This window comes from Mustelus asterias, unplaced genomic scaffold (assembly GCF_964213995.1).
Source record: "Mustelus asterias unplaced genomic scaffold, sMusAst1.hap1.1 HAP1_SCAFFOLD_1831, whole genome shotgun sequence".
NCBI classification, from domain to species: domain Eukaryota; kingdom Metazoa; phylum Chordata; class Chondrichthyes; order Carcharhiniformes; family Triakidae; genus Mustelus; species Mustelus asterias.
This window is the reverse complement of record NW_027591776.1, coordinates 10,864-74,705: the sequence shown is the minus strand read 5'-3', so window position 1 is coordinate 74,705 and position 63,842 is coordinate 10,864. Positions and strand designations below refer to the sequence as shown.

General features: G+C 43.9%; 1 protein-coding gene across 2 annotated transcripts; it reads left to right on the top strand.

Moving 5' to 3' along the window:
• The first annotated feature begins 5,158 nt into the window (after positions 1 to 5,158).
• Positions 5,159 to 37,170, top strand: LOC144488742 (uncharacterized). 2 transcript variants are annotated; one of them, XM_078206843.1, is made up of 5 exons: positions 5,159 to 5,288; positions 13,739 to 15,308; positions 24,956 to 25,264; positions 26,811 to 27,332; positions 36,357 to 37,170. In XM_078206843.1, the coding sequence occupies exons 1-5, from the start codon at positions 5,260 to 5,262 to the stop codon at positions 36,777 to 36,779; spliced, it is 2,853 nt and encodes a 950-aa protein (XP_078062969.1). In that variant the 5' UTR covers positions 5,159 to 5,259; the 3' UTR covers positions 36,780 to 37,170. The 2 variants fall into 2 exon arrangements, with proteins under 2 accessions (XP_078062969.1, XP_078062968.1); XM_078206842.1 differs by lacking the exon at positions 5,159 to 5,288 and adding an exon at positions 8,941 to 9,122.
• Positions 37,171 to 63,842: the final 26,672 nt, after the last annotated feature.

Below are 63,842 nucleotides of genomic sequence, written 5' to 3'. Positions count from 1 at the left end.
CACACTTCATCATTTTAGGGAATTCCCACTCACCTGAAGAAGGGGCTTGGAGCTCCAAAAGCTTGTGTGGCTTTTGCTACCAAATAAACCTGTTGGACTTTAACCTGGTGTTGTTAAACTTCTTACTGTGTTTACCCCAGTCCAACGCCGGCATCTCCACACCCTCACTGAATCCCAACCCGAGATCCCTTGCTCCTTCTCTGATCCTGATCTTCACATTCACTCCCTCCACCCATAGGGCCTAGTTGACTGGTTCCTCCAAAGAGATATCCCAACTTTCCTTCCCAGACTTTGGCTTCCGGTTTATCTCTTTTTATTCATTCATGCCAGCATTTTTGCCCATCCCTAATTGCCTTTCTGTGTTGTAGCAGTTCTTTACAACCCCAGTTTCATTTTGATTTTGGTTTCTGCACCCACCACAAAGGAGACACCCTCTAATCCAGGGTAAAGGCAGTTTTCAGCCTCTGAACACAGGCAGTGTTTCTCTCTTGCAACACTAGGCCCCTTCCTCTGCTTTGAAAGGAGCACATTCATTGTGACACTGCCTCAGGCAAACATTGCTTTCTTAAAGTGCTGACTAGTGCTAACCAGAGCAGCAAGTTAGAGATCAGATTTACAGCTACAGAATTATATGCACAACATCACGTGACATCTGTCGGTAATGTTTTTGAAGACAATCTATTCGGAGGCCATTGTCAAGTTTACAGTCACGTCCTCTAATGATCCAGGGATTCAGCAATCCTCCTGAGTAACAGTGTGAACATGATGCATGTTTGCAATGGCAATAACTGACTGCAATCGGGAGTCCAAAACAGTTTTATTAGAGGAACCCCACTGGTGTAAGTTTTATAGAATAGGCAAAGGTTCCAAGACCAATGAACTGCTGTTAGTATGCTCTCTCTGGAAATAGCCTAGTTCCAGTGAGTGTACTTTTGCCTCTGACCACAAGGTGAATTCAGGTCCTACTCCAGAGAGCTGAACACATTGTTCCAATAAGAGATTGCTGCAACGTTGGAGGTGCTATTTGCCATTTCACATGGATATAAAGGATCAAATGCACTATTTTGAAGAAGTATACTGGAGTTTACCCTGATTGTCCTAGCTAATATTTATCCCTCAATTAGTATTGTTAAAACAGATCATCTGGTCATTATCAGCTTGCTGTGTCAAAAATGGTTGCTGTGTTTCCTGCATCACAAGTCACTACACTTCAAACAAAATACTGTAAACTGCATTAAGATAGCTTCAGGCTCTAACGGGCGTATATCAGTACAGACTCTGTACTGAAAGGTTCTCCAGTTCTTCTGAAGGAACCCTGTTGCAGAAAGCTGTCGAGTGGGAACGTTAATGAACAAGATTTGAGGAGATTCTAGAGCAGCACCTCCTGAAGAATGATAATGATGGACATAAACTAATTGATCAAGAGAATTTGCTGTGCAACCTTTGGAAGAGTGGGTAAGGGCATGCACAGATCAATTTATAGAAATACGTATTGTAGATTGTACTGGGATAGTGGATTTACAGGTTCTTGAGTTTAAGAGCCCGTATGGACAAAGACTGATTGCAATGCCTTTGGCACTCTGGGTGGGAAAAGGTGCCTAGTCATATTGAAACATTACAAGAGTTTGCATTACTGGGCTACAGGATTATAGAATGACTGACGAATATTGGTGGAGATGTTCTGAAATGGTGAATACTATTGAATTTAAAAGCATAGATAAGTTGCATTGGTGAATAGACTAGTGTATGTTTATTTCAAATCCAGCAGGTATAACAATCATGGCACATAAGATGTGAAAAACCGAGATAGTTGAAATCTACTGATGCATCGATTTGAGAGCAGCCAGTTTGATATCATATCTACTGTTCCAATAGGCTACAGCATTTAATCTCCATAAAATCGCCTGTCTCCTCCCCTGCCTCAGCCATCTGGTGCTGAAATTCTCATCTTTTGTAACCTCCAGACTCAACTATTCCAATGCTCTGTGCCAACCTCCTATCTTTCACCCTCAATAAACTGGAGCTCATCTGAAATACTGCTGCCTGAATCCTAACTTGCACCATCACCTCTGCTCATTGACTTATATTAGCTTCCGGCTCTGCAACACATAAAAAATTCTCATCAAAAACAGAAAATGCTGGAAAATCTCAGCAGGTCTGACAGCATCTGTGGAGATAGAATAGAGTCAACGGCCACATTTCTCCCGTCGCAGTGGGAGATGTGCGTCACCGGCCTTGTTCCGGGATTTGCGCATGCACCGGGAAAGCATGCGCATCTCCCCGAGCCGGCGAACAGTTGCTGGTCAGACCACGCTGGAAACCGGCAGGAAGGCATTTGAATCTATTTTAAATGTATTTTAAATATGTTTTCAATCTAATTATCGGGAACTTTCCAGTCCCGATTGAATCTCCCACCCCGCCAGAAGTCCTTAATTCTGGCGGGGTTTAGACTAGCTCCCCGCATTTGGGGACCTAGTGGGAGACCCCGTCGGAATGAAGGGGGGCCCTCGGAGGGGGGGGGGGTTGCTGCCCTCTGGGCAAGGGCACCCTGGTAGTGCCAGCCTTTGCCCGCTGGCACTGTCCAAGGGGCAAAGTGCCCATGCCCAGGGGACACCTTGGCACTGCCCATTGGGCAGTGCCAAGGGGGTGGGGCCTATTGTGGGCGGGGTATGGGGCGATCAGTGGAGTTGGGGGGTCCTGCTGCCACTCTGCAGACAGGATCGGTTTGGGATGGAGGGAAGCCAGCAATTGGGGCGGGCTGGGTGGGGTGGTGCTCTGCTGAGGTTGGGGGGGGGTTAGTGAGGGTGGGGGTGGGGGGGGGGGAGGTGATCGCCACTGCTGGGTGTGGGGGGCTGTACATCGGGGTGCTCCGGGGTGGGGGGGTCAGGGCTGGCCCAGGAATTGCTGTGGGGGTCGCGATCAGGTCATGGGGGTGGACTGGAGGGGCAGCACTGTGGTGGTCCCGGGCTGGCCATCAATCAAGCTGGCCAGCAAACGGGGAGTCTGACAGATCGGAGCCACTGCGCATGCGCAGAGTTCCAGAACTGTCAGACTCTGGCGTGAATAGCCCCCACCCCTGGTTTTTAATGATATTCACGATTGGGACCTCTGCAGTGCACAGAGTGCGGAGATTCGGGTGAGAAGCTGAACTGATAAAACAGTCGGGATCTAGAACAGTTTTCCCGCCAATTCAGCGCTTTTGGGAGAATCGCCCCCAACATTTCGAGTCTACATGACGTTTCGTCAGCTCTGACAAAGGGTCATCTAGACTCGAAACATTGGCTCTATTCTCTTCCCACTGATGCTGTCAGACCTGCTGAGATTTTCCAGCATTTTCTGTCTTTGTTTCAGATTCCAGCATCCACAGCATTTTGCTTTTATAAAAATTCTCATCCTCGTGTTGAAACCCTTTCATGGTACCTCCCCATCTTAACTATGTCGCCATCTCCAGCCCTACAAATCTTTTATATCTTTATGTTCCTCCAATTCTGGCCTCTCTTTTGTATTTGATTTCCATCACTCTGCCATTAACATCCATATCTTCCCCTGCTTTGGGCCCAAGTTCTTAAATTGCCTCCCTAAACATCTCCACCTATCCACCCCACTTACCTACTTTAAAACACTTTGTAAACCCTTGATCAAAAGCGAGGCCAAAGATAATGTGTCCAGACGCCTCTACGTGTCAGTTTCAGACTTTGTAGGTAATAATCCTGAATGTACCTTGAGGTATTCACTATGCTAAACATTAAAATAAATGCTGGTTGTTGTTATCGAGCATCATGTAGTTGGAAATTTGCATTGATGTTGCATGGAGAAATGCTATTGGTTTGTAAATTGTGAAGAAGTGAAACAGTTGATATAAAGGTAATGGTAAAGTCTGAGTTATCAAAGAGCTTCGGGCATGAGTGGATAATGTAAATAGTGTGAGACATGAAGTAGAAACACACAAGTCATGGAATCACTGATTGTGGTGATGATGAATCGTATTGACATAGTAATGCAGGAAACCCAGCAGCCAATTTGCTGTCAGCATGTCCTGCAAACAAATTTAATGATGGCCAAATAATCTGTATTTCTGGGATTGACTGAAGGATAAATATTGGTCAGGACACGGTTGAAATGCCTACTGAAGCAATGACTGAAATCAAAGAACGTTTGGTACAGTTCTGAATGCGATGCTCCATACACAGGAAGGTAGAAGAATCTATTTTTATCTTTTGGGTTGGAAAGAATGGGTTGGAGGAATCTTGAATTAATAATTGCATTGTATGCGCCAGATTAAGATGAGAATGCTGTTGATTACAAGAATTGACGAATTCAGTTGATGTTCAAAGACCCCTGTTGTTTCACATTGTTAGACATGACGAACCCTCCTAAAGATTTGGCAGGAACCTTGTCATAAATTTAATGTGGAGTTGACAGACTGTGTATGGGAACATTGTGCACTGGAGTTGCAATATCATATTGCTGCATTAGTTAGAGATTTGAGACACCTAATTGATGAATTAATTGTAGACTTGAGGAAATGCATTGTGTGAGCTCTGTATTACATTGGAAGTGGAATGAGAAAGCATGTGGTGTAATTGTTGTCAGGAAGAACTCTGCTGGGGGATTTCTCTGTGGAGTTGGAGAATCCTCAAAGATTAAAGGCTGAGGATCCATCCCTATTGTATCACATTTGAGGAAGGTGTTTGAACTAAGCTGTGCAGAAACTCTGAATTTTCCCGTGGAGTTGATACTATCGGTGCAAAGGGCAGTGAGCTGACAATTGCATTGTATAGCCGGGTTGTGGGTGCTCTGGGTTGATTTCCTGAGTGCCCAGGATGAGCTTAGATTGATGCAGTGTGGAGCTTTCCGCTATGTGGGTCAGTGAGTGAGTGCACGGAGCGCTGCCCAGCACTGGCCGCTGAAGGTTGAGCTCCGTCTACTCAGTGACTGCATTGTCCCCGGGGGGGATCGGGTCTCTGTGCCCGGGGGGGGGGGGGCGTCGGGTCTCTGGCCCCGGGGGGGCTGGGGACGTCCCTGCTCCGGAGGGGAGGCCGGGTTGGGGGATGGAGGGTGTGGGGTCGGAGTGGAGTGGATGGGGGCGGGCCTGGGCGGTGGGGGCGGGGACGTGTAGGCGTGGGCGGGGCCACACTGCTGGGGCGGGGCCATGTCAGAGCAGAGTCGCGGGCCTGTGAGGTTGATATCAGCAGCGGAGCTCTCGCTGGAGGGAGGCTGGATCCAGTGGGCAGGCTGCGGCCTCCTTCTCCCCGTATAATGGCCCAGAGTGTGTCACCGCCTCCAGAGTATGTTCCCGGCCCGGCCCGGCTCGGCTGGCTCACCCTCCCCACCTATACTTTTATTCAGTTTAATCCACTTAGAGGGAGCTGGCAATGGGCCGGTTCTCTGGGTTAGTTGGTATTGATTGGGCTGGCACTGGGCAGCTAATTCCCAGAGTATGTAAGGAAGTGGCTCTAGAAATAGAGGATGCATTGGTGATCATCTTCAGGATTCTATAGACTCTGGAACAGTTCCTGCAAATTGGAGGGTAGTTAATGTCACTCTTGTATTCAAAAAGGGAGGTAGAGAGAAAACAGGAAATTATAGGCCAGTAAGCTAAACATCGGTACCCATTATCGAGGACTTTATAGCAGAGCATTTAGAAAGCAGTGGCAGGATCAGACAGAGTCAGCATGGATTTATGAAGGGGAAATCATGCTTGACAAATCTGTTGGAATTCTTTAAATATGTAACTAGTAAAGTTGACAAGGGAGAGCCAGTCGATCTGGTATATTTGGACTTTCAGAAAGCTTTTGGCAAAGTCCCGCACAAGAGATTACTGTGCAAGATTAAAGCGCATGGGATTGGAGGAAGTGTATTGAGATGGATAGAAAAGTGGTTGGCAGAGAGGAAACAAAGACTACGAATTAATGTGTGCTTTTCAAATTGGCAGGCAGTAACTAGTGGGGTGCCACAGGGATCGATGCTGGGACCCCAGCTATTCACAATATATATTAATGATTTGGATGAGGGAACAAAATGTAACATCTCAAAGTTTGCAGATTATACTAAATTGGGTGGGAGGGTGAACTGTGATGAAGATGCAGAGATTAGGGCGGCACGGTAGCACAGTGGTTAGCACTGCTGCTTCACAGCTCCGGGGTCCCGGGTTCGATTCCCGGTTCGGGTCACTGTCTGTGTGGAGTTTGCACATTCTCCTCGTGTCTGTGTGGGTTTCCTCCGGGTGCTCCGGTTTCCTCCCACAGTCCAAAGATGTGCGGGTTAGGTTGATTGGCCCGGTTAAAAATTGCCCCTTGGAGCCCTGGGATGTGTAGGTTAGAGGGATTAGCAGGTAAATATGTGGGGGTAGGGCCTGGGTGGGATTGTGGTCGGTGCAGACTCGATGGGCCGAATGGCCTCCTTCTGCACTGTAGGGTTTCTATGATCCTTCAGAATGATGTGGAAATATTATGTGAGTGGGCAAATCAATGGCAGATGCAGTATAATTTGGATAAATATAAGGTTATTCACTTTGGAAGCAAGAAGGCAGATTACTACCTGAATGGCTTTAAATTGGGAGAGGGGAGTGTGCAGCATGACTTGGGTGTCCTTGTGCACCAGTCGCTGAAGGTAAGCATGCAGGTGCAGCAGGCAGTAAAGAAGGCAAATGGCATGTTGGCCTTCATTGCGAGAGGTTTCGAATACAGGAGCAGGATGTGTTGTTGCAATTATACAGGGCCTTGGTGAGGCCGCACCTAGAGTATTGTGTGCAGTTTTGGTCTCCTTTTATGAGGAAGGATGGTCTTGCTCTCGAGGGAGTGCAGCGAAGGTTTACCAGGCTGATTCCGGGGATGGCGGGAGTGATGTATGAGGAGAGATTGACTAGGTTAGAATTGTTTTCGCAGGAGTTCAGACAAATGAGGGGGGGAATCTCATAGAGACTTAAAATACTAACAGGACTAGACAGGGTAGATGGAGGGAGGATATTCCCGATGGTGAGGGAGTCCAGAACCAAGGGTCACAGTCTGAGGATTCAGGGTAGACCATTTAGGATGGAGATGAGAAGCCATTTAATCAGTAGTGAGCCTGTGGAATTCATTACCACAGGAAGTAGTTGATGCCAAAACATTGAATGTATTCAAGAGGTCACTGGATATAGCACTTGGGGTGAATGGAATCAAAGGTTATGGGGAAGAAGCAGGCTTAGGCTATTGAGTTGGATGATCAGCCATGATTGCAATGAATGGCGGAGCAGGCTCAAAGGGCCAAATGGCCTTCTCCTATTTTCTATGTTTCTATGTATTGAGCTGGCAGTCGACAGGCCTCCTCTGGGTTAGTTGGTATTGATTGTGTGAGCAGTGGGCAGAGTCTCTCTGGGTTAGTTGGTAGTGATTGGGCTGGCAGTGGGTTATTGCTTGGCTCGTCACCATGGAGTATGGAATGCCAAGCACAAGTTAGCTGAGTTAAATATGTTCCAGCACCATTATAAACCTCATGGCAGCTGTGGCTCAGTTGGTAGCATTCTAAATTCTAAAGGTCACAAGTTTTCAGTCTCGAGTTGAAGGTCTTCAGGGAAAGAAAATCTATGCAGATGGACAGTGCAGGACAGTGAAGGAGTGCTGGCATTATGTAGAAGAACAAAGGGTTTTTCCCCAGTCTGCTCGTCTATAGTTAATCTTAAACACAACAAAATAAACATTATCTGGTCATTATCATATTGCTATTCACGGGACTTTGTTGAGTGCAGTTTGGCTATGACTCTTCTACATAACAATAGTGACTACACTTTTGCAAAGTACTTCATTAGCTGTAGAGATGTGGTGAAATGAGATATATAATGCAAGTTTTTTTAAAAGATGTTCATAGTCTCATGAGGCTGTGATGTTGCCCACTTGGCACACTTTCTCTGTTTAAAAGATAGCTCCTCTTGACTGGCTGCAGTAATGTCTGCTCATAGTAAAACCTGAGGCCTCTCCTTACTACAACAGCTTCCAAATTGTTTGTTTTTTTCTTTTGGTATTTTGCTGGGACATTATGTGCCCTCCTTATTATTTGATATTTGGTTATAATTGGTGCTTGAAGTACCCTTGCATAATTGTGATGACTGAATGTCTTGTGTCACTCTTGTGGAAATGAAGCCACGTGTGAGCATGCCTCATCTGTTTCTGCATCTGCGCCAGGTAGGACTGAGTGCCAAACGTTTGAGGCCATTGTTCAACAAATACACAAGATTAAACTCGGGTACATTAGGTGGATTGTGGTGTTGATTGATACTCATCTAACTGGTGAAAAGCCAGGAATAGTGAAGTCCAAAAAAATGTAGACATCCACATCACTAAAATGTCATAATCAGATACAAAAAAGAGTGACAAAGGCTCATGAGATATAATATAATTTGAGGGGCAGAATATGAAAGGGGGAAAATCTTGCTGCCATTATACAAAGCTCTGGAGTACTGTGGCACTGTACCCCAACTTAGAAAGGATATCTTGGCCTTGGAAGGAGAATGTCATCTGGGTTCCAAGGGTTAGATAACGAGTAAGAAGTCTCACAACACCAGGTTAAAGTCCAACAGGTTTATTTGGTAGCACAAGCCACAAGCTTTCGGAGCGCTGCTCCTTCATCAGGTGAGTGGGAGTTGTGTTCACAAACAGGGCATATATAGACACAAACTCAATTTACAAGATAATGGTTGGAATGTGAGTCTTCACAGGTAATCAAGTCTTAAAGGTACAGACAAAGTGAGTGGAGAGAGGGTTAAGCACAGGTTAAAGAGATGTGTATTGTCTCCAGCCAGGACAGTTAGTGAGATTTTGCAAGCTCAGGCAAGTCGTGGGGGTTACAGATAATGTGACATGAACCTCAAGATCCCGGCCGAGGCTGTCCCCAAGTGTGCGGAACCTGGCTATCGGTTTCTGCTCAGCGATTCTGCATTGTCGTGTGTCATGAAGGCCACCTTGGAGAACGCTTACCCGAAGACCAGAGGCTGAATGCCCGTGACTGCTGAAGTGTCCCCCAACAGGAAGAGAACACTCCTGCCTGGTGATTGTCGAGCGGTGTTCATTCATCCGTTGTTGTAGCATCTGCATGGTCTCCCCAATGTACCATGCCTCGGGACATCCTTTCCTGCAGCGTATCAGGTAGACAACATTGGTCGAGTTGCAAGAATATGTATCGTGTATCTGGTGGATGGTGTTCTTAGTGAGATGATGGCATTATTAGATAATGAGGCCAGTATTATGGAAAGTATGCTTGTATTTACTGGAATATAGAAGGTTAAGAGGTGATTTAATTGAAGATTTTCAGGAAAATAATTTATAGGGTAGAGGGAAACATTTTCCACTGGTTTTGTGGTCAATGCCAATCTAAATCAGTAGTGCCCTTGCCATGGTGGTGTGCCAGACTAGCATCTCTGTGGACAGCAGCATGCATTGGTTCAAATTGATGAATTTGTAAAGCATTGGAACAGTAGAGGGAGAACACCATTATTGTTTGTCAGCTAGCACTGACAAGTGTTAGCCTATTGTTAATCTGATATTAAACTTTACTGACCTCTTATAGGTCCTACAGCGAGGCTCAATTGTCTGATTTGATTTATTATTGTCACGTATTGGTATACAGCAAAAAGTATTGTTTCTTGCACGCTATACAAACAAAGCATACCGTTCATAGAGAAGGAAACAAGAGAGTGCAGAATATAGTGTTACAGTCATAGCTAGGGTGTAGAGAAAGATCAACTTAATGTGAGCTGGTCCATTCAAAAGTCTGATGGCAGAAGGGAAGAAGCTGTTCTTGAGTTGGGACCTCAGACTTATATTTTTTTCCCGAAGGAAGAAGGTGGAAGAGAGTATGTCTGGGGTGTGTGGGGTCCTTAATTATGCTGGCTGCTTTGCCAAGGCAGCGGGAAGTGTAGACAGAGTCAATGGATGGGAGGCTGGTTTGTGTAGATTGGGCTACGTTCATGGCCTTTTGTAGTTTCTAGCAGTCCTGGACAGAGCAGGAGCCATACCAAGCTGTGATACAACCAGAAAGAATGCTTTCTATGGTGCATCTGTAAAAGCTGGTGAGAGTCGTAGCTGACATGCCAAATTTCCTCAGTCTTCTGAGAAAGTAGAGGCGTTGCTGGGCTTTCTTAACTACAGTGTCAGCATGGCGGGGGGGGACGGGGGGGGGGACGACGACACCAGGACAGGTTGTTGGTGATTGGGACACCTAAAACCTTGAAGCTTTCGACTATTTCTACTTCGTCCCCATTGATGTAGACAGGGGCATGTTCTCCACTACGCTTCCTGGCGTTGATGACAATCCTTCGTTTTGTTGACATTGTGGGAGAGATTATTGTTGCCGCACCAGTTCACCAGATTCTCGATCTCATTCCTGTACTCTGTCTCGCCATTGTTTGAGATCCGACCCACTATGATGGTGCAATCAGCAAACTTGAAAATCGAGTTGGAGGGGAATTTGGCCACGCAGTCATAGGTGTCTAAGTATAGTAGGGGTCTGAGAACACAGCCTTGTGGGGCACGGGCATTGAGGATGATCATGGAGGAGGTATTGTTGCCTATCCTTGCTGATTGTGGTTTGTGGATTAGGAAGTTCAGGGTCCAGTCACAGAGGGAAGGGCCGAGGCCCAGGCCACGGAGTTTGGAGATGAGTTTCGTAGGAATAATGGTGTTGAAGGCTGAGCTGCGGTCAATAAATAGGAGTCTAACGTACATGTCCTTGTTATCTAGGTGTTCCAGGGGTCTGCTGTGGACATGTTGCAGCGGTAGGCGAACTGTAGTGGATCCAGGCAATCTGGGAGGCTGGAATTGATTCATGCCATGACTAACCTTTCGAATCTTATTGTCCATTTAGTTTGTGGGGCAAAATTATTTTGACTGTTATAAAGAACTTTAGAAATAGGAAAAGGGTAGACCAGTTGCCCCTCAAGCCATTCAATAACATTGGGGCTGATTCTGTAAGTCAGCCACATCCTCCTGCTGTATCCCCATATCCCTGAGTATCCAGACATCTATTGAACTTGACCTTCAACAGACTCAATGACTGCATAAACAGCTCTCTGGGGTAGAGAATCCCAAAGGTGCACGCCCCTTCTGTAATGAAGACATTTTCTTACCGACTTCTTATTCTGAAACTGTGACTCCACCCTCACCAGCTCTAGACTACTTAGTCAGGAGACCATCCTCTCAGCATCTACCCTGTAAAGGCCCTTAAGAAATGTATCTTTCAATGAGATCATTGCTCATTTAAACTCTAAAGTATAGGCATAGTCTGTTCAATTTCTCCACATAGCACGATCCACTCCCCACCACCTGTCCAATCCTATTCAAGGAGTCAATCTGGTGAAAATCTGTTGCATTCTCTCCAAGTTAAGTATATCCTTTCTTAGGGTAAATAGGCCGCCCAGAACTGTAGACTGTACGCCAGATATGGTCTCGCTGATGTTGAGGTAAGGCTTCTCTACTCTTGTACTCCAGTATGTGTGGGCAAGATGTATGTTATTCACTCCTGTCTAAATCCTTTAGCAGCCACTTTGCATTCTCTTCATGGCTTAGTTTCATACTTACCTTTACACCATCTGCAAACTTGGATACAAACACTTGGTCCCCCCCCATCTAGGTCATTAATATTGTTTGTATATAGCAGAATCCCAAACATCAATCCTTGCAACATCCCACTGGTTACAATCTGGCTAGCTGAAAACGAGCCTCTTATTTGTCCATGCTGTTTTCTGTCCATTAATCAATTCACAATCCATGCTAATATGTTATCCCCAATCTCCTGAGCCCTGGGTTCGATTCCTGGCTCGGGTCGCTGTCTGTGCGGAGTTTGCACATTCTCCCCGTGTCTTCGTGGGTTTTCTCCGGGTGCTCCGGTTTCCTCCCACACTCCAAAGATGTGCGGGTTAGGTTGATTGGCCAAGCTCAATTGCCCCTTAGTGTCCCGGGATGCGTAGATTAGAGGGATTAGCGGGTAAATATGAGGGTTAGAGGGATTAGCAGGTAAATATGTAGGGATACGGGGATAGGGCCTGGGTGGGATTGTTGTCGGTGCAAACTCAATGGGCCGAATGGCTCTTTCTGCACTGTAGGGGTTCTATGGTTCTAATTTTGTGTAATTAACTCTCGTGTGGCTCTTTGGTTTATCTGTGGCCTTTTTGAAAATCCCAAAACACTGCACCCACTTGTTCCCTCTTTTTCATCTTACTTGTTAAATCTTCAAAAATCTCCAATAGATTTGGCAAACATTTTTCCCTTTCATCAATCTGTGTTGACTCTTCCAATCATACTTACGATTTCTAAGTTTCCCATTGGTGCATTCCTAATAATAGGCTCTCGCCTTTTCTCTACTAACATAAGGCTAACTGGCCTATAATTCTGCTGCTCCCAATGCGGTCTACTCTACATCAGAGAGATCAAACGCAGATTGGGCGACCACTTTGAAGAACACCTTCGGTCCGTCCGCAAGCAGGACCCAGACCCTCCTGTCGTCTGCCATTTCAACACACCACCCTGCTCTCCTGTCCACATGTCCATCCTTGGCTTTTGCAGTGTTCCAGTGAAGCCCAGCACCACCTGGAGGAACAGCACCTCATCTTCCGATTGGGCACTTTACAGCCTTCCAGACTCAACATTGAGTTCAACAACTTCAGAACATCTCTCCTCCACCTTCACCCCATTTCCTTTTATTTTATTACTTCTTTTCATCTCATCCATTTTTATCACTTTTTATTCTTATTTTTATTTTTCAACTTCTGAAATCTAGGCCTTCCTCTTGTCTCCAGCACCCCCCACCCCCCTCCTCACCACCACCACTACTGGGCCAACTGCCACATTCTTTAGGCAGTCCCTTAACAATCTGTACCTTTGTTCTGCCATTTACACATTCTGATCTCTCAATGGACATTTTTAGTACTTTTCTCATCACAATTTCCATTCCCTTTGTCCAATTACAGCACCTCCCCCCTCCCCCCACCCATATCAGATATCCTCATGGCACAAATCTTGTCTGGTTTTCTTTGCCTTCAGCTCTGACGAAGGGTCATCCAGACTCGAAACATTGGCTCTATTCTCTCTCCACAGATGCTGTCAGACCTGCTGAGATTTTCCAGGATTTTCTGTTTTTGTTTCAGAATCCAGCATCAGCAGTATTTTGTCTTTGGCCTATAGTTCTGTTTCCTCTCTTTCTTTCTTTCTTGAACAGTAGGGTTGCATTTGCTACCTTTCAATCCACAGGCTGGTTCTTGATTGTGGCTTTAATGTAATCATGCAGTCTCCTACTTTAGCTCATCCTATCCTGGGAGCTCAAACTGGGAACTCGCTTGTTTCCTCAGCCCCTTTTCCTACAGGTTGAGAGAGTTGATCATCTAATGAATTCTGGCTTCCATTGTTCTCAACCTTTCAACAGCCATGGCTACTGTACACAATTTAGTTACTTGTTTGGTGTGGGGGAGGTGCGGAGGGACACACTGGCAATAGGGAAACTATGCTGGAATTCCTAATAGTTCTGGCAAAAACGTATTTGAAAACTATTGCTCCAAGTCAGGTATGGAAAATGATGCAATAATATTATGTGGCATGTATGAGTTTTTTTTAAAGAAAAGCCATCCTTTTGTCAGTTTAGTTAAGATAAAATCTTCTTCTGTGAACAAATTGTTGCTATGGACACAATAAATGGTCAGTGCATGTTGTAACTTGGTTTCTGATACTGTAACCTGCCTGTCTCACTTAAAACATTTCAATGTCTCTCCTAGCAATTCAGGATGCATGTATCGGATTGTGCAGACTACGAGCCTGGATGGGAAGAATCTCCTGAAATTAATTCCACTTTCCAACGTCCCTGGACACTACATCCCCGTTTCTGTTCCCGTTTCCACTAGTAGCACTCCTTCCAAAATAAATGTGCCAACCATGTTCCAGGTTGCAACACCAACTCAAACAACAGCCTGCAGTGCTCCAACGGCATGTTTCCCTATGTTGCAGCCCACCAACACAGGAACGTTTATAATAACATCAGTTGAAGGATCAACCAGCCAAAGTGTGACATCCCCTGTCAATCCTTCACGTGAAAACACATTGACAGCACCAGCAGTTGCATCTTTGCAATGTCCTCGTCTGACAACCGTTACTTTGCCTGGTCTACCTGTGCAAAATTCCCAAGCAATTCCTAGTTTAACTACGGAGCAAAAATCTAATAATGTAAGAACAGTTGCTCAAAATGATCCAACTGTACAAAAAACCCAAGCATCATCTACTTTGCCATCAGACCAAAATGCGTATAATCTAAGAACAGTTACTTTACCTGGTACACCAGTGCAGAGGGTCCAAGCATCTCCCACGTTGCCTGCCGATCGAATGGATTATAATCTAACAACAGTTACTTTACCTAGTCCAGCTGTACAGAATATCCAGGCATCTTGCACTTCAGCTATGGACCAGAACACGTACATGCTTTTAAAGTCTCCAGTTTTGCCTGCTGGCCACCACCTTCAGATCCCTGCAAATGCAGAAGTTAAATCTGTTCCAGCATCTTCACTCCCCCTTGCTATTCAGCAGAAGATTTTGCCTACTGCAACATCTGATCTCCCTAACACGCCTGAATTCACAAAGTCATCTCCAACTGTCATTTACGTTTGCCCAGTGAACACAGTGCAGACAGTGCAGAAGCGCCTCCCAAACATTCGCCCCAAGAGCACTTTGAACCCGTCCACAACCCTCCTCACTAGTGATGCACCTTTGCCAAGCACAACTGCATCTGCTACCTTTCCTTATGGTGGAGTTATTTCTAATGAGCAAACCCGATCCAAGGATAGTCCAAAGAAATGGGTGATGCAGACGAATCTACAATCTTTAGCGCACTGCCTTATTCCAGTTAAATCTTCCAATATCTTGGCTTCAAAGATCTTAAAGAGCTTGGCTGATCAGCAACAGACGGAGAGCGGCACCACCAACCTGGTACCATCGCCGTCAACCACACCTACACAAACAGAGGTTGACTTATTTTCTCCATTCAAGGAAAATGCCCTAGTTATGTACAATGGTAAAGTCTACCTAGTTGTGCAGAAGAATGGTGGATTGCCCAGTACGTGCCCCAAGAGTGTTCCAGCTTCTGTGAATCATGCAGAGAAAGAGAATGCCGAGTCTGCTATTTTATCACAGCCTGAATTAGTAACCAATATCAAAGAGGAACCAGAGAATCCTGAGCCTGTCGAACAGGTGAAACAATGCTTAAACCAGCCCACAGATTACTGTAGAAAGGCAGTCAGTGCCCAAAGTTTCCATGATCAGCCCAGGGCTCAAGGTATACCAGGCACTCCGCTTGAGGTAAGTCTTTTCGTAGCTTTTTATGTTTAGTTGGATAGAATGAAGAAATATTTGTACTCTGATTGTGTTGGACTTCACACTGAAATAATTATAGATTGTCTGCACAGATTTACTTTGAACTCTAACAAGATTTTTTTTTTGTATTTTGTGGAGCTGAGGTTTTTCATAACTGTTAGGTTTGTATGTCCGAGATGTTGTTCATCACTTTAACATTACACAAAAATATGGTCCCTTGCTTACTCACCCAGTACAAATTTCTGGTGTTGCATGGCCCAAATTAAGTCAATGCAATTTTCCAATTAGTTAATGGTGGAGGTGATAAACACTCAAATATTTAGCTGAAAGTAAAGTTGCTATTCACTGTACTATCTGCTTGACAGTTTGTTGAACTTATGTTCAAATGGAGCAGTAAACTTGTTTTGAGAAAGAAATTATTGTTATATCTGTAGAGAATTGATCCATGTATGTGAGTAGCAGCTATGTTTCTGTCTCCACTTTTGTATTAGATACTTACAGATTCAAATGAGCTGTACATTTAACTAGCAGTTCTTTTCCTTCTGCGCTGGCTTTTGTTGAGCCACATTGCACCAGGCAACATGGTACCTTTTGGTATTTTGCCGAGAGGTATGTACAAAGATCTTAGGGATGCAGACTTTGCTGCTCTCCTGTCTAAGCATCCAAGGGTTAGTGAATAGCAGTGACATGATTTCTGCTTCTACTTCAGGCTGCAAGGACTGCCCCCACTGCCATCATAACCTAAATATAGAAGTCATAGAGGTTTACAGCAAGGAAACAGGCCCTTCGGCCCAACTTGTCCATGCTGCCCAGTTTTTAACCACTAAACTAGTCCCAATTGCCCACATTTGGCCCACTATCCCCCATCTTACCCATGTAACTGTCTAAATGCTTTTTAAAAGACAAAATTGAACCCACCTCCACTACTGCCTCTGGCAGCTCATTCCAGACACTCACCACCCTCTGTGAAAAAAATTGTCCCCCTGGACCCTTTTGTATCTCTCCCCTCTTCCCTTGAGGCTGTACTTGATCTGATACTGACCAATGAACCTGGACAGGTGTCAGATCTCTCACTGGGAGAGCATCTTGGGGATAGCGATCATAACTCTATCTCCTTTATGCTTGCATTGGAAAAAGAGAGGATCAGGCAAGCTAGGAAAGCGTTTATATGGAGTAAGGGGAAATATGAAGACATAAGGCAGCAAATTAGAGGAGTAAATTGGAAGGAGGTATTCTCGGGGAAATCTACTGAAGAGAGGTGGCAGTTTTTCAAGGAATGTCTGTCTAGGGTTCTACAGGACAACGAGCAGACAGGGAGGTGTTGGTAGGTTAAAAGAACCGTGGTGCACGAAAGCTGTGCGGGACCTAGTCACGAAGAAAAGGAAAGCGTACAAAAGGTTCAGAGAATTTGGCGAAGATAGGGATCTAGTGAGTATACGACTTGTAGGAAGGGACTAAAGGAGGAAATTAGGAGAGCCAGAAGGGGTCACGGGAAGGCCTTGGCAGGTAGGATTAAGGAGAATCCTAAGGCGTTCTATAAATATGTGAAAAGTAAAAGGATGAGACGTGAAGGAATAGGGCTTATAAAAGGTGAAGGCGGGAAAGTCTGTACGGAACCAGTAGAAATTAAGCAGAGGTGCTTAATGAGTATTTTGCCTTGGTTTTCACAGAGGAAAAGGACCTGGGTGGATGTGCTGCGGGCTTGCGGTGGACTAAAAAGATTGAGTATGTGGACTTTAAGAAAGAGGTTGTGCTGGAATCTTTTTGGATGGCATCAAGATAGATAAGTCGCCGGGTCCAGATGGGATGTACCCCAGGTTACTGTGGGAGGCAGGGGAAGAGATTGCAGAGCCTCTGGCGATGATCTTTGCGTCGTCGATGGAGACGGGAGAGATGCCGGAGGATTGGAGGATTGCGGATGTGGTTCCTATTTTCAAGAAGGGGCTAGCCCAGGAAATTACCGACCGGTGAGTCTAACCTCAGTGGTTGGTAAGCTGATGGAGAAGATCCTGAGGTACAGGATTTATGAGCATTTAGAGAGGTTTAGTATGCTCAAAAATACTCAGCACGGCTTTGTCAAAGGCAGATCGTGCCTTATGAGCCTGGTGGAGTTCTTCGAAAATGTGACTAAACACATTGACGAAGGGAAAGCGGTAGTTGTGGTTTATATAGATTTTAGCAAGGCGTTCGATAAGGTGCTCCATGCAAGGTTTCTAGAAAAAGTGAGAGGGCATGGGATCCAAGGGGCTGCTGCCCTGTGGATCCAGAACTGGCTTGCCCAAAGGAGGCAGAGTGTGTGTATAGATGGGTCATTTTCTAAATGGAGGTCGGTCACCAGTGGTGTGCCCCAGGAATCTGTTCTGGGACCCTTGCTGTTTGTCATTTGCATAAATGACCTGGATGAGGAAGTGGAGGGATGGGTTGAAGTCCATCTGCCACTTGTCCGCCCAGTCTTGCATCCTATCTATGTCCCTCTGTAACTTCTGACATCCCTCCAGACTATCCACAACCCCACCAACCTTCGTGTCATCGGCAAACTTATCAACATAAGAACATAAGAACATAAGAAATAGGAGTAGGCCATCTGGCCCTTCGAGCCTGCCCCGCCATTCAACAAGATCATGGCTGATCTGAAGCGAATCAGTTCCACTTACCCGCCTGCTCCCCATAACCGCTAATTCCCTTATCGATCAGAAAACTATCTACCCGTGATTTAAACATATTCAACGAGGAAGCCTCCACCACTTCAATGGGCAGGGAATTCCAGAGATTCACTACCCTCTGAGAGAAGAAGTTCCCCCTCAACTCTGTTCTGAACCGGCCCCCCCTTATTTTGAGGCTGTGCCCTCTAGTTCTGGTTTCCCTTCTAAGTGGAAAGAATCTCTCCACCTCTACCCTATCCAGCCCCTTCATTACCTTATATGTCTCTATAAGATCACCCCTCATCCTTCTAAACTCCAACGAGTACAGACCCAATCTGGTTAATCTCTCCTCATAAGCCACACCCCTCATCTCCGGTATCAACCTGGTGAACCTTCTCTGCACTCCCTCCAAGGCCAATATATCCTTTCGCAAATAAGGGGACCAAAACTGCACACAGTACTCCAGTTGCGGCCTCACCAGTGCCTTGTACAGTTGCAGCAAGACCTCCCTGCTTTTATATTCTATCCCCCTCGCGATAAAGGCCAACATTCCATTCGCCGCCTTGATCACCTGCTGCACCTGCAGACTGAGTTTTTGCGCTTCGTGCACAAGGACCCCCAGGTCCCTCTGCACAGTCGCACGATGTAATTTTTCTCCATTTAAATAATATTCCAATTTACTATTATTTCTTCCAAAGTGGATAACCTCACATTTGCTAACGTTGTATTCCATCTGCCAGATCCTCGCCCACTCGCTCAGCCTATCCAAATCTCTCTGCAGACTTTCCGCGTCCTCCACGCAATTCGCTTTCCCACTCACCTTCGTGTCATCAGCAAACTTGAATACCCTACATTCAGTCCCCTCCTCCAGATCATCTATGTAAATGGTAAACAATTGAGGCCCCAGCACCGATCCCTGCGGCACGCCACTGGTCACCAACTGCCAACCAGAAAAGCACCCATTTATCCCAACTCTCTGCTTCCTGTTAGATAGCCAATCCCCAATCCACGCCAACACCTTACCCCTAACTCCGTGTACCCCAATCTTCTGCAGCAACCTTTTGTGAGGCACCTTATCGAACGCCTTCTGGAAATCTAAAAACACCCAAATAATAACTTAGAGGTGGGGAGGGCTTTTAACAACCAAATAATGGATGCGTGCAAAAGTGGAACGGCAATAATCATGGGGGATTTTAACCTACATATTGATTGGTCGACTCAAATTGGACGTGGAGGGCTTGAGGAAGAGTTCTTGGAATGCTGTCGGGATTGTTTCATTGAACAGTATGTTACAGCACCTACGAGAGAGCGAGCTATCTTGGATCTGGTTCTGTGCAATGAGACAGGTAGGATTAAGGATCTTCTTGTGAAGGATCCTCTTGGGATGAGTGATCATAATATGGTGGAATTTCTGATACAGATGGAGGGTGAGAAAGTAGGGTCCCAAACCAGTGTCCTCTGCTTGAACAGAGGGGAGTACGATAGGATGAGGGTGGAATTGGCTAATGTAGACTGGGCGAGCAGACTGGTAGGTAGGACAGCTGAGGAACAGTGGAGGATTTTTAAGGAGATTTTTTAAAGTACTCAGCAAAAATATATTCCGGTGATAAAGAAGGACTGTAAGAAAAAGGATAACCGGACGTGGATAACGAAGGGAATAAAGGAGAGTATTAAAATAAAATCAGATGCGTACAGAGTGGCCAAAAATAGTGGAGAATTAGTGGATTGGGAAAGCTTTAAAGAAAAACAAAGAACGACTAAGAAAGCGATTAAGAAAGGAAAGATAGATTATGAAACTAAACTAGCTCAAAATATAAAAAATGATAGTAAAAGTTTTTACAAGTATATAAAAAGGAATAGAGTGGCTAGAGTGAATGTTGGACCCTTGGAAGATGAGAGGGGGGATTTAATAGTGGAAAACGAGGAAATGGCTGAGACTTTAAATAAGTTCTTTGTGTCGGCGGTCTTCACGGTGGAAGACACAAATAGTTTGCCGAATATTAGAGATCGAGAGTTGGTGGGAGGGGAGGTCCTTAATACAATTACTGTTACTAAGGAGGTGGTGCTTGGTAGACTAATAGGACTGAAGGTAGACAAGTCCCCGGGCCCGGATGGAATGCATCCCAGGGTACTGAAAGAAATGGCTGAGGTAATAGCAGATGCGTTAGTAGTAATTTATCAAAATTCGCTGGACTCTGGAGTAGTGCCGGCTGACTGGAAAACAGCTACTGTTACGCCGCTGTTTAAAGAAGGAAGTAGACAAAAGGTGGGTAACTACAGGCCGGTTAGCTTAACGTCCGTAGTTGGGAAGATGCTAGAGTCCATTATTAAAGAGGAAATAACAGAGCACCTGAATAAGAATGGTCCGATCAAGCAGACGCAGCATGGATTCATGAAGGGAAAGTCGTGTTTGACGAATCTACTGGACTTTTATGAAGATGTCACTAGTGCGGTTGACAGAGGGGAACCAGTGGATGTGGTGTTTTTAGATTTCCAGAAGGCGTTCGATAAGGTGCCTCACAAAAGATTGCTGCAGAAGATTGGGGTACACGGAGTTAGGGGTAAGGTGTTGGCGTGGATTGGGGATTGGCTATCTAACAGGAAGCAGAGAGTTGGGATAAATGGGTGCTTTTCTGGTTGGCAGTTGGTGACCAGTGGCGTGCCGCAGGGATCGGTGCTGGGGCCTCAATTGTTTACCATTTACATAGATGATCTGGAGGAGGGGACTGAATGTAGGGTATTCAAGTTTGCTGATGACACGAAGGTGAGTGGGAAAGCGAATTGCGTGGAGGACGCGGAAAGTCTGCAGAGAGATTTGGATAGGCTGAGCGAGTGGGCGAGGATCTGGCAGATGGAATATAACGTTAGCAAATGTGAGGTTATCCACTTTGGAAGAAATAATAGTAAATTGGAATATTATTTAAATGGAGAAAAATTACATCGTGCGACTGTGCAGAGGGACCTGGGGGTCCTTGTGCACGAAGCGCAAAAACTCAGTCTGCAGGTGCAGCAGGTGATCAAGGCGGCGAATGGAATGTTGGCCTTTATCGCGAGGGGGATAGAATATAAAAGCAGGGAGGTCTTGCTGCAACTGTACAAGGCACTGGTGAGGCCGCAACTGGAGTACTGTGTGCAGTTTTGGTCCCCTTATTTGCGAAAGGATATATTGGCCTTGGAGGGAGTGCAGAGAAGGTTCACCAGGTTGATACCGGAGATGAGGGGTGTGGCTTATGAGGAGAGATTAACCAGATTGGGTCTGTACTCGTTGGAGTTTAGAAGGATGAGGGGTGATCTTATAGAGACATATAAGGTAATGAAGGGGCTGGATAGGGTAGAGGTGGAGAGATTCTTTCCACTTAGAAGGGAAACCAGAACTAGAGGGCACAGCCTCAAAATAAGGGGGGGCCGGTTCAGAACAGAGTTGAGGGGGAACTTCTTCTCTCAGAGGGTAGTGAATCTCTGGAATTCTCTGCCCATTGAAGTGGTGGAGGCTTCCTCGTTGAATATGTTTAAATCACGGGTAGATAGTTTTCTGATCGATAAGGGAATTAGCGGTTATGGGGAGCAGGCGGGTAAGTGGAACTGATTCGCTTCAGATCAGCCATGATCTTGTTGAATGGCGGGGCAGGCTCGAAGGGCCAGATGGCCTACTCCTGCTCCTATTTCTTATGTTCTTATGTTGGTAAGTTTGCCGATGACACGAAGGTTGGTGGGGTTGTGGATAGTCTGGAGGGATGTCAGAAGTTACAGAGGGACATAGATAGGATGCAGGACTGGGCGGACAAGTGGCAGATGGACTTCAACCCAGATAAATGCGTAGTGGTCCATTTTGGCAGGTCAAATGGGATGAAGGAGTACAATATAAAGGGGAAGACTCTTAGTACTGTAGAGGATCAGAAGGACCTTGGGGTCCGTGTCCAGAGGACTTTAAAATCGACCCCGCAGGTGGAGGAGGTGGTTAAGAAGGCGTATGGTGGCTGGCCTTTATCAATCGAGGGATTGAGTTTAGGAGTCTGGGGATAATGATGCAGCTATATAAGACCCTCGTCAGACCCCACTTGAAGTTCTGGTCGCCTCATTACAGGAAGGATGTGGAAAAGATTGAAAGGGTGCAGAGGTGATTTACAAGGATGTTGCCTGGATTGAGTGGCATGCCTTATGAGGATAGGCTGAGGGAGCTCGGTCTTTTCTCCTTGGAGAGACGTAGGATGAGAGGAGACCTAATAGTGGTGTATAAGATGTTGAGAGGCATAGATCGGGTGGACTCTCAGAGGCTTTTTCCCAGGGTGGAAATGGCTGCTACGAGAGGACACAGGTTTAAGGTGCTGGGGGGTAGGTACAGGGGAAATGTTAGGGGGAAGTTTTTCTCACACAGGGTGGTGGGCGAGTGGAATCGACTGCCGTCAGTGGTGGTGGAGGCAAACTCAGTAGGGTCTTTTAAGAGACTCCTGGATGAGTACATGGGACTTAATAGGATGGAGGGTTATAGGTAGCCCTAAAAGGTAGGGATATGTTCGGCACAACTTGTGGGGCCGAAGGGCCTGTTTTGTGCTGTAGTTTTTCTATGTTTCCCCTTAAAGCTATGCCCTTTAGTTTTAAATTCCCCCACCTTTGGGAAAAGATGTTGACTATCTCTCTTATCTTTACCTTGGCTCTGAGGCTCTGTACTCTCATTGGTGCCCTGTGTTTCAGACAACTTCAAGTCTAAGACGTATTTTTTTACAAAAATACATAGGCAATTTGGGCACAAGTCCCTCGGTGTTCCATCCCATAGGGTTATCGCCCACACCCTGAAAGAGCATAAAATTAATGTTCTGTCTTTTCGTTTTCCATGAAGACCTGTCAGTCAGGATTCTGCTCCATGAAAACCTATCATCAGGGAGCAACCCTTTTATGTTCTGGAAGAGTTCAATTAATTGCAATGGGGCCACAACAATGGGTCAGCCTTTCCAACATGTCTCATGAAGTCCTATTTTGAGCTGCCAATAACAGCATGATGTGGCCCATTAATGACTGTAATCTAATGGACAGATTCATATCAGATACCCTGATGATTTCTTTTAAGTGTTTTCATTTTGGGGGCAATTCTCCCAAAAAAAATTCTAAGTGTTGAATTCGCATAAAAACTGGAGTAAATCCCGCTGACTTTTTCAGCAGGACTTTCAAAACGAATCTCCCACACTCTGCTGAGTGCACTAGCGTGAATCAGTCCAGAAAGTTGTTGGCAGAGCGGGAATAGGCTCTGCCAACAATTTTTTATTCCCTCTGAAGAGGCCGGCAGCACAGTGCTGAGCGGGCCATTGCGCATGCGCTGATGTGTCAGCGCCGAGGTCGGCTTATGAGCAGTGGCCCCTGTTTGCTGACCTCTTGATTGCTGGCTAGCTCGATCGCTGGCCAGCCCCACAACACCCGCAAGACCGGCCATGTGACCCCCCCCCCCCCCACCACGGCCCGATCGTTGGCCCCCGAAAATGCCCGGGCCAGCTTTGACACCACCCCCCCTCCCCCCCCCGCAGCGCCGATCTTCCACCTCCCCCACCCCAATCACTGGCCTCACTCCCTCTGTCACTCAGTCCAAAGTGCAGAGTGGCAGCAGGACTCTCCACCCCCCAAATCTCCCCCAGAGGCACCACCCCCATCAGCCCCCACCCCCTTGGCACTGCCCTATGCCCAGTAGGCTGTACCAGTGCCCCCTGGGCATTGGCAATTGGCCCCTTGTGCTGGCACTGCCAAGGTGGCAAAGCCCATAGGACACCACCCCCCCCCCCCCCCCGATGCCTGACTCTCTGGGGGCGGGCCTCAGTTGCCCCCCCCCCCCCACCCCACCTCACCTCTTCATTCCAGTGGGGTTGAGCTGCCAGCTCCCCGCAAGTGGAGAGCTATACTATCCCCACTGGAGTGAAATACTCCTGGCCGGGTGGGGGAGAGGCTAGCAGGCCCGGAATTTCAGTCCCGGGTCTGCTAATGGCATTTAAATTATATTAAAATGAGGATCTGCATACATTATGCAGCTCTGCATTGATCTCCGGCATGGAGCTGACGGCACTGGAAATCCAGCTGCTGGAGACGTGCAGAGGTCGTGGCGCACAGCAAGGAGCCCGCAAAACGGCCTCTGCCAGAGTCTCCCATCTCACTGCGCTACAAAAGCATGCAGCAGGCTGGGAGAACCACCCCCTTTGTTTCTATACAAATTTTAATCTGAATGAAAATAGCACCTTGGACTCATCTCCTACTTTTTTAATTTGCACATAGTATGAAGGATAATGTCGCGTCTTATGATATGATATCAAATGTTAAGAGATGGCCTGAGTTTCACTCTGCATGATTTACAGTGTTAACTCTTGATCGCTAGCTATCTTAGCGGCACGGTGGTATAGTGGTTAGCGCTGCTGCCTCACAGTGCCAGGGACACGGGTTCGATTCCTGGCTTGGCTCACTGTCTGTATGGGAGTCTACACGTTCTCCCCGTGTCTGCGTGGGTTTCCTCCGGTGTTCCAGTTTCCTCCTCCCACAATCCAAAGATGTGTAGGTTAGGTGAATTGGCCGTGCTAAATTCTTTCTCGGTGTACCCTAACAGGTGCCAGAGTGCGGTGACTAGGGAATTTTCACAGTAACCTCATTGCAGTGTTAATGTAAGCCTATTTGTGACTAATAAATAAACTTTACTTGACTTTATTTTTATTTACCTTGTACGTTTTCTGAACTTGATTGCAGGACGCCTCATTTGTGTGTGTAAATTATGGGCCATTTAACCCAACACAGTCGTGAATCAAAAGCATTGGATATTATATAACTGACATGATGATAATTGTGTTTTTAATGTTGTTCTCTGTTGTATTAAAATGTATCTAGTTTTAAATTCCAGAAGCGGTTCAGTTTGTGAACACTGCAATTGAATGCCTTCAGCCTTGTACGCCAAAAAATGATTGCATTTGTTTCATAATTAAAAACTTTCTTCCTCTTGTTTTCCCTGTTTCCACCTCCTGACAGCATTCAAAGTGGATTTCTGATACTGCTAGCAAGGAAACCGATGAGCAGTTACTGAAGAAGGCAGGAATTCACAACAATCTCCGAATCTGTCTCACTAGGATATCCCAAAAACAGCTGGAACAGTGGGAAAAGAGCAATCCCCCCACAAACTCGGAGCCACTAGAGTTACAGTCACTTCTGTCCAGGAAAATGGCTAACTTAAACACTGATGGACTGAGTAAAGACATCCAAGTGAATGTGACACTTCCAGTTATTAAAACGGAACCTGAGGATACAGAATATTATTCATACCCTACAAAGGATATCGAGGTATATCATGATTTCTGTAGCACTAATTTATTTTTTAAGACTTGCTGAAAATTGTGAAGTTGTGTATGTGTGGGAGAGATTTTGAATAAAGAGTTAAGACTATGGCAAACACTTGGGAACCAATTTTCAGTAGCTATTTGAGTTGTGTCTTTAAATGTAGTAACTAGCAAACATGTCAGTTAATAAACTGTATTCCATGTTAATATAATCTCTTCTCACCTTCTTTCATCTTAAGATGTTGATTCTTACATTACTTTTGGAACTGACAGATGTTCAATCCTGCTGTCAACTGGCCATCCTTCATGTTTGACCTCAAATTGGGAATTTAACAATCAATTTGACTGTGAAAATCATCAGAGCAGAATCCTGTTCTTGATTGATGTCTAAACTATTTCCATCAGGAGTCACTAGATGTCACAGGAACATAAATCTTGCCTCAAATATTTCCTCCTCTCAGTCTAGAAGAAGTGAAGCCAATTATAGCATCCATAATGGTGCATAGGCAGATTTCAAACCAGACACCTTCTGGTCAATGTGTCTTAGCATCAAGCCAAATAGTATCTTTTATCCATCAGAGGAGCTCTAAAGATCCTTTTAATGTAATTTTTTTTAGTTTCAGATAATTGCTTAAGATTATATATTGGAATCATTAGAAAGAAAGAACTTGCCTCAATGCAGAGCCATTCACAACTTCTGCACTTCACATTCAATGAAGTACCTTTGAAGTGCAGTCACTATTATAATGCAGGAATACAGTCAATTCACGACTAGCAAAGTTCCACAAGCAGATAACCATCTGTGGATGGTTAGCTCGGGCACAAGGCCTAAACATCCCTCCACTTTCCATAGTGTCTCAATAACATTTACATCCTTGTGATGGCCCAGATTATATGCTCAAGTATATGGAATGGGACTTGAACACACAACCTTCTGACTCAGAGGTGAATGTGGCATCAACTGAACTAACGCTGATACCAGCAGAATAAGGAATCTTAAAATTCCTCCTTATTTGCAGGTTTAAAGTAAATTTGACTATATTTGAATGTAAAATTCAAGGTATGTTCATTAAACATGTAAATCCATGCTTCAAGAAAGTCCAATGATTTTATATGAGCATTGCAAAATCATCCTGAAATTGAATGAGCAGGGAGGCAGTGGCATACTGCTTTGTCACTAGACACATAATCCAGAGACCCAGGGCAATGCCCTGGGTTCAAATCCCACCAGGGCAAATGGAGAAATCTGAATTCAATGAAAATCTGGAATTAAAAGTCTAATGATGACCAAGAAACCATTGTCGATTGTCATAACCATCTGGTTCACTATTGTCCTTTGGGAAAAGAAACCTGTTGTCCTTACCCGGTCCTACATGTGACTGCAGAACCACATCAATGTGCTTGATTCTTAAATGCCCTCAGGGATGGACAATAAATGCTGGTCCAGCCAGCAATGTCCACATCCCATGAATGAATAAAAAATGCAAGACAAACTAGGATGCATGTATGCTAATTTTGGTTTTATTTTTTAATTGTGTTTCCATTTTTAGATTAAGCTTGAGCCTAAATCACCAGTGAAAAGAAAAGCAGAAAGCATCCACTGCCCGGTACCAGATAAGAAACAATGTCAAAAACGGTTCATTCCAAACTGGGAATCTGAGCATGCCTACAGCTGCCTTCCTGTACAGAATGCAGAAGCACCTTCACACAATACAGAAGCAACCTCCCACATCAACTCTCACGATGAACAAGAAGTGTTTACCAGCTCTCCTCAGGCTAGCTCAGTGCTGCAGGAGAGCACGATAATGGAATCCGTCCCCGTGACGAGTTCCAGCGCTGGGACAGATAGTGTACCCAACCCCTCGGCTGTCTCCATTGACTCTGTTCCTATGCCCAGCACCTTGACTCCCTCAGTGGCATGCTCCACCACGACTGAGATCAGTGCAACATGCAGTTACTCTCCTCTCCCTCTCTCAAGTATTGATGAAACTACACGAGACGAGAAGATCAAGCGACTAAAGGCGATTCTGAAGGCGAAGGAGGTCGCGGTGGAGGCAATACGAAAGAAAATGGTTTTGACACCTTTATAAAGTTCTTTATCAAAATTAAGATTTTGTGGCCTTGCTGTGCTATTTATCTGAAGACCTGAATGATAACCGATCTGTGTGATCTCAGTCTCTCATGATAAGTTTAAGATGACGAATATTCAAAGTGTTTTTCTTTAAAATGTTACTTTTGCTGCATTGTTGAGCAGCTACTTTTGAATATCAATATTTGTCATTTTAAATTGTAGCAAATTTGATAACTAGACTGGTGGTTGCATTATATCATACAATGTAAGGGACCAATATATGACAGTATAACTTTCTATTTAATGTGCATTTAACCAAAAGCATTATCTTGTTGCGTTGTTCATTTGGAGAACTGATGCAGAAGGACAGGCTGAATGGAGGTCTCCTGTGCTGTAACTATTCAGTAATTCTGTATTTCTGGGTTCACTGTTGTACCTACTATACTGGTATTGAGTTTGAAGCACATAGCCCCATCTCATAGCCTTTTTCTAAACTTTAGGATCTAAATTTATTTCATTTATTCAGGGAATGTGAACACCATGGGCACGGCCAACATTATTGTCCATGCGAAGGTGGTGGTGAGCTGCTTCCTGCGGTGGAAATGCTTGCATAGTCCTGTTAGGGAGTGAATCACAGGTGTGGCAAGTTGCGCACACTACATCTTTTAGTTCCATTTATCTACGAGGGTATTCCATTACACTCCTATGTTGAGTCTTGCAGTTGGTGGAAAGACTTTGGGAAGTCAATAGATAAATCACTCTTTCTGGAACACCCAGCTTCAGTCATGCTGTCAATATATTTGTATGGCTATTCCAATTAGACTTCTTGTGGATGGTGAGCCCAAGATGTTAATGGTGGAGGATTTGATGATTGTAATACCCTTGTCAAGAGGAGGTTGTTAGATTTTCTTCTGTTGGTAATGAGTTATTGCAGGCACTTGTGTGGTGCAAATGATACTTGCTACTTATTAAGCCAAGTCTTGCTGCACGTGGACACTGACTGCTCCATTATCTGAGGAATTGCAAGTGGAATTGGATATTGTGCCACCACCAGTAGACATCTCCACTTCAGACCTCATTGATGAAGCAGCTGAAGATGATTGGGGCTAAGAAGCTGCCCTGAGGAATGTCCTGGGGATGAGATTGTTGGCTTCCTTCAGTCATCTTCTTTCGTACCACCCATGGCTCCAGCCAATGGAGAATTATCCCCTGGTTCCCATTGACTTCAATTTTACTAGGGCTCTTTGTTGCCATACTGCAGTGTCATTTAACCTTTTTTTCCTATTTGCCACTTTAATAGGTCTTATTAAGATTTATTCCCAAGTAAATATGAACTTTTGGGAATTTCTGAAACATTTTCTATGAGTGCATTTTAAGTTGTTTGTCTTTTGAGAATCCCTATATGTTGGTCTCTCTTAAAAATTGTGTTTTTTAAGAGCTCACAACTGGTTTCTTGTGCTGTAGAATTGCCCTATTCATGAATCTGTTCTTGTTATAGGATTAGATTTTCTTTTGGGAGGTGTAAAAAAAATTAATTCTTGCCTCCTGGCAAGCTGTTATTTATTCCCAAGCTGTTATTTATTCCTAAGATGTTATTTATTCCTTCCATTTCATTTGTACTATTTTGAATCTTAGAAACTTCCAAAATGTTGTTGGGGGTTTTAGGAGTATGTAAAGTGTTCCCCTGATTTACTTGGCAACTCAAGATTGGTGACTCTGTTGGTTTGTCATCCAAATTAGAGATCTTGATTTCTTCAGTTTATCTAAAGTTGTCTGATCAACCTGGTGAGCCTTTAATAGAACATTGGAACATCCTCTTTCAAGGAAAGTAGGGCAGTAGCCAGCAAAGTACAGTGGGATAAGGACCTTTTGACATTGAAATCACAAAACTGGATCCTGATGTAGAAATGGCTTAGTGTTCACACTGGTGGCTAGTATATGTCAAGTCACTAGTACCAGTTATTGTACCTAGTTAGGCTTTGCACTGACTGTGCTAAGGGCAATTTTACTAGGGCTCCTTGTTGCCATACTGCAGTGGCATTTAACTTTTTTTTTCCTATTTGCCACTTTTATAGGTTTTATTAAGATTTATTCCCAAGTACATATGAACTTTTGGGAATTTCAGGAACTTTTTCTTTGAGTGCATTTTAAGTTGTTTGTGACATGTTTGAGTAGGTCATGGGCTACTGATGCACTACTTATTTATTTGAGCCTGACCATTAGATGTGTCAAAGCTCCAATTTAATATTTTGTGCAGTTTTGTAGTTGGCCCTGTGGATCTGGAATAACTACCATATTGTTATATTGCTGTTGCCTTTCAACAAACAGTTATGTAGTAAATACCCTATCTATAGAGATACTTCAGATTTTCATTAAAGTTAGACCTTATGACATTAGAGAAAATGTGCTTGGTGAATGTGCATACTTATTTTTCGACCATTGCATACTTGCATGCAGAGCTGACCTTTGCTTCAACTAGGCAAGTCATTATCTCTTAGGAATTTGCAATTTCAAGTTGGTCTCTTGCATTGGAATAGAACATTTTTTTACGATGTGGGTATCTAAGAATCTCTCCTGCTATATTGACAGGGTGCCACTAATTTTTAAATAAAGCATGTGAACTGCCCTATTCACATAGTGAACATCTAGCAACTTTTATGGAGGAAACCTTTGGGTAATGTCAATGATCATCTGAATTGGCTCGCCTACAGCTTGGCAAGATTGCTACTTGGAATATTCTTTATACTTTAGCACATGAAAAATTAGACAAGAATGATTGCCAAAATGAAAAAAACAGCTGTAAGAAAGGAAATTGGCTTCTTAGAATAAAACCCCCACTATTTAAAGCAATGCTTCTCTGATTATTAATTCTGTCAAGTACTTTATGTGAATATAACCAAAGGTAAATGCTTGCTGGTCAACAAATGGTTGACCATGAAACTAATTTGCGAAGTTTTAGCATGAACCATTCTGCCTTCCACGTTCTGATTCAACCACCAAGCTGAAAATAACTTGCTCTGATAACTTATTGCTGAGGAAATGCTTCATTTGGTGGAGACTGTATGTTCTGAAACCTTGCAGTTTTAGCTGCCTTTAAACAAACTGATTGGTAGAACTGTGTGTGCTCGCTAATACTGAAAGGACTAATAACTGATGAACTGCTAGTTCCAAATGACCAATGGATTAATATAAAATATATATCTGCATCAGTTGCAAAGAAAGGTGAGACCATATTTCATAAAACTAGTAATAGGTATGAACACTAGCTTGGGCTGAACAAAGTGAAGGTGAAAGTGTGCTAGCAGGAGCTCCCCAGACATGTACCTGGTATAATACCTATTAGAGGATAGGTTCTTGGCCATAATGAATCTTAACAATTCGAAGGAGGTTCCTAAAGTGTTGAGGACAGTTCAACTGCATCTAATATAAGGTCAGTTATAGGAAATTGCCGTTCAACAACAGAAGTATCTCAACAAACATGAACTCATTGCTCCCAAGTGCATTCCCTTAAAGAATGAATAAGATATTTTTAGATCTGAGATTGTTGATAAAGGTGTCTCATACAATGACCAGTGACATGAATTGCAGCTGGTTGCAAAATTGCAATTTGGAACATCTTCAAGTGCCTTCCAAGTGTCCATTTTACTTGAGGTAAAGGTGTAAAAGTAATGCTTGGCCTTCTTGCACTGAAATCCCCTCTTAAGATTCACCTGGAACAAAAGAAGGCTGGACTCTAAGAGGTGACATCAGAGGAAACCTGATGCCTTTGCTGTAATTTGATTCAATGCTGAAATGGAAACATGCCCCATGTAATAATGTACAGAAAGCCATTGGCATTAGAAACCGAGTACCAAAGACAACATGCATCAGTAATAAGACAACAAAAACCCAACTGTTTAATTTTCCACCTTGGTGGCAAAATATTAATGCCAAGAATGCTCAGAAGAGACCTTGATTTTCTGGTCAAGGACCATCTTGGTGGTTATATGAAGTTTAGATTGCATTTATCCAACTGCAGGCAAACCCACCATGTCTGAGGTAATAGTGACTGTTAATTGGAACCAACTCATGCTTAATGCAGATAGAGCTTTAAAATAATCATCCAAAACCATAGAACCAAAACCATAGAACCTAGAACATAGAACAGTACAGCACAGAACAGGCCCTTCAGCCCACGATGTTGTGCCGAGCTTTATCTGAAACCAAGATCAAGCTATCCCACTCCCTATCATCCTGGTGTGCTCCATGTGCCTATCCAATAACCGCTTAAATGTTCCTAAAGTGTCTGACTCCACTATCACTGCAGGCAGTCCATTCCACACCCCAACCAAAACCAGTTCTGATAAACTACTTTATCCTTGTAAATTACATACTTAGTTCATGATGGATGTGGATAAGCCCTGTTAGAGCTCGATTAACAATTTTGGATGTGGGGAACATATGCAAGCAGTTTGAGTTGAGTCGGGACTAGTTGGGCATGTGAAACTATAGTTAACAGCCACTTCAGAATTGTATACATGTAAAACTGAATATTCGATTCTTTCGACCAGATAAAGATATTGTTCATCCTTGAAGCATAAATAGCACTCCAGGTAACCTTGGATCTAAGTGGGAAGAGTATGTATGAGGGACATGTACAGACTTCTATGCATATGGAATTTCTGAATATCTACTGGAAAGGAATGAGAACCTTTTTTCCCTTTCCAGTCCAACACTCAGTGTAGACTTTGCTGATCATTAGAGCAAACAATCCAACAGGCAGATTTCCATCAGTTTTCAAATTTCCACTGCAGTCTTAAATGCTGCAAAGTAGCATATGTGGCTTCTCTGTGAAGTGTTTTTCTCATATAACTGAGAAAGATGGTGCAGATGAGAGAGTGAGAATATTAGGTGCGTATGATAGCAAGCATTAAACATTCACATCAGCATAAAACTGTTCAAGGCACTTCATGGCCTGAAAGGAGATGTTTCTATGTTAACCATGACAAAATGTTATTGCTAAATCCTCAGTGGGAAATAGTTTTCCATTTAATCTATTGGCTTTTTATACAGTCAACTGCAAACTAGCGTGATAACTGTTTTGTTTTTGCTCCGTTCAATCAAATCCATGCTTCATTAATGGCTCAGACCAGTTTTGAAAATGGACTAGTGTCAGGTTTCATACACGATACTGCCCATATAGAAGGAATTTAGGTCCAGATGAACTATATGCAAACATAACTTTAGTAGGTGCTAGCCATGGCTCAGTTGGTACCACTTTCTGCAAAGGTGCATTTTTCAGATGCGACATTAAACTGAGGCCCATCTGCTCTCTCCGATGGATATAAAGAATTCCATGGCACTGTACTGAAGAGAAGTAGGGAAATTATTCTTGGTGTTTTTCCCAATGTTTATCAACCAAAATCACAAAACAATTATTTGGTCACTATTAAGTTGCTGTTTGTGGTGTTTGCTGTTTGCACATTGACTGTTCCCTACATTACAACAGTGACTATGCATCAAAATGTTTTAATTAGCTGCCAAGTGCTTTGGGACATCTTGAGTCTGAAAGATGTGCTGGTTAGGAGAATTGGCCTCGGTGTACCCAAACAGACACCCGAGTGTGGCGACTAGGGGATTTTCACAGTAACTTCATTGCAGTATTAATGTAAGCCCACTTGTGACACTAATAAATAAACTTAAAACTTGAAGGTCATGGAAGAACCAATAGAAGTTAGTCTGTGTCTTTCTAGATCACCATCAGCTTGACACATCCGTTGACGTGGAATGCATCAACTACAATTTTGATGTTGCCTTGCATCCAGAAAGAATCCAATTGCAACCTATAACTATTACAATATTCTTTGATCTGTAATTAAATAAGTTAGAATGAAGTAAATATACTTGTTCCATGCACACAACTCATTTGCTAATGATCCAACTTGTTGCAAGGCCTACATTTTGCTGAAATGGCTAAGAATTCTCAGTTGGCTTCAACTGCATTGCAGAATTCCCACCCCAGTCTGACTTTATATTGGATTTTAGAATTAAAATCAATTTGTTAATGGTAAATTCAAGCCAGCTACTCAGTTTTGAGTAGTTAAACCATGATGATAGTGAGGATTAAGAGTTAGGCAATGCTTTAACCTTTCCATTCATATTTTGGCCAAAGGTAGCTCATTTGGCTTTGTGGCGTCTTTCATGATGTCACCTGGATAAAGATGGGAAAATCCATTCAACTTGCCTTAACTCATCCATTCAGAAAGACCTGACTATCCAATTGTCTCTTTGATAATTCCACACTTTTCCACCCTTCTATGCAAAATTCAACTCTGAGAAAGAACTCCCTGAGTCTAGTCCTAAAATAGGGTTTTCCTATTTGGAACCCACTCACCTTTCTCCAACTCTTGAGAGTTCAGTTAAAGTAATGTTCCTGTTGTACTTTTCTATAATATTTGCTGTCTTGTATTTTTCTATAAGATCACCTTTATGTTGCCTCATTTTGTGCGTTAGAAGCATATTTAATCCCTATTAATTGTCTTTGGGCTTGAACATAAAGAAATAGACACGATTTTCAAGTTCTGGTCTGACATATATTTCATTGTTTTGACTATAATGTTCAGTATTCCACATGCCTCACTCTGGAGTGGTTGGACATATTGAATTCTGGATTCTATTAAAACACACACTTCTCTTTCAACTCAAAATCCTTAGTGAGAAATAAATGAATATCTCCACTGCAATTAACAGCCCCCCCGTTAAACTTCATCTCCCGAGGACTTGCTCCTCCAAATATGTTGCCTATCCAACCATTTTGTTCTATTAGCTGCCTCTATAAATAACAATTATCAGACCTCACCATTAAGATCATCTGGAGCTTCAATTGTTTGCTTCGAAATACCAGTTGTTAATCCAAATTAGAAACAGTCAAAATTCCAGCATTGATCCCTGGCGCCCTGCATGATATTTCTTAATGTGAAGATGCTGGCGTTGGACTGGGGTAAACACAGTAAGAAGTTTAACAACACCAGGTTAAAGTCCAACAGGTTTATTTGGTAGCAAATGCCACTATCTTTCGGAGTGCTGCCCCTTCGTCAGGTGGAGTGGAGAAATGCTCACAACCAGGGCATACAGAGACACAAACTCAATTTACAGAATAATGATTGGAATGCAGTCTTTACAGATAATCAACTCTTAAAGGTACCAACAATGTGGATGGAGGGAGCATTAAGCACAGGTTAAAGAGATGTGTATTGTCTCCAGACAGGACAGCCAGTGAGATTCTGCAAGTCCAGACAAGCTGTGGGGGTTACAGATAGTGTGACATGAACTCAAGATCCCGGTTGAGGCCGTCCTCATGTGTGCGGAACTTGGCTATCAGTTTCTGCTCAGCAACTCTGCACTGTCGTGTGTCATGAAGGCCACCTTGGAGAATGCTTATGCGAAGATCAGAGGCCGAATGCCTGTGTCACGGGCATTTGGCCTCTGATCTTCACGTAAGCATTCTCCAAGGTGGCCTTCACGACACACGACAGCGCAGAGTCGCTGAGCAGAAACTGATAGCCAAGTTCCGCACACATGAGGACGGCCTCAACCGGGATCTTGAGTTCATGTCACACTATCTGTAACCCCCACAGCTTGTCTGGACTTGCAGAATCTCACTGGCTGTCCTGTCTGGAGACAATACACATCTCTTTAACCTGTGCTTAATGCTCCCTCCATCCACATTGTTGGTACCTTTTAAGAGTTGATTATCTGTAAAGACTGCATTCCAATCATTATTCTGTAAATTGAGTTTGTGTCTCTGTATGCCCTGGTTGTGAGCATTTCTCCACTCCACCTGACGAAGGGGCAGCACTCCAAAAGCTGGTGGCATTTGCTACCAAATAAACCTGTTGGACTTTAAGCTGGTGTTGTTAAACTTGTTACTGTGATATTTCTTAGCCTTTTCCAGAACTGACCTTGGATCCCTTTGGTTGAAAGCTGTACCATTTTGGGGGTGGACATGTCGATTGCTGTTTACTTGGCTATTGTCTGATAAATCACCTGCTCTTGATGCAATAAAAACACAAGAATGGGCCCTCCAGCCTGCGCCAATTTTCAATAAAATGATGGCTAATCTGGCCGAGGCCTCAACACCACCTTCCTGTCTCTTCCTCCTAATTCTTGACTACCCCATTGTTACCCAACCTTGAATATGAGGTGGAGATGCTGGCATTGGACTGGGGTGGGCACAGTAAGAAGTCTCACAACACCAGGTTAAAGTCCACAGGTTCATTTGGAATCACGAGCTTTTCGAGTGCTGCTCCTTCCTCAGGTGAATGCTCCTTCAGCAGCAGCGCTCTGAAAGCTCGTGATTCCAAATGAACCTGTTGGACTTTAACCTGGTGTTGTGAGACTTCTTACTGAGCCTTGAATATATTTAAGCACCCAGCCACCCCAGCTTTCTGTGGTAGAGAATTCCAAACAACCCTTATCCCCGTTGTAATAACATTCCAGTTTCTATGATCCACCAGAGCAGAAACTTCTAAATACGTCAGTAATAACTGGATAATGCCTACATGATCGTTGACTTACGAATGTATTTGTTTGACTATTGAGCTTTTCTCCTCGATGGAAGGAAGGTTAGCAAAGGGGAGAGGCAAAAACCACAAAGTTTCCTGGTTGGGGCAGAGTATCTGCCAGCGATAAAGTATCTCTCTATGTGACCATTCAGTCCTACTTGGGTGGTGCTGTCTCCAAGGCTTCAGGCGAATTACATCTGTTTCATATAAATACAGAGAGGACAACTCTTTTGCTTTATGTCTTCAGCATAGACCTGTGGGCTGTGATGAGTGCGATGTTAAGCAGTGTATTACATGAAACTTGTGACTTCTTTCATTTTAAGGCAGTCACTTGGCTTATCTACATACGGTGGCACAAATCTCACAGATGGAAATGAACTGGTCTTGGAATACAACAGATCATTTCCAGTGAGTTCGGGTCACAGAGGTAGAAGCAAACACATGCAAATCTTATGTTCATTTTCTGATTCTGGTCATTTTAGGTCAAGGCCAAATCGGCTGAGAAGAGAAAATCCGAAAATAGCAAAGGCCCATCAACGAGCAAGAAACAGCGGTGTAAAAAGTGGATCTTGAACAGGGAGTCAGAGCACGCTTACAGCTGCCTCCCAGGAGCTCAGGCGGAGGGAGCGCTCCACGTGGCTCCTCGCTGTGGTCATGAGAGGTTCACCTCAGTGCCACAGAGAGCCACAGGAGCACCGGAATCCTCCCGCATGGTGACTCGCAGCACAGTGACAGACACTATACCCTGCACTGAACAAACATTTCCGATGGTTCCAACCCTTCCTCTTCCAGGCGAAGGCAAGACTCCACGTGAGGAGAAAATAAAACGCTTGAAGGAGATTCTGAAAGAAAAGGAGGCCGCACTGGAATCAATTCGGAGGAAAAATGCCTCGGCACCTTCATAAAGTCCCGAGTTTAAATCCTTATTCTGACGCTAAATTAAAGAACTAACGGTCACCCTTTTGTGTGATCTCTGTCTCCCTTGAAGATTTACAATGACATATATTTGAAGTGTTAGTCTTTTTAATGTTATTTTTACCGCATATAAATTTTAATATCTGTTATCTCACATTATAGTGGAGTTGACAATTTATAATTAGGATAGCGATTTCATTATATTGTACTATGTAAGGTGTGTGTGTGTGTGGTTGGTTGGGGGGGGGGGGGGGGGGGTTAACCCGCATAATAAATTGTAAAATTTCAGTTTAATTTTTAAATATGCATTGAATCAGAAGATGCATTTTATTCTGTATATTCTTACGGAAGTTCTGAATATAAAATTGATAATTTATAGTTATGTACTCATTGTGGAATCTTGCTGTGTTTAAATTGGCTGCTGCGTTTCTGACTTTATTGCATTAGCTGTGAAACCCAACACCAGGTAAATGGAGGTCTGTCCTTTTCATTGGCCAGATCAGCAGCAGTTAGTTGGGTTCTGAGTATTCTTCACTCACCTCCACCGTATTTGGGATTTCCACAAACGATATTTTCTTTGCATATTTAGGGAAAGGACTGCCTTCCTTCTCGAGCCACTTCGTTTAAAACAAATCCTAAGACTAGTTATAGCCATCGAAACTTCTCCTAATCTGACAATCTTTCTAAAGGATGTGTGGATGAGAGAAAGCAAAGACCAGAATACAGTAGCTTCTCTCTGCCCTACTCATGGGGCTGCCATTCATATCAGAACCCTTGGCTGGAAACAATACACGAGCACATCATCAGAAACATTTGGGATATTTTTGGGGGAGTTGACTGCAGGGGAAAGCAGTGGCATCCAACTTCATGGCACCATGGGCGGGTCTGCTGGGGAGGAAGAAGAACGGCAGGGCTATTGTAAGGGGATCAGACATGCGTTTCTGCGGCCGCAAAAGAGACTCCAGGAATGGTATGCTGCCTGGTGTCGGGGTCATGGATGTCACTGAACGGCTGCAGGGCATACTGAAGGGGAAGGGCAAATATATATTGTGGTACATATTGATACCGATAATATAGGTAGAAAAAAAAGTGAGGTCATACAAGCAGAATTTATGGAGCTAGAAGTGGAATAAAAAACAGGAACCAAAAGATCTCTGGATTGTTTCCAATGCCATGTGCTAGTGAGTATAGAAATAGAAGCTTAAACCAGATGAATGCATGGCTGGAAAGATGGTACAGGAGGGAGAGTTTTAGATTTCTGAAGCATTGGGACCGTTTTTGGGGATGCTGGGACTTGAACAAGGCAGATGGGTTGCACCTGAACCAAAATTGAACAACATCCTTGCAGGGAGAGTTGCTAGTGCTGTTGGGGAGGGTTTAAACAAACTTGGCAGGGGGTGGGATCCTGAGAGAAGGTTCAACAGGGGGAGATGCACAGCGCAAATTAGAAGAGACAGCAAGTGAGTCAGGAAAGCATAGAGGTTATAGACCAGTTAAGGCACAAGGGAATTTGGCAAGATTGGGTAGTATTTTAACACAAGGAGCCTGACAAACAGATGAGTTGAGGGTACAAATTAAAAGATGAGGATATGATGTCATTGCTGTCTCTGAGACATGGTTGAGAGAGGGGCAGAATTGGCAAGTCAGTATTCCAGGATATAGGGTCTTCAGGTGAGACAAAGAGGAGGGGGTGTCACAATTTTGATCAGGGAATCAATGATAGCAGTAAGGAGGTATGGCGTCTTAGAAAGCTCTTCAAATGAAACCATATGGATAAAACTTAAAAACCAAAAAGGAGCAATCACATTACTGGGAGTATTCTATAGGCCACCAAACAGTCCAAGGGAAATAGGTATGAAGGCAAATTTCAGAGAAGTGGACAAGTAAAAAGTAATGATAGTGGAGATTTCAACTTCCCCAACATTAACTGGGGTAGTCATAGCATGAAAAGTTTAAAGGGAGTTTAAAATGTATTGAGAAGAACATTTTGAGCCAGTATGTAGAAGGTCCTACAAGACAGGGGGTGCTCCTGGACTTAATTTTAGGTTACAAAGCCAGACAAGTATCAGTAGGGGAGTATTTTGCAGACAGAGATCAGTGGGGGAACCTGTATCTGGGGTCACCATTGCAGATGTCAGAGCAGCTTTCTTGAAGGTCAACCCATGGAAAGCGGCTGGTCCGGATGGGGTACCTGGGCAAGCACTCAGATCCTGTGCGGATCAGCTGGTGGGAGTATTCACAGACATCGTCAACCTCTCTTTACAACAATCTGAGGTCCCTATCTGCTTCAAGAAGATGACCATCATCCCGGTACCTAAGAAAAACCAAGCATTGTGCCTTAATGACTATCGGCCGGTGGCTCTGACATCCATCATTATGAAGTGCTTCAAAAGGCTAGTCATGGCACGAATCAATTCCAGCCTCCCTGACTACCTGGATCCATTACAGTTTGCCTACCGCCACATCAGGCCCACAGCAGATGCCATCTCCCTGGCTCTGCACTCAACCCTGGAACACCTAGATAACAAGGACACCTATGTCAACTCCTATTTATTGACTTCAGCTCAGCTTCAACACCACTATTCCCACGAAACTCATCACCAAACACCATGGCCTGGTCCTTGGCACCTCCCTCTGCGACTGGATCCTGAACTTCTTAACTTACAGACCACAATCAGTAAGGATAGGCAACAATACCTTCTCCGCAATCATCCTCAACACCGGTGCCCCACAAGGCTGTGTTCTAAGCCCCCTACTATACTCCTTATACACCTATGACTGTGTGGCCAAATTCCCCTCCAATTCAATTTTCAAGTTTGCTGATGACATCACCGTAGTGGGTTGGATCTCAAACAATGACGAGACAGAGTACAGGAATGAGATAGAGAATCTGGTGAACTGATGCAGCAACAATAATCTCTCCCTCAATGTCAACAAAACGAAGGAGATTGTCATTGACTTCAGGAAGCGTAAAGGAGAACATGCCCCTGTCTACATCAACAGGGACGAAGTAGAAAGGGTTGAGAGCTTCAAGTTTTTAGGTGTCCAGATCACCAACAACCTGTCCTGATTTCCCCCCATGCCAAAACTATAGTTAAGAAAGCCCACCAATGCCTCTACTTTATCAGGAGACTGAGGAAATTTGGCATGTCAGCTACGACTCTCACCAACATTTACAGATTCACCATAGAAAACATTCTTTCTGGTTGTATCACAGCTTGGTATGGCTCCTGCTCTGCCCAAGACCACAAGGAACTACAAAAGATCGTGAATGTAGCCCAATCCATCACACAAACCTGCCTCCCATCCATTGATTCTGTCTACACTTCCCACTGCCTCGGCAAAGCAGCCAGCATAATTAAGGACCCCACACATCCTCTCTTCCACCTTCTTGGGATCACGTACCAACCAACTCAAGAACAGCTTCTTCCCTGCTGCTGTCAGACTTTTGAATGGACTTACCTTGCAGTAAGTTGATCTTTCTCTACACCCTAGCTATGACTGTAACACTACATTCTGCACTCTCTCATTTCCTTCTCTGTGAACAGTATGCTTTGTCTGTATAGTGCACAAGAAACAATACTTTTCACTGTATATTAATACATGTGACAATAATAAATCAAATCAAATCAAAACTCTGTTAGATTCCAAATTGTTATGGAGAAGGACAAGGATGGATCTGAAATCATCTGGGGGAAAGGCTGATTTTAATAAGATCAACTATGATTTAGCCAGAGTGGAGTAGGAGCAGATGTGTTTATGTAAATCTGTGACAGAACAGTGGGACACATTCAAGAAGAAAATAATGGCCCTAAAAGACAAAATGAAAAGAAGAAAATAACGAGAGTACAGTGCGAACGTATTCCAATAAAGAAAAGCGTGGGACCACCAAATCCAGCGAACTCTGGATATTTATAGAGCATTGAAGATGGGAGGCTTATGGCAGACATGGAGGGCCCAAAGCAGCAGAAGCCCTAGAAGAGTGTAGAATGTGCAGAAAGGAACTTAGAAGAACAAAAAGTGCACATGAAAGTATACTGGCAGGTAAAATAAAGGAAACTCTAAGTTGTTTTCCAAGTACATTCAGGGTAAAAGTATAACTGGTGAAAGAATAGGGCCCATTCAGGACCACAGTGGTAATGTGTGTGGAGCCAGAGGATGTCGCTAGGGTTCTAAATGAATACTTTCTGATGCTGTTCATTAGTAAGAGAGACAATATGGGCATAGAAATCAGGGAGCAGGACTGTGATACAAGAAATTAACATAGACAGAGAGGAGGTTCTGGGTGGTTTGGCAGCCTTAAAAGTAGATAAATCTCCAGGGCTGGATGAAATGTATCCCAGGCTGTTGAACAAGGCAAGGGAGGAAATAGTAGTGGCGCTGGCAATAAGTTTCAATTCCTCTCTGGCCACAGGTGAGGTTCCAGAGGTCTAGAGCACAGCTAATGTTGGACCATTATTTAAGAAGGGAGGAAGGGATATATCAGGAAACTGCATGCCAGTCAGTCTAACCTCAGTGATGGGAAACTATTGGAAGCAATTCTGAGAAACAGAATTAATCTGCATTTGGAGATGCAGAGATTAATCAAGAACAGTCAGCATGGTTTTGTTAACGGGAGGTCATGCCTGACCTATTTGATTGAATTTTTCATGATGTGGAATTGCCGGCATTGGACTGGGGTGGGCACAGTAAGTAGTCGCACAACACCAGGTTAAAGTCCAACAGGTTATTTGGTAGCACAAGCTTTCGGAGCGCTGCTCCTTCATCAGGTGAGTCATCAGGGACAGACCTGATGAAGGAGCAGCGTGCTGAAAGCGCGTGATACCAAATAAACCTGTTGGACTTCTGAGACTACTTATTGAATTTTTCAAAGAAGTGACCAGATGTGTCGATAACGTCAATGTACTTCAAGTAGTCTGCTTGGATTTCAGCAATGCTTTTGATAAGGTCTCACATGGGAGACTGATAGTGAAGGTAAGAGCCCATGGGATCCAAGGAAATTTGGAAACTGAATCCAGAATTGTCTGAGTGGCAGGAAGCAGAGGATGATGGTCCAGGGGTGTTTTTCAGATTGGAAGACTGTGTCCAGTGGGGTCCCACATGGATCAGTTAGGGCCCTTGCTGTTTGTGGCTTATAAAAATGATTTAGACTTGAACATAGAAAGGTTTATCAGTAGCTTCATGGATGACATGAAAACTGGTTCTGGTTGCCACACTACCAGAAGGACGTGGAGGCTTTGGAGAGAGTACAGAGGAGGTTTACCAGGATGTTGCCTGGTATGGAGGGGCTTAGTTATGAGGAGAGATTGGGTAAACTGGGGTTGTTCTCTCTGGAAAGACGGAGGATGAGGGGAGACTTAATAGAGGTGTATAAAATTATGAAAGGCATAGATAGGGTGAACGGTGGGAAGCTTTTCCCCAGGTCGGTGGTGACGTTCACAAGGGGTCATAGGTTCAAGGTGAAGGGGGGGAGGTTTAACGCAGATATCAGAAGGACATATTTTACACAGAGGGTGGTGGGGGCCTGGAATGCGCTGCCAGGCAAGGTGGTGGAGGCGGACACACTGGGAACGTTTCAGACTTATCTAGATAGCCATATGAACGGAGTGGGAATGGAGGGATATAAAAGAATGGTCTAGTTTGGACCAGGGAGCAGCATGGGCTTGGAGGGCCGAAGGGCCTGTTCCTGTGCTGTATTGTTCTTTGTTCTTTGGTGGGGTGGTAAGTAGTGAGGAGGATAGCCTTAGATTACAGGAAGATATAGACAGGCTGGTCAGATGGGCTGATGAGTGGCAAATAGAATTCAATCTGGATAAGTGATGCACTTGGGCAGGACAAACGAAGTAAGGGAATACATGATGAACCCTGGGAGGCACCAAGGATCAGAGTGACCTTGGCATGCACCAGCAGGACAGTTAGATAAAATGGTTAAGGAGTCATATGATATACTTGGTATATTAGAGAGGCATAGAGTTTAAGAGCAGGGAGGTTATGCTGGAACTATATGAAACGTTAGTTAGGCCACAGCAAGAGAATTGTGTGCAGTTCTGGAATTCACATTATAGGAGGGATGTGATAGCACTGGAAAGGGTGCAGAGGAAATTTACTGGGATGTTGCCTGGGCTGGAGAGTTTTAGTTATGAAGAGAGATTGGATAGACTGGGGTTGTTTTATTTAGAGCAGAGGAGACTGAGGGGGGACATGATTGAGATGTATAAAATTATGAGAGACATAGATAGAATAGATAGGAAGAAACTTTTTCCCTTGATGAAGGGATCAGTGACCAGGGACATATATTTAAGGTAAGGGGCAGGAGGTTGAGGGGATGTGAGGAAATCTTTTTCACCCAGAAGGTGATGGGAATCTGGAACTCAATGCCTGAAAGGGTGGTGGAAGCAGAGACCTTCATAACATTTAAGAAGTATTTAGATGTACACTTGCTATGCCAAGGCATACAAGGCTCTGGGCCAAGTGCTGGAAGATGGGATTAGAATAGTTGGGTGGTTTGTGTTTGACAGGAGTAGTTGTGATGGGTCAAAGGGCCGTTTTCTGTGCTGTAGACCTCTATGACTCTACAACTGAGAAGATTAGTCTCTAACAACTACAGGTTGTTACTGTTAGGTTAACTCAACTAGTGAGGAATTTTCCCTCCAATTCCCATTGACTTTGATTTTGCCAGTGCTCCTGGGTGCCAGACTGGGTCAAATGCTGCCTTAATCCAAAGTCCAAAGATGTGCGGGTTAGGTTGATTGGCCATGCTAAAAAAAAAATTGCCCTTAGTATCCTGAGATGCATAGGTTAGAGGGATTAGTGGGTAAATATGTAGGGATATGGGGGTAGGGCCGGTGGGATTGTGGTCAGTGCAGACTCGATGGGCCAAATGGCCTCTTTCTGCACTGTAGGGTTTCTATGATTCTATGATAATGTCAAGAGCAGTCACTCTCATCTCACCTCTTTATTTAACTTTTTCATCCATGTTTGGGCCAAGGCTGTGATGATGATAGGGTGGACCCCAAACTGAGCATCAGTGAGCAGTTATTGTGGTGTTAATGCCACCTGATAGCACTGCTGATGGCACCTTCCGTCACTTTGCTGATGATTGAGAGGAGGCTGATGAGGTGCTAATTGTGATGTGGAGATGCTGGCATTGGACTGGGGTAAACACAGTAAGGAGTCTAACAACACTAGGTTATCTCCCACTCACCTGACAAAGGAGCAGCGCTCCGAAAGCTAGTGGCATTTGCTACCAAATAAACCTGTTGGACTTTAACCTGGTGTTGTTAGACTCCTTACTGAGGTGCTAATTGGCCAGATTGGATTTGTCCTGCTTTTTGTTGGCATATATACAGCATGCAAGAAACAATACTTTTCACCGTTTACCAATGCATGTCACAATAATAAATCAAATAAATCAAATCAAAAGTATCTGGACAATTTTTCACACTGTTTAGATGTCATTGTTGTCGCCGTGTACTGGAACAGCTTGGCGAGGGGTGTGGCTAGTTCTGGAGCATTAGTCTTCAGGACTACAAATGGGGATGTAGGTGTGGTCATGATCCATATCCTTTGCCGTATCCAATACCTTCAACTATTTTGTGCAGTGAATCAAATTGGCTGAAGACTGACATCTGGAATGCTAGTGATCTCAGGAAGATGGATCGTCCACTCGATACTTCTGTTTGAAGATGGTTGCAAGTGTTTCAGCCTTGTCTTTTGCACTGACCTTGGCTCCTCGATCATCGAGGTTGGGGATATTTGTGGAGACCCCTCCTCTGGTTAGTGTTTAATTGTCCACCAGCATTCACAAGTGGATGCAACAGGACTGCAGAGTTTAGCTCTGATTCAATGATTGTGGGATCACTTAGCTCCATGCTGCTTCTGCTGTTTGACATGAAAGTTTTCCTGTATTGGTTGGCACAAAATATCAGCACGGTGGCACAATGGTTAGCACTGCTGTCTCACAGCACCAGGGACCTGGGTTCAATTCCGGCCTTGGATGACTGTGTGGAGTTTGCACATTCACACTGTGTCTGTGTAGGTTTCCTCCAGGTGTTCCGGTTTCCTCCCATAGTCCAAAGATGTGCAGGTTAGGTGGATTGGCCATGCTAAATTGCTCCTTAGTGTCCAAAAATGTGTAGGCTAGGTGGATTGACCATGATAAATGCACGGGGTTATGGGGATAGGGTGGGCATGTGGATCTGCTTAACATGCTCTTTTGGAGAGTTGGTGCAGACTCAATGGGCTGAATGGCCTCCTCCTGCACTGTAGGGATTTTATGGTTCTAAATGTATTCTATGAGACCTGCATCAAACTTATAAATATTTTGTTTCAAAATTTCAAAGCCATTATTCTTTAAACTTGTCCTAATTAATTTTGTAATATAAGAATCTATTATTAAACAAAATTAACGTTTAAAGAATAATATCTTTGAAATTTTGAAACAAAATATTTGAGAGAATTTTATGAACAATTTGTCGGTCATATTCAAGTTAAACTAAAGGCGGGGCTGCACACTGGCCCAATGCTTCTCACCGGATTAAACTCGTTACATCTCTTTGAAATTTGAATAAAGAAGACATTTGAAGTCTAGGTGAGAATTGGTGCTACTGCATTCTTCTCAAAGACATTTCAGGATGTCAACAATACAGCAGGTTAGAGCTTACTCAGAAATAAATCTCCCAAGTTCCTAGATGTAGAGAGGATGGGCTGTAACACTAAAGGACGGTGGCGACACAGTTTACCAATCTGCCCATGACCGTCAATGTTCAATGGCCCAGACCCCTCAATAGGACCAGACCCTCACAATGTGGGGAAGATAGTCTTTTATGCTGGACAACACGCGTATAGTCTGTACAAGAACGTTATCAACCTCCACATTGTCCCTCTACTTCCGTGATATCAACCTGTGGAACATGTTCTCCACCTGAAGTGTCTGCAATGAGCAGTTTAACTCAGAACTACCACAGATCACTGCTTTTGACTTTGTTAGAATCAAATGTCATTATTGTGCAACAGCAGGCTCTTTGCATTTATTTTATTCGTTCGTAGGATGTGGGCATCATTAGCGGAAAATTCGTTCTCCACCGGTAGCTGTGCCGGAGACGGTGCTGGTGAGCCTCATTCTACTCCTGTCGTGCTGTTAAGTTTATTTATTAGTGTCACAAGTAGGCTCACATTAATACTGGAGGGTCCTGTTCCGGGTTTTTGACCAGCGAAGAGGAACCTTTCCCATTCAGGATGATGAGAGGAATTTGCACAGGGGCAGTGTTCCTACCCGCCCGCTATTCTTATATTTTAACACAGTTAAATGCCAGGGCTCCTCCCGGGAATGATATCAATACAATTTGGGACCAGCCACATTAGGTGAGCAGAAGCGTGGTCAAAGAGTCTTTAAACACAGAGAGGTTTGGAGAGTGGATTGTGAAGTGTAGGCTCTGATCAGGCACGACAACTCAGGGAAATTGAGAATCGGCAAGATAGTGGGAATGGTTTGGAATCCGGTGTGAGGGACTCTGTTGAAATCTGTCAGTCTTTCGACGCCATAGATTTCCAACTGAGAGGCTCACAGGTCTCTGTAAAGTCTCTCCCTCTACACCACATTGGGTTGTTTCCTTGGAAAGGAAGTGGTAGAATTCGTATTGTTCGAACCTCTCCAGACATATGGTCCGCATTTGGAGATCTGAAAAATCCCAGAACTATCATGGTTCCGATATTTGAATACAATTATGTGGTTTGCACCTTCTTGACCCGTCAGCATTGTTAAGCCACTAAGTTTCAAAGCTGTGCTGGGACAGCTCCTATCCGGAGATATTTGCAATGATCACAACTGCAAGTCCACCTCAGGGAAGGTTTCAGTGACCTCACAGCCCTTTATCTATCGAAAGTCCAGCATTACGATGACATTCTCTTGGTTAAATTCTCCTCTTCAAATTGACCTCTGCGGGGATATTTTGATTTGATTTGATTTATTACTGTCACATGTATTAACATACAGTGAAAAGTATTGTTTCCTGCGGGCTATACAGAAAAAGCATGCTGTTCATAGAGAAGGAAACGAGAGAGTGCAGAATGTAGTGTTACAGTCATAGATAGGGTGTGGAGAAAGATCAACTTAGTGCAAGGTAAGTCCACTCAAAAGTCAGATGGCAGCAGGGAAGAAGCCTTTCTTGAGTCCGTTGGTACATGACCTCAGACTTTTGTATCTTTTTCCTGACGGAAGAAGTCGGAAGAGAGAATGTCCGGGGTGCGTGGGGTCCTTAATTATGCTGGCTGCTTTGCCGAGGTAGCGGGAAGTGTAGACAGAATCAATGGATGGGAGGCTGGTTTGCGTAATGGATTGGGCTCCAGTGTTACCGGCCCCCCAGTATTAATGTGAGCCTACTTGTGACACTAATAAATAAACTTATACTTAACTGCACAGTAGCTGTAGAATGAGGCTCGCCAGCACCGTCTCAGGGACAGTTACCGGTGGAGAACAAATTTTCCGCTAATGATGCCCACATCCTGCGAATGAATAAAAATAAATGCAAAGAGCCTGCTGTTGCACAATAATGACATTTGGGAATACTCCCAAGTTGCTGATGATGCCATTTCAAATCGACCATTCCGCTTTCATTAGGACAAGAATCCATGTCGGATTCTTCCTGAGATTCTGGCTTCCAATTGACCAGTTGGACAGCAGTCACATGTTCACATTTCATTTGATATCAGAGTGTATCCAAACACTAAAATGGAAGGTAGGAATGGTCTCAGGAAATCGGTTCAACATAAACAATCCATCCCAGGTATTACTAACGAAGTATCTGATTAAACCCTATAGGACGTTGCTTGAATCATAGAAATCATAGAATAGAAACCCTACAGTGCAGAAAGAGGCCATTTGGCCCATCGAGTCTGCACCGACCACAATCCCACCCAGGCCCTATCCCCATATCCCCACATATTTTACCTGCTAATCCCTCTAACCTATGCATCCTGGGACACTAAGGGGCAATTTAGCGTGGCCAATTAACCTAACCCGCACATCTTTGGACTGTGGGAGGAAACCGGAGCACCCGGAGGAAACCCATGCAAACACAGGAAGAATGTGCAAACTCCACACAGACAGTGACCCACGCCGGGAATTGAACCCAGGTCCCTGGAGCTGTGAAGCAGCAGTGCTAACCACTGCGCTACCGTGCCGTGCTGTCTCAGGATTCCAAGTGTTAGGATTTCCCACCCTGGTGGCTCCTGTCCCAGCGAAATGCACTGTCTGTGCATAATCAACACTGTCCTGCAAATCAACTGTTTATGCAATGAAATACAAAACTAACACCTCAAAGCAGCTAAATCCCAACTCCAATCAAATACGCTATGGCATCAATTTGGAGACTGGTGGTTCCGGATTCTTCGATTTATACCAACATATTCAAGGACAGGAAAAGTCTATTCCAATTAGACATGTACTGCACTTGAAGAGAAGTAATCGGATCAGGGACTTAACTGGATAAAGAGGTGGAACAAAGAAGACAGCTTGAATCGCCTCCAGCTCTTACGGACTGGAAACATTACTTTATGTTTCTCCCTCCACTGATGCTGCCAGACCTGCTGAATGTTTCCAGGATTTTCTGTTTTTATTTTGAATAATCTCCTTCTGTGCTGTAAGACGGGCACAGTGCTTAGCACTGCTGCCTCACAGCGCCAGGGACACAGGTTCGATTCCCGGCTTGGGTCCCTGTCTGTGCGGAGTTTGCATGTTCTTCCCATGTCTGCATTGGTTTCTTACGGGTGCTCTGGTTTCCTCCCACAGTCCGAAAGACGTGCTGGTTAGGTGCATTGGCCATACTAAATTCTCTCAGTGGACCCGAACAGGTGCCAAAGTGTGGCGACTAGGGGATTTTCACAGCAACTTCATTGCAGTGTTAATGTAAACTGACTTGTGACTAATAAGTAAACTTTTACTTTCAGACTTAGAATTGAGTTGGCTCATCCAGTCGCTGTGCCGAGCTCAGCACAACATTCCCAGCCCAAATCCAGACAACCAAGGGCAGCCTAGATCATTGCAATGACCCTCATTTATACAAAACATACTTCCTGTAGAAGACAGATACAAACTGATGGAAAATCATGCATTTTCCGCAACTTATACATGGCATAATAAGTGTACACTGTGATGAACTAAAGATGGCAAGTGGGACTGGCTGAGAACAGCAAAACATTTCTCCTCTCAGCCTGTATTTTAGCTTCATCATTATAAAGCTGGCCTATCAGCTCCCTTCATTCAAAGCAAAATACTGCAGCTGCGGGAAATCTGAAATAAAAAGGGAAAATGCTGGATAAACTCGGCAGGTCTGGCAGTGTCTGTGGAGAGAAATAGAGTTAATGTTTCGATTCCATGTAAACTGAGGAGGGATAGAAATGTGATGAATGATATGGTAGGAGGGTCATGCAGACTCGAAACGTTGGCTTTATTCTCTCTTCACAGATGCTGTCAGACCTGATGAAATTTCCAGCATTTTCCATTTTTGTTGTTGAACTCAATGTTGAGTCCAGAAGGCTGTAAAGAGCCTAATCAGAAGAGGTGCTGTTGCTCCAGTTTGCATTGGGCTTCACTGGAACATTGCAGCAGGACAAGAACAGACATGTGGACGTGAGAGCAAGATGCTGAGTTAGAATAGCAAGCAACAGGAAGGTTGGGGTCATGCAGACTGAGTGAAGGTGTTCCTCAAAGCAATCACCCAGTCTGCATTTACTTTCCCAGTGTAGAGGAGACAACATTGGGAGCAACAAATACAGTAGAGCTAATTGAAAGAGATACAAGTGAAATGTTGCTTCACCTGAGAGGAATCCTTGAGGCCTTGGACAGTGAGCAGGGAGGAGGTAAAGGGGCAGGTGCTGCACCTTCTGTGATTGTAAGAGAAGGTGCCTTGGGAAGTGGATGGGGAGTTGGGTGTGTTGGGGAGTGGACCACGGTGTTGCAGAGGGTGTGTTCCTTGCGGAATGCTGACAGTTTGGGGCGGGTGGGGGAGGGAGGTGTCTCATGGTGGCATCATACTGGAGTTGGCAGAAATGGCAGAGGGTGATCCTTTGGTGGGGTGTAAAATGAGGACAAGGGGAAGGAAAGGGCTGAGGGCAGAAGTGCGAGTGATGGGTTGGGCATAGTTGAGTTCCCCGCCTCCCACAGTGGGAAGGAAACCTTGGTTGAGGAAAAAAACAAACATATTTGGAGCACTGTTTTTGAAGGTGGAATCATTGGGTAAAATGCAGCGGAAGCAGGAAAACTGGGAGAATGGGATGGAGTCTTTACAGGAGGCAGTGTATGAGGAGATATAATCAAGCACTCTTCAGTCCTTAATGTACCATTAACATCTTCTTTGTCTGATGTCCATGACATGTTTGTCAATCTCTCGGTAGCTCCAACCTATCCCTGACCTTCCATTCAGCTCCACCCCCTCTCCTTCTATATCATTCATCACATTTCTATTCCTATTCAGTTCTGTGGAAGGTCTATATGGACTCAAAACATTGACTCTGCCCCTCTCCACAGACACTGTCAGACCTGCTGAGTTTATCCAGCATTCTCTCACTTTGCTATTCCAAGCCTAGAACAGGATTGACCAAGTAGAAGGGAAATGAACATAGAACATAGAAAGCCACAGCACAAACAGGCCCTTCGGCCCACAAGTTGCGCTGATCATATCCCTACCTCTAGGCCTATCTATAGCCCTCAATCCCATTAAATCCCATGTACTCATCCAGAAGTCTCTTAAAAGACCCCAACGAGTTTGCCTCCACCACCACCGACGTCAGCCGATTCCACTCACCCACCACCCTCTGAGTGAAAAACTTACCCCTGACATCTCCTCTGTACCTACCCCCCAGCACCTTAAACCTGTGTCCTCTCGGAGCAACCATTTCAGCCCTTGGAAATAGCCTCTGAGAGTCTACCCTATCCAGACCTCTCAACATCTTGTAAACCTCTATCAGGTCACCTCTCATCCTTCGTCTCTCCAGGGAGAAGAGACCAAGCTCCCTCAACCTATCCTCATAAGGCATGCCCCCCAATCCAGGCAACATCCTTGTAAATCTCCTCTGCACCCTTTCAATGGCTTCAACATCTTTCCTGTAATGAGGTGACCAGAACCGCGCGCAGTACTCCAAGTGGGGGAAAGATTCAAAAGAAAAACAAAATACTGAAGAAATGTTGGAAATCGGAAATAAAACCAGGCCGAGCTGTAGCTAATAGATTGAGAAACATAGTTAATGTTTTGGGTCATTCACCTGTCAGCTGAATTTAAAGATGTTAGACAGTTTAAGCTGATAGAGGGCACAGGAAAAAGAGGGTGAGGATTTCTGATAGGAGGTGACAAAAACGATGATGGTGGAGGTGGTGATGGGACAAATAAAGAAAAGGTTGGCAACTTAGTCCGTGTGAACAATGGGAACGTTTTAAAATCAGGGTGAAATTCCCGTTAAAATGATTGGCGAGTGGAGATTCACATTGTCTACAGTCCTATTGTATGCTGGGATGGGGGAGATTCCTTCCCCCAGATTCATTCTACTGAACAGAATTGTTCATGATTGAAATTTGTAAATAAAACTGATTTTAGTTTGACAAAAAAGCCTGTTATTTCCATCACCTGTCATCACTGTCCAACACATCACCCTCCACCTCCACGAGTGTTTCTTTACTCTCAAAGGGCCAAATGGCCTCCTCCTGCTCCTATCCTCTTTCATGGGATGCGGGTGTCGTTTGACAGGTCAGCATTTGTTGCCTATCCCTAACTAACCTTCAACTGAGCGGCTTGCTAGGCCATTTCAGAGGGCAGTTGAGAGTCAATCATACTGCTGTGGAACTGGAGTCACATGTAGACCAGACCAGGTAAGTACAGCAGATTTCCTTCCCTAAAGGACATCAGTGAAGCCGATAGGTTTTTACATGGGAACAGGTGTAGCCATTCAGCATCTAGAGCTTGCCCAATCAGTACTTATGAAAGCTCAGAGTGGAAGTGGATAGAGTGTTTGGTAGGTATGCAGTGTTAAAGTGTTCACTTGAGGCAGCTGGAAGATTGCACATAATCCCTTAATATTTGGCTTTCATATCTGGGGTTTTCACTTTAGACTACAAGGATTTTGATACAATTGACTGAATGATTTCTCTCTGGAAGTGTTTGAAGGGGAGTTGGGGGTGGGGTCCTTAGCTTCAATTTGTGAAGCAATTCACAGCCTAGATTTCTACAAAATGAAATCCATTAATGGACTGGAGAGGTTGCCAATATCTCCTTGACAAATAGACAAACAACCTTTCCAATTCTGTTCTAGGAAAATCTTGGTCAAAATTAGAAAATAATCATGAATGACAACAAGGCTAGGAACCAGTTCTGAAGGAAAGTCATATTGGGCTTGAAATGTTCACTCTGTTTCTCTCGCCATAGTAAGAAGTTTGACAACACCAGGTTAAAGTCCAACAGGTTTATTTGGTAACAAAAGCCACAATTGTGCTCTCTCGCCATAGACACTGCCAGATCCCGCTGAGTCTTTCCATATTTCCTGTTTTTATTTCAATTTCCACTTTTCTTGGCACTCAGATTGGATATTTCAATGCCCTCGCGATTGACTTGCAGATCTAGGGAGATGTTTGCAGCTCTTGACAGGTTTCATAGAATCCCTACAGTGCTGAAGAGGCCATTCGGACCATTGAGTATACACCAACTTTCTGACAGAGCATTTTACCCAGGCCCGCCCCCCTGCCCTATTCCTGTAACCCCCACACATTTATCCCACCAATCGCCCTAACCTACACATCTTTGGACATTAAGGGGCAATTTAGCATGCCCAATCCCCCTAACCTGCAGATCTTTGGATTCTGGGAGGAACACAGTAAGAGTTTTAACAACACCAGGTTAAAGTCCAACAGGTTTATTTGGTAGCAAATACCATTAGCTTTCGGAGCGCTGCTCCTTCATCAGATGAAGTGGAAATGTGCTCTCAAACAGGGCACAGAGACACAAAATCACGTTACAGAATACTGTAACAAAATACAGAATAATCAGTATTCTGTAACTTGATTTTGTGTCTCTGTGCCCTGTTTGAGAGCACATTTCCACTCCATCTGACGAAGGAGCAGCGCTCCGAAAGCTAATGGTATTTGCTACCAAATAAACCTGTTGGACTTTAACCTGGTGTTGTTAAAACTCTTACTGTGTTCACCCCAATCCAACGTCGGCATCTCCACATTCTGGGAGGAAACCAGAGGACTCGGAGGAAAGCCATGCAGACACACAGAGAAAATGCAAACTCCATACAGACAGTCATCCAAAGCTGGATTCGAACCCTGCTCCCTGGCACTGTGAGGCAGCAGTGCTAACAACTGTGCCACCGTGCCGCTTAATAAACAGTTAAGGTATTGGATGTGACCATAGAGTTATCCAACTTGTAGTGTACATCACAACTGTAGCTTTGCATTTTGACTGGGGCTGTAATCTTGTACTAGTTAGGGTTTGTACCAGATCATTTCGAACAAATTATGGCTGGTTTCCACAGCAAACTTCTTTCCAAATAAGTGTGGAACTACTAGGTGCCGAATGCCAACACCAAGGTTTCATATTCTATATTTGAGTAATTAGCCTGGAGGCAAAAGCAATAGCTCCCCTTTCTGGACGGGGAACGCTCCAGATCCTTTTTGAGGCACATTGATCTCATGCATAATCTCTTCATTCAGGTCATAAAACTGAAGAGTTGCTCATCCTTCAGCTAATAACTTTTTGAGGTCTTTGTAAACGTGTTAGTGATCCTCCTGCCAAATAAAAGATACTTCTTTCTTCAGGAGGTGCTGGAGAGATGAGGTTTTTGTGGGCAATGTTAGGTATGTTGAGTGAAAGCAAATTAAACAAGTTGAAGCAATACTGCAGATGATTTTTGTCTTGTGGAGTGGGCATTCCACTGACAGCTTCTAGTTTGCTAGTGTCAGGATATGTACTACGGTGGAATAGATTTGAAAATGTTGCTCTCTGTTGTGTTGCTGCTGCATTTCTGACTATAAAACATGAATCTTCTCCACGTGCAGCTTCCATCAGAAGGTGCAGGTTTTGATCATCCTCCTGTTCTGTGCCAATAACAGTGATGTTGTCTGCTATGCAGATACATCCAGGGATCCTGCACAGAACCTGCCCTTATGTTGTTGGAAAATATCCTAGCTTACAGTAAACATCCTGTCTTTGAGAAAATATTCATGCTTATAGAAAATACCCTAACCTATAGAAACCTATGGAAAGCCCTAATGATAATCTTTGAAAGCATCTTCTCCCAAAAGGAGTACAGAATGTTGTTAGCTCCAAGGATGTCTTCTCCAGATCTACCAATTATTAGCTGCTCTTAGTATCAAGTTTTGACAAGAATTTGGAATGTGCCAACTTAGAATTCAGTACCTCAATGAGGGAATTTTATGAGGGCATCATTTTCGATCCCTTTTCAGGTCTAAACAAATGTGTATAGAGCCATCATTGTTAAAGACACTCATGATGGAGTTACACTAATCTATGTGGTGTTGGACCTTTAGACTACTCACTCTCTGTCCAACGTATCCAGTTCAGCTTTCATTTTATTCTGAATGTGAGGCTTAAAGTTAAAATAATTTCAATTAAAGTGGAAACTCCAAAAAGAAATGTGACTTAATGGAACGCATGAAAGCAGGTCATTCCAGGGCCTTCATCGTGTTTTTGATCACTGTGTATGTTCTCACTATGTACTGTCTCATGACTGGATGTATGTCCACATGATATTACTGTAAGTTGCCCTTTATTTGTGCTATTATTATTTAGCTAAACTAACTATTTTTAGGAGGTCACTAATGTGGTGAATAAGGGAAAGTCTATGGATGTTATTCATATTGGCTTCCAGAAGGCTTTTGATAAAAAAAGAGAGTAGGAATAATAAATATGCACTTCAATGGGTATGTTAGGTGGCTCAGTAAATAGCATGGCTGGGAGCAGACAGTTACAAAAGACCAGTGTTAGATTAAATGAGGGCCAGATGGAGTTCAATATGGGGAAGTGTGAGCTCATCCACTTTAGATCCAAGATAGAGAATTCTTTTCACACAAAAACAGAAAATGCTGGAAAAACTCAGTAGGTCTGGCAGCATAGAATCATAGAATCCCTACAGTGCAGAAGGAGGCCATTTGGCCCATCAAATATTGGCTTTTATACTGATGAAGAGGGGGTGGAACAGCTGGAGTAAAGTAGAAGGTCAGTGATTGATGGGAGCTAGGAGAGATTGAAACAAAGATGTGTTGATCACAAATGAAGAAAGCATTAATGGCAGGAGAAGGTGATAATAGTTACATTTAGGTAAGATATCAGAATGTGTTAATGAGCGAATAAAGGTCAGTGCTCAATGAAAGCAAATTTATGAACAAATGACAGGTAGTCCAGTGGAAGAGGGGTTGCAAAAGCTAAGATCATTGCAATCCCCAATCCTGGCAAGGTACCTAAAGAAGTTTCCAGTTACAAACTAATTTCTCTTCTATCCATGTGTTATAAACTGCTAGAAGGATTATCTTGCAACGTATCCAACCAACCATAAAGGATGTGCTTTCCATGGACCGAACTGGATTCAGTGCAGAAGACCAGCTACTTGCCCTCACCACCCACATCAAAAATGACTTTCAAAAGTGCCTAAACACTCCAGCCAACAACACTGTTTTACACAAAGGCCTACTGGTCAAGCTTTCCAGGGTCCTACCACCCTGGGTTGTAGACACCAGCATTTCCCTTCATCAAAACAGACTCGTTGATTTGATTTGATTTATTATTGTCACGTGTATTGGGATACAGTGAAAAGGATTGTTTCTTGCCCGCTATACAGACAAAATACACTATGATAAAACAAGTACATAGAGGAGAAGGAGAGGGTGCAGAATATAATGTTACAGTCACAGCTAGGGTGTAGAGAAAGATCAGCTTAATATATGGTAGTCAAATCAAAAGTCTGATGGTAGCAGGGAAGAATCGGTTGGTACCTGACTTCAGACTTTTGTATCTTTTTCCCCAACAGAAGAGAGAATGTCAGTAGTGTGTGGGGTCCTTAATTATGCTGGCTGCTTTTCTGAGGCAGCGGGAAGTGTAGATAATGTCAACGGATGGGAGGCTGGTTTGTGTAATGGACTGGGCTACATTCACAGCCCTTTATAGTTTCTTGCGGTCTTAGTCAGAGCAGGAGCCACACCAAGTTGTGATACATCCGGTAAGGATGCTTTCGATGGTGCATCTGTAAAAGTTGGAGAGAGTCATAGCAGACATGCTGAACTTCTGCTGGCACCAACTACCCTCTCAGGTGAGCATAAATGATCCCAAAGACAAGAGTAGTGGAATTAGGCGTAAACATCACCAAAATAATGCTAGCATCAGCATGGAGGGACCAGGACAGGTTGTTCATGATCTGGACACCTAGAAACATGAACCTCTTGACAATTTCCACTTCGTCACCATTGATGTAGACAGGGACATGTTCTCCACTACGCTTCCTGAAGTTGATGACTATCTCTTTCATTTTATTGACACTGAGGGAGAGACTATTGTCAGCGCATTAGTTCACCAGTGTTTGTGTGTTTTGCCCCATCATTGTATAGGTCTGTATTTGTGTTGCCCCGATCAATGTTTGTGTTGTTCCTATCAAATAAATGCAATTTTCAGTTGGTTTGTGGATTGCAGCTTTGCGAATGAAGTGTGCATGTTCCTAATTACTGTTTGTTGCAACTGTGTGAACCGACATAAATAACTGCCTTACGTGTTGGGTCAAAGCTCAGATAAAGGGAACCCAGTTTACCTGCTGGAGCTTGGAGTTCTTTCGTCAAATGTTAACTTCCTGTTCCGCAGTGAAACAGAACCACATCTGCCGATCAGACAGGAAACATCAACTTCGAGCAATCGCTCAATGCCACCAGCTGTTATATAATAAAAACAACAGCAAGTTCTGGGAAACGTCAACATCCGTGGAGAGAGAAACGAGTTGTCCTCAGAACCAGCCGCTACTAAATTACTGTAAACCATGAAACTATTATGCATCCTTGCAGCTGATTGTTTAAAAATAACCCTGAAATGTAAGCTGTACGACTACTTGCCATTCCTAATTAAAATGTGTCCTGTCTCCTAAACTATATAATCACTTTCATATATTAAATGAACACTTGAGACTCCATAGCATGCAAGATTACGGGCCAAGTGTTGGAAATGGGATAAGAATAGATAGGTGCTTGATGGCCAGCACACAGTGGAGGATCTCTAGCTGTGTTATGAAACTCTATGACTCGAGAGAGAGCAAGGCCTTCAACCCATTGCATCCAGTTTCTTAACCATTAATAAGCAGAGCTGGCTGTTTCCATTTAGTTTAGATATTCTTTAACTTGGTATTCTGGTAATGAACATTTTAAAGAAACAATAAAAATATTTCCTTATCTCTTCATTCAAACTCGAAATTTAATTTTGGAGCACAACCCCGGGACTCTTTCCCCCTGTTTCCCACGTCAGTCACGATCAGCAAAAGAAAGGAAATGTCAAAGAGCACCAACTCATCACCCTGACCTCCCACAGAAAGAACTGCACCAAAAGAGGGAGCCATCGATTTTGATCCACTAGAACTGCACCACATCGAGAATTGAGGGCAATGAAATATATCTTAATTTTAGGCAAGCTTTGTGTGCATGAATCAAATATCTTTCAGCAATGGGGGATATTTTATATTTGTTCATGTTATGTTGGTGTTTCTGGCTTGAGCAGGTGCTGGTGAGCTCCTTTCTTATAATGAATGAGTGTCTCACTTGGTCATTCAGACGGCATTTAAGAGTCAACCACATTGCTGTGGATCTGGAGTCACGTGTAGGCTAGACCAGGTAAGGATGGCAGATTTCCTTCCCTTTAGGGGATTTACGACAATGGTTTCATTATTTCTTTTAATCACAGATTTGAATTCCACCATCCACTACAATGAGATTCGAACCCGGGTAGCCAGAACATTACCCAGGGTCTCTAGATTACTAGTCTAGTGACAATACCGCTACACCACCATATACATAACAACACTTTCTCATTTCAGGCAACCAGTGCCACCATCAAAACTCTGTACTGCTTAGTAAATTCTGCCTCAAGAATATGTTCAATCCAAACCTCATTAAAAAGTTTCCATTATTACAATGTTCTTCTATGAGAATTCCCAACTTCTGCCCTCAGGAAACTTGGGCTCATCTAAAACTCTGCTTCCTGCATCCTAACTTGCACCATCCTCTGTGCAGTTCCCTATGATTCCCTTCCTAAATCTTTCCCCACTGCTACTTCTCTCTCCTCCTTTAAAACCCATTGTCTATCCTAATCGCTCTTTTTGATTTGACATCAAATTCTGCCGCTCATGTGAAACACTTTGATAAACTTTAGCAGGAATCACTGGGTAATTTAGCATGGAGATTGGAAATGTGGTAGTTGTGGGATGGGAAGGTGGCCTTCCCCTGCTGAACTCCTCCATTAGACATAACATTGTCATCCCTATCCTGCAATTTATGCAGCACCGTCACTAACAATTGGTAAAAATGTCAGATGGAGACAAAATTATTTGTCTGAACCTGCAGTGGACAGTTTTTTTATTGTTTCATAGATGTGGGCATCTCTGGCTGGGCCAGCATTTATTGCCAATCACTAAATGCCCTTGACAAAGTGGTGGTGAGCTGCCTTCTTGCACTACTGCAATCCCTCAGGCCTACGTACAGCCACAGTGCTGTTAGGGAGGGAATTGCAGAATTTTGACACAGTGAAGGAACGGTAATGTTTTTCCAAGTCAAGATGGTGCAAGGCTTGATGGGGAACCTTTAGGTGGTGGTGTTCCACAAATTGCACCGACCTCCTCAGAAGACAAACACGGGACATGGCGGACAGAGTATTCTTTGTCGTCCAGTACTTCCCAGGAGCGGAAAAGCTACGACATCTTTTCTGGAGCCTTCAACATGTCATCGATGAAGATGAGCATCTCGCCAAGGCCCTCCCTACACCCCCACTACTTGCCTTCAAACAACCGCGCAACCTCAAACAGACCATTGTACGCAGCAAACTACCCAGACTTCAGGAGAACAGTGACCACGACACTACACAACCCTGTCACAGCAACCTCTGCAAGACATGCCAGATCATCGACACGGATGCCATAATCTCATGTGAGAACAGCATCCACCAGGTACACGGAACATACTCTTGCAACTCACCCAACGTTGTCTACATGATACGCTGCAGGAAAGGATATCCCGAGGCATGGTACATTGGCGAGACCATGCTCATCTTCATCGATGACATGTTGAATGGACACCACTTGACAATCACCAGGCAGGAGTGTTTCCTTCATGTCGGGGAACACTTTAGCAATCAAGGGCATTCAGCCTCTGATCTTCGGGTAAGCATTCTCCAAGGCGGCCTTCAAGACACACAACAACACAGAATCACCGAGCAGAAACTGATAGCCAAGTTCCGCACACATGAGGACAGCCTCAAACGGATTTTTGGGTTCATGTCACACTATCTGTAACCCCCACAACTAGCCTGGGCTTGTAAAATCTCACTAACTGTCCTGGCTTGAGACAATTCACACCTCTTTAACCTGTGCTTAACCCTCTCTCCACTCGCATTGTCTGCACTTGTAAAGACTTGATTACCTGTTAAGACTTGCATTCCAACCATTATCTTGTAATTGAGTTTGTGTCTGTATATGCCCTGTTTGTGAAAAAAAAATCCTGCACTCACCTGATGGAGGAGCAGCGTTCTGAAAGCTCATGCTACCAAATAAACTTGTTGGACTTTAATCTGGTGTTGTGAGACTACTTAAAGTATTTATATACTGCAGTCAGCTGCAAAGTACTATCCTACTGGGGGAAATGATACAACTGCAACTGGAGTGATGCTGGAAGGTTAAGGAAGTTGAGGGCTAAGGTGTTCTTTATTTTAAAACCAGGCAAATTCCAGGGGGATCTAATTTAATTTTTGAAGGTTAATGTACTTGATAATCCAGGAAAATATTCACACAAAGATTCAAACAATAGGGGATACAGTTGAATGTTTGTGGCAAGAAGGACAAAAGGATGAATTGGAGAATGGAATGCTGGAATACATTTCCAGGGAATGCCACTAAAGCTGGCATTGCCCTTGTACCATCCAATCCAAGGACAGTTAGGTATCTCTCTGTGGAGGAGAGGGATTGAGGGAAATGGTCAGAAGGCAGGTAGGTGGAATTGAAAGGACTACAACCTCAGGGTGTTTGTTGAGAATGCTCCTAAACATAATGCTCTAAATGATCAAAAAACATCAATGAATTAGTTGAGAAGAAAAGCAATGTGTGCACAAATAAAACCGCAGTTATGGGTACAGTGCCACCCTTGCAGAGACCTGGCTTTCTACCTGCAATTTAATATACTTCTGGAGATTCCATCACATGACTTGCCCCACACTCCATTATTTGGCCAACACACCCATTCTTGTGACGCACTGCCTTCCTGCACCAATTGGAAAGCAAAAAGACTCATTACCCAATTGGATGTTGTTCAGTGATGGTCCCAGAGGACTGGAGAATTGCAAATGTTACAGCCTTCTTCAAAAGCTCAGCCTAGCGACTACTGAGCTTAACTTTGGATCCCTCCAAGAAACAATACTTCAGGAGAAAATTAATAGTCAAATGGATAGATGTGGATTAATTAAGGAAAGCCAGTATGGGTTTCTTAAGACAAAATCATATTTGTCTAACTTGGAGTTTTTTGAGAAGGTAACTATTATGAACCCCACTGATGTGATTTGAGAGAGTGTCTCAACTTGAAACATTGATTCATAGTGGTGTATATTTGTTTGGATTAATGTGAGGAGCCACAATCAATCCAGTGAGAAAATAGTCTTTGTGTAAACACTTAATAAAGAATATTTATCAAAGTAAAATAACATAAGAAAAATACATGACAAGAAAGACTATAATACATTCTGACACTTTAGTAGATCAATTGTTAAAAACACACTGTTTCCTCTGAGATTACCTCTCATTCCCAGGGTAGAAATGACAATTACTAGGGGACATAGGTTTAAGGTGAAAGGAGGAACGTTTAAAAGAGATGTGAGAGGCAAGTGTTTTACACAGAGGGTGGTAAGTGACTGGAATTTGGTGGTAGAAGCACTTACAATAGCAACGTTTAAGAAACATCTTAATAGATACATGAATAGATAAGGAATAGAGGGATATGAACCACATAGAGACAAAAGAAAAGCATCATATGTTGGTGCAGGCCGAAGGGCCTGCTCATAGAATCATAGAAACCCTACAGAGCAGAAGGAGGCCATTCGGCCCATCGAGTCTGCAACGACCACAATCCCACCCAGGCCCTATCCCCACATATTTACCCGCTAATCCACGCATCTCAGGACTCTAAGGGGCAATTTTTAACCTGGCCAATCAACCTAACCCGCACACCTTTGCTGTATTGTTGTATTGTTCCTTGTTCTTTTTCTTTGTTCTTTGTGCACCCATGTTCCTTGAACTCACTAATGCACCCATTTTCCAAAGCAACATCTAATTTAGTAACTCTATAAGTCAAACTTAGCTCATAGTTACCACAATACAGCGTAGATGATGGTAGCACAGTGGTTAGCTGTGCGGCACGGTAGCACAGTGGTTAGCACTGCTGCTTCACAGCTCCAGGGTCCCGGGTTCGATGCTCGGGTCACTGTCTGTGTGGAGTTTGCACATTCTCCTTGTGTCTGCGTGGGTTTCCTCCAGGTGCTCCGGTTTCCTCCCACAGTCCAAAGATGTGCGGGTTTGATTGATTGGCCAGGTTAAAAATTGCCCCTTAGAGTCCTGGGATGTGTAGGTTAGAGGGATTAGTGGGTAAAATATGTGGGGTGGGATTGTGGTCGGTGCAGACTCGATGGGCTGAATGGCCTCCTTCTACACTATAGGGTTTCTATGGTTTCTATGACCAGGTCTGGGTAACTGTCTTTTTTTTGTTGGTTCAGTGAAGTTACAAAACGTGTCTTGTAGAAGAGAATATCTGCAACCTGCCATGGCTCAAACTGTTAGGTGGGACAGGCCCCTTTGAGCCTCTCGGGCTGTCAGATGTACTGGCCTCCTTCGCTCTGAGGGTACTGGCAATTATACCATTTAGTCTCTTTGATATTTGATTCTGTGGATCTGGTTGTCTGCGTCTCTCAAGTTCCCTGACTCCATAAATCAGCATGTGTATACCTCCACGGATCTCTCTATTGTCTAGGTCAGCTGTTTTTACTAATGGGCAATTTACACCTGATTCTGTCTAAATGCCTGGTAATTTTATTACTGGGCAAATTGTATCTCATCATGCCTTTAGAATGCTGGCTACTGCTGTCACTAGGCACATTTCCACCTGTTGCTGGGCAAATTGCATTTGCTAGATAGCTCCTTAACAGTAACAGAGAGGGTTGATGAAGGTAATGCTGTTGATGTGGTGTACATGGATTCCCAAAAGGAATTCGATACAATGCCACACAACAAACTTGTGAGCAAAGTTATAGCTCATGGAACAGCAGCATGGATATGAAATTGGATGAGTGACAGGAAACAGAGAGAAGTGGTTAATGGATGTTTCTTCAGGGTGGAGGAAGGTTTTTAGTGGAGATCCCAGGGGTCAGTGTTGGGACCCTTGCATTTCCTGATATATATTCATGACCTAGATCTTGATATACAGGGCACAATTTCATATTTGTGGATAGTACAAAATTTGGAACCATTGTGAACTGTGAATAGAACTTCAAAGGTAAAAGGATAATTCTGTGGGAAGGACAGGCAGGTAGCAGATTAAATTTAATGCAGATAAGTGTGAACTGATTTATTTTGGTAGGAAGAATATGGAGGGACAATATAAAACCCTGGGTACAACTCTCAAAAGAATGCTGGCACAGAGGGACCTGGATGTATTTGTGCATAAATCATTGAATTTAGCAGAACAGCTCGAGGGAGCAGTCAATAATATTTTTAATAGAGCATGAAGCACATGACCATGGAGGCTATTGAATTTGTATAAGTTACTAGTTCGGCCTTAGCTGGAATTCTGGGCACCATAATATAGGAAGGATGTGAAAGTATTGGAGAGAGTGCAGAAAGGATTCATGAGGATGGTTCCAGCAATGAGAAACTTCAGTCATAAAGATGGTTTGGAGAAGTTGGGGCTGTTTTCCTTATGGAAAAGAAGGTTGAGAGGAGATATATTTAATAGAGGTTTTCAAAGTCATGAGAGGTCTGGACAGCGTAGATAGGGAGAAACGTATCCATTGGTGGGAAGATCGAGAACGAGAGGGCACAGATTTAGAGTAATAAGTAAAAGCAGAATTGATATGAGGAGAATCTTTTTCACACAGTGAGTGGTCAGGGTCTGGAATGCACTGCCTGAATGTGGTGAAGGCAGATTTAATTGAAGCATTCAAAGTGGAAATAGAATTAAAAGGAAGAATCATAGAATCCTAACAGTGCAGAAGGCCATTCGGCCCATCGAGTCTGCACCAACCACAATCCCACCTAGGCCCTATTTCCATAATCCCACATATTTCCCCTGCTAATCCCCCTGACACTAGAGTCAATTTAGCATGGCCAATCAACCTAACCCGCACATCTTTGGGCTGTGGGAGGAAACTGGAGCACCCGGAGGAAACCCACACAGACACGGGGAGAATGGGCAAACTCCACACAGACAGTGATCCAAGGCCAGAATTGAACCCAGGTCCCTGGCACTGTGAGGCAGCAGTGCTAACCAGCGTGCCGATGAGCAGGGTTGTGGGGAGTAGACAGGTGAAGTGTCCTTTCAATGATGAGAGAAATGGCCTCTTTCTACACTGCATCAATTCTGTCATTATGTGATGCTTGACTGTCAGGTACACAATCCCCCCCCCAGCCCCCCCCCCCCCGCCCATTTTCATTTTTTAATATATCTTGTAAAGAGAAATGATAAAATAAAATGAAGAAAAAACAATATTTTAATGTCCTTATGATAGGTCTGTAGGATTGCACGACAGCAACATCCTGGAGATTGATGTCCA

Excerpts from the sequence above, each read along its gene's own strand:
- LOC144488742 (XM_078206842.1), top strand. The coding sequence starts at position 9,070 with ATGGTCTCCCCAATGTACCATGCCTCGGGACATCCTTTCCTGCAGCGT. Across the intron at positions 15,309-24,955 it reads TACCAGGCACTCCGCTTGAG|CATTCAAAGTGGATTTCTGA; the intron begins GTAAGTCTTTTC and ends ACCTCCTGACAG. Across the intron at positions 25,265-26,810 it reads ACCCTACAAAGGATATCGAG|ATTAAGCTTGAGCCTAAATC; the intron begins GTATATCATGAT and ends TTCCATTTTTAG.